We start from the raw sequence: 56,750 nt of genomic DNA on the forward strand, positions 1-56,750 counted from the left end.
GATTTTATTTCTTGCAGACCAAGCTTGTGTGTGTTCATCAATTTCTGTCAATGTCCAGGTTTTTATAGCTTGTACAAGTATATTTGCCACCCAGTAATAAAACTGAAAGGTAGTGCCAAACCACCTTCTGCTTTAGATCATTGTAGGGTCGCCCCTTTAGATGTATGGATGTTTTAAATTTGAAATAAATGAGGTTATGACTGAATCTAATTTCTTAAAAAAAGATTTGTTAATGTATATGGGGATGCTTTGAAATAGAAAGATAAACTTGTGAAGGATATTCAACTTGACAGTGCTGATTCTCCCTGCCAAAATGAGATGGAGGGTAGACCATCTATGTACGTCTAGTTTAAGTTTATCCATACAAACAGCAACATCTTTCTTTTACAATAAAAAAATCTTGGGACGAGACGTAATTTTCTCGGACACACTTTAACATCCCGTGAGACAAGGGAGTGAGACAAAAGAACAGCTGCTGTACAGGCTTTTAAATGTTTGATGCGCTGCGCAACATGCAGATCACGCAGCATGGCAGAAGCAGCAGCAGTAGCAAGCCAGCTGATCAAGTACAGAGGAGGTAGAAAAAATGTATTTGTTTCTCATTGTATCACCATTTAAGAGGGGGTTTCGGAGAAGCAACCGCATCTCCATAGCGTGTGTTCAGCCCCCCTCTTCACAATGCGAGAGACAGAGATGCAAAGGGGCTGGCACGTAGTGTGCCCCCTGGAATAACTCATTCACTTCAGCTTTATTACTGTCAAATATCAAGAAATAAAAAATGAATGAAATTAAAATAACAGTCTCTTTAAATTGTATATCCAGTTAACCAAACCCAGGGGTGGGCGAGTGAAAGTGAGCTGGGGGCGGAGCCTCCTAGTTTTTTTGAAAAAGAATTTTATATTTACTTGTGATGCTTACCCTTAGGTATTTAACTTGATCTGCAATGATAAATGGAAAGGTGTCCGATCTAATGTGGTGTGCTAGAGAGTTCACCAAAAAAAGCACACTTTCATTTAAATTGATTGTGAGTCCAGATATATTTTGAAATTCTGCTAGTGCTGTTAGGACTGCTAGCACAGAATTTTTTGGATCTGATATATACAGTACCATATCATCTACATATACTGATATTTTCTGTTCAGGTCCTTCTCTGATTTTTCTCTCAGATGCATTTTGAAAGTGAACAGTCGCTCAATAGTGGCTGCAAAGAGTGAGGGGATTGATTATAGGGGGCATCCTTGTCTAGTACTATGTTCTAGTTTGAAGTAATCTGAAATAATGTTAATACAAACTGAAGCTTCTGAACTGGTATACAAAAAATATTATTAGTTATACTAGAAATAGATGTGTAAAGCCTACAAACCTACTAAGAAACGTATTTTGAGTTTAATCAATTTAAAGTAGCTGTGCAATGACAGAGGTCCTGCCTCTGTGGTTTTCCCAGTTGATTCTGGGGTTCATCAGGGGTGTGTTCTTGCTCCCACACTGTTCAATGCTTATATGGGCTGGGTGTTCGGCAAGGTCATGGGGTCCAGCGACTGTGGGACATCTGTTGGTGAAGAAAGGTTCACTGGGTGATCGGGGTGCTCGAGAGACGTCTGAGTGTCTAGGCTTGCGAGTGTCCTGGATAAAAATCAAGATCCAGGCCTTTAATGACCTCTTGGGCACAGCCATCAGCAGTGTGTCTGTTTGCGGAGAGAGTGTTGACCTTGTTGAGAGGTTTACTTACCTTGGCAGTGACATTCATGTCTCTGGTGACTCTTCCTATGAAGTCAGTAGACAGATTGAGAGAGCATGGGGGGTCAAGAGGTCGCTGGAAAGGGGTGTGCGGCACTCCCGATATCTATGCAAAAGGACAAAGGTCCAAGTCTTTAGAGTCCTGGTGCTTCCTGTCCTGCTATATGGTTGCGAGACATGGACGCTATCCAGTGACCTAAGACGAAGACCGGACTGCTTTGGTGCTGTGTCTCTCTGGAAAATCCTTGGGTACCGTTAGTTTGACTTTGTGTCGAATGAGCGGTTGCTTATGGAGTCCCGAATGAGGCACATTACCTGCATTGTGAGGGAGCGTCAGTTACGGCACTACGGCCATGTGGCACATTCCCCGAGGGTGATCCGGCTCGAAAGATCCTCATTGTAGGGGATCCGAGTGGCTGGACCAGGCCAAAGGGTCACCCACGTAACACCTGGCTGCGGCAGATAGAAGGTCATTTCCGGGGGGTGGGACTGGACTGCGTGTCTGCCTGGGGAGTTGCAAACCGGTATCCCGAGTTGTTTCATTGTGTAGTGGGTGCGACAATGCACTGTACCAGTGCATGCTCCACAACTTGACTTGTGCAATGACACATTTTCGTAAAAATCACTTTCAAATCTTGAAAATATATTCATTCTGAGTAAAGTAAACCTGAGAAAATTCGGTAATGACAATATACCCTAAAAATGATTTCTATAAATGGTGCTCTTAAATAAAGCAATGAAAGCCGTTCATGTTGTTTGTACACAAATTATATTTCTTAATATGACACTCAAGAAATCTGAGTCAGTTGTACTAGAAATGGATACATAAAGCCTAGTTAAAATAGTTAATAGCAATAGTGACATATCTCAAAAATACTTTTTTGAGTGATATGGGCAGTTTTTAAGTCTCTTTACAGTTACAATGACAATGGTCACAGTCCAATTTAAAAACATATGCTGAGATCAGATGGCCAGGGAGGAGGGGGACTTCTCTTCAAAAATCAGAAACCATTGTAAACAAGTGATCATAAATTAAACTGGTTGATATCTCAGACAGACCCTAATTTGATTTCTACTTAGAGTAAACTTCAGTGTGGAGCTTTCATGTTCTTACATTGAAATCCTGGGATTTCTCCAGATAATCCAGTTTTCTCAAAGACCAAAGACATGCCTGTAGAGTCTGAATTGTGTGAAAATGTGTGGCCTGGAATAACTTTTTCTACTCTGCTAGTCTTTCAAAAAATATTTGTAACAATGTTTATCCAAACTGACCATCTTTTGTATCTATAGCACTTTATGTTAAACTAGTTCTCAAAGTATACGTTTAGAATCTAAAATGTGATCCCCACCACAAGGAATCTTGGCCACTCTGCTCTCAAGTGTGAAATCCGCTTTGGTAAAATTATTATGCAGAAATTCATTTAGAATTTTCCAGTAATCCAGATTTCCCAGTAACGTGGGGTTTCAAAGTCATATCCTGGAGGACAATACTGTCTGCAGGTATTCATTCCAGCCACTTTCTTAATGAGAACCCAACTACTGCTGCTAATGGAAGACTTCTTTGCCTTCATTTTAATTGACTTTCCTTTTAAGATTCTGAACAACTAGTTGTTTCTTTTTAACTTAGTCAACAGCCAAACAATAATGAGACACAACGTGAGACAACATATGACCAGTAAATCTGACCTCATTTGCAGCTATATATCCATCATATAATATTTATTTCAGTAATATATTTGAGGAGAAAAATTGGAAGGTTGAGAAATATTATTCTACTGTGCTCTACAAAACACATTGATGATGCTCTCATTAAAAAAGAAAACCAACAGTTTTGGAAATGTCTAGTTTGGCAGAATGAGAGTATAAGGAAGATGGTAGCCATCTAGGGAATACAACCGTTTGAGTTAGCCTATTGGCTCATTTTTTTATTTTTTTTTTTGCGTCTGCTAGGAGAAACAGTTAATGATTCTGTAATTTAAAAACCACATTGATTCAAATGAAGGCAAAAGGCCCATTAATAGAACTAATTGTTTACAAATCAAGCCACTGCAGCCCTCCAGGATCCGAGTCTGACACGCAGACAAATAATACTGTGAACAGGGAAAGAAAGAAAGAAGCCCCCGACCAACAGACCGTCTCTGTTTGCTGCCGAAACATTCATCGTGCGGAGAGAACGCAGTACATGTCTGCGCATGTGCACCAGTTGGTGACGTAATAAGCGATTGACATGAACTGGTTTATAGAACGGAACCGTTTTACTATAGACGTATTTATGTAGATAGCAAATTGTTATCTTTTACAGTTATAACACCTGTTTGGGCAAATTACTAGTCTCTAGTCCTACTAGTGTCTGTAGGGTTGCTCAAGCGCGGAGGACTTTTAACGGCACTCCCACTAAGGGGAGCGGTCGTTGGTTTTAGCTGAAGCCCTTCCTATTTTCCTTTTCTTTACAGAACTGGGTATATTAGTCGGTGGTGTGGGACGTGATCCCATCCCATACTTCTGCATTTGTAACTGTAGAAAGGATAGGGGCAGATAACACGACGTTCCAGTATTATGAAGATCTGCGTGACTTAAAATGAGTAGTAAACTAAACCGGAAGCCAAGCTTTGAGCCGATAGTGCCTTTTTCAAAATAAATGCCGAAAGCATATCATGCTGCAAGTAAGGAATTGTAAGGCAATATAAATCCGTCCCAACAGATGGCGCTCCAAAGTCAATTTAAAATATGCCGTTTATATTTTATATATAGGAACATTACTAATATATGTGCATATATATCTGAATTCACACACTTCTTATACGTTCGTAAATATCTTAAAATCCACGTATACTCTTATACTCACCCGTGTTAACCTAAAAAAAAGCATTTGAAGCTTAAATTATTAAAAAAATTCTATTTTTATTACAAAATGAAAGACCGCCAGTGAAAATCAGAATGAGTTACTTGAGGGTGTTGTCGCCTCAAGAACCAGGCGATTCTAATCATAGAATCATATGCACCCATTCATCATTTTCTGTTTTTCCATTTCTGGAAGAACAGGTAAGGATATACCTCACTGACGATACCACACTACTGTCGCATCAGCTCGCCTGATCATTGAAAGTTAACATGTACAATATGGTATCTCCTTTTAACCCCCACAGAAAAAAGAGAAAAGCACAAGAATGTTAAACATATAAGGTACTACGAAAAAAATCTATTCAAAGTGAACGAAATAAAAATCTAAATGCGAAAAGCTTATATAAATTGCTATTTGTGTCACCCAGAAATCATTGCGTTGAAAAATCTGCATAAAGTCAACTATGGGCGTTCCACTATATCCACGTGTCTGTTTAGAGTCTGGAGGACGGACAGAGCACTGCAGCGCACGTGGAAATCAACCATCCGCGACTTCGCTCCCTAACTCTCATCTCGCGAGTTCCTAATTTATCTTCTCGCGTGGAAACTCTAGCGGTTTGTAATTTAAACGTAAGTGCGAGTGTACTATTTTGCTGTTCAATTTTATTTATTGCCTGAAATGCAAAATTGTTAGTTATTAATCTTGTTTGTGATCCCTTTATACTTAGTAGTTATGTTGTAATGCAAAGTGTTTATGGCTGTTCTTGTGGGCTACGGACGGCCAGCCCTTTGCCATAGTACCTGATTATTAATATCTTTAATAATAAAATACTCGATTTTACATAATAAGATGCCAACTTTTCAGTTATCTCCCTTTTAATAGTCATCTCCATAATAATAGAGAAGCATCCACTTGCAGAGCCACAGCACCAAACGTCACTGCAGTTACAGACCTGGAAGTGACGTCTCTGTCGTTTCAGGACTGACTTCGTAAACTTACTTTTGGAAGGTTTCGGAAGGTCTCGGCAAAGCCCGGAAAGTAACGTCGGGTCAAGGACAGAAATTAAGCGATAAAAATGAGAAGAAAAAAAGTACATCAGACCAAATAATACGCATCATTGTGAAGTTCAGAGGGTTTCAGCCATCACGTCGTGTCATACATCAAACTAAAGAATACGGATCGTTTCTGTGAAATATTAATATTTACATTGTGTTCGGGTCTGTGGGAACCATTTAACATGTCGGCAAAACTAAAATCATCAAGATTTGTGTTAATTGAAAATAGTTTTTCGTTTACATTCATGAAACGAAATATAGAATATAATTACAATGTTTGCACCACGTTAGAGTTTAGTAAAACGTTTATAATAAAAGTGATTACGTTTTTTTAAAATGTACTAGGTATGTGTGCAATATTGTACTAAACCAATTTAGAATAAACATTTAAGCCAATCTAATATTTTTAAACATGTATGTGAAGAAAACGGCAATACATATTCTACACTGAATTATGCTATATATTAATTGCATTATATAGAACTGCTCTAGTTTTTGTCACTTATTATTATAAACGATGGGTCATCAAAAGAAAAAAAAATGAAATACTGATAAGAACACAATTTATTTATATAGCATCCTTCCTATGCCCAAAATTCAGAAAGAACAACAAGACCGTTATAGCATTGGCTACAAATAATATCTCACTAAATAAATATAAATACAGGGTATACAAAACATTCAAACAGAATAAAAGACAATAATTCAGACTAAAATACAACATAAAAATCTTGAACAAATAGCATAAATTGTGATAAAAATGCAAACCCCGAGTACCTGGACAGATAAACGGGGTAAACTGAAAGAAGGGGCAGAATGTCAGGTCTGTTTAATGTCCTTCTAAACAAATGAGTTAAAAACAAATGAATGGAGTCAGCTGATGTCATTAATTTAGGGAGGTCAGTCCACAGTCAGGGCGCTATATACAGCTGAAGGCCCTGCTGTCACCCATAGAGTGCAGGTTAGTGAGGGGCACAGAATGAGAGGACCTTAGTGGGCAGGTCAAGAACAGAATTTGATATTCAGTCCTGTAAGACACAGGGAGCAGTGAAGGTGCAGCAGGATGGTGTGATGTGCTTGCTGTTGCCAGTCTATGTCAGGACTCTTACAGTTGAGTTTTGAATCAGCTGGAGCTGTGATATAAGATTCTATTATTATAGAATTAAGATAACTTAATTATTATATTATAAATTAAGGCATGAGGGTTGCCCTGGACATGACATAAACTACACAGGGTCTGACAGTGGGTCCAAGGATTTCATTCCGATACGTAATGGCAGTCAAGGTGCCATTGTCTAGCCTGTAGAGGTCTGTGCGTTCCACCATGGATATGCCTCCCCAGTCTGACCATCACTGACCCACCACCAAACCAGTCATGCTGAGCAATGTTACAGGCAACATAATTTTCTCCACAGCTTCTCCAGACCCTTTCACGCCTGTCACATGTGCTTATGATGAACCTGCTCTCATCTGTGAAAAGCACAGGGCACCAGTGGTGGACCTTCCAATCCTGGTATTCTATGGCAAATGGCAGTTGAGTTCCACAGTGCCCACTAGAGGATGTCGGGCGCTCAGGCCACCCTCATGAAGTCTGTTTCTGATTGTTTGCTCAGAGACATTCATACCAGTGGTCTGCCTGCAGGAGATCATTTTGTATGCTCTGGCAGTGCCCATCCTGTTCCTTCAGTCCTGCTGATGGGTTAAGGACCTTCTATGAGGGGCCCTGTCCAGTTCTCCTAGAGTAACTGCCTGTCTCCTGGAATCTCCTCAGTGTCCTTGAGACTGTGCTAGGAGACACAGCAAACCTTCTGGCATGGCACATATTGATGTGTCTGCCATCCTGGAGAAGTTAGACTACCTGTGCCAGCTCTGTAGGGTCCAGGTATGGCCTCATGCTACCAGTAGTGACACTGACCATAGCCAAATGCAAAACGAGTGACAAAACAGATGAGGAGGGAAAAATGTCAGTGGCCTCCCTCCACCTGTTAAACCATTCATTCTTGTTTTGGGGGTCATCTCACTGTTGCCCCTCTAGTGCACCAAAACAGCTGAAACGGATTAACAAGCCCCTCTGCTACTTCACTGAGCAGATCAACAGCCCACAAGTGTCACTGACTTGATGCTGTACTCGGATTAAAAAGGGTTCCTTTCATTTTTTTGAGCAGTATATTTTAATGTAATATTGTGGTTTTATAAATCACTACATACATTACTGAAATACACTCAGTGATAGTTTTAGATAGCCTCACACTTGAGTCCTTCACAAATGCAGTAGTTTACAAACATTGTATTTTAATTTCTCTTTGAGATGCATGAAAAATAGTTATGTTGAATCTCAACTTATGATTACATTTTTGCTATGTATGTATTATTGAGGGACTTTTTTTAAAAAAAATCAGATGGTCACTTTATTTTAACAAGCAATGTAAATAACCTGTTTACTCTCCACCCTCAGATCACATTCTACTTGTTTATCAGGCAGAACTTAATATTTTCATTTTCTACACAATACTGTAATAACTGTACAGTTCAGCAGGCTAAAATGACACAGTGAGACACACAAACACACTCATTATGCATACACACTACGGGTACCGTCATTGGTTCCCCTGTGGATTGGACTGTTGAATCGACACAATGGCTGCACATGCTGGGGTCTTTGGCACTTGTCGTCCCAGTAGCATGTGAGGTGTCACCAATGGTTTACCTGCTCCTCTACTTCTCCCTGTTCCAGTCTCAGTTCAAGGTTGTCAAGATGACAAAAGTATTTTTTTCTGAGATTTTCAGTATGTTGAAAAAATTGCTTGTGGCCAGCATCCAGCATAATGTTTTGTCTAAATTCTCCACTCCTCTTTTTGTAGCATTATAGTCCATTATCATTTCTGGCCATGGAATCTCCTATCCCTGTGCAGGTCATATTATGCACCAAGGATGTGTTATTTGTTTAGACAAACTTTAAGGTCTTCACTGCCCTATTCTGTGTGGCCAGCAGTTGAGATGGGAGCTCTGGCTTATTTTTCCTTATTGTGCTAAGCATTGTTACATTTCTCTTGAGAAGCTACTGTCCCAGTTTGTGTAAAAGTAAGTTATTGCATATGACATTGTAGCCATGCAGCTTATGTCATGTCCAGGGTAACCCTCACACCTTAATTTCTCACAGGATGTCCTCCATCTGACTTCACTTTGTTGAAATGATATCCTCTGTGCTTCTGTATCTCTGTGCTTCCCCTTGAGCAAGTTATTCGTAGCTTTGGACTGGTTTATCATTTTTATGCAGATGATGCTTAGATCTATTTCAGTGTTAAAAGTGACACTTCATTACAGCTTTCTCTGCTCACAACTTGCCTCAGTGAAATTAAATTAAAATTAAAACTTGAACAGAGAAAAACTCTTTAAAATTTAATTGCAACATAACTGAACTCCTGCAAAGTGGCATTAAAGTGTAACTTAAGAAAACAAGCTCCTCTTCAACCATTCTGGGTGATGATCTCATCAGACCTTCTTTTACTGCAAAGAATCTCATTGTCACTTTGATTGCTCCTTTTCTTATTTCATCCATGTAAGCCACATTAAGAAACATTCTTACTTCCACCTGTGTCACATTTCTTATGTATGCTCTTTCCTCTCCTTTTCTAATGCAGAGTAACATGTCCCTGTTTTTATCACATCCTGCATTGATTATTGTAAGTCACTACTGGCAGGTGCCCCTTCTAATCTTACTGTATATCACAGCTCCAGCTGATTCAAAACTCAATTGCAATAGTCCTGACACAAACCACCAATAGCGAGCGCATCACAGCCATCCTGCTGCACCTTCACTGCTCCCTGTATCTTATTATATCAAATTCAGTTCTTGACCTGCCCACTAAGGTCCTCTCATTCTGTGCCCCTCACTAACCTGCACTCTGTGGGTGACAGCAGGGCCTTCAGCTGTATATAGCGCCCTGACTGTGGAATGACCTCCTGAAATTAATGACATCAGCTGACCCCATTCATTTGTTTTTAACTAATTTGTTTAGGAAGACATTAAACAGACCTGACATTCTGCCCCTTCTTTCAATTTACCCCCCTTTATCTGTCCAGGTACTCGGAGTTTGCATTTTTATCACAATTTATGCTATTTGTTCAAGATTTGTTTGTAGTATTATAAATTTTATTTTAGTCTGGATTATTTTTTATAGTCTTTTATTCTATGTGAATGTATATCCTGTATTTATCTTCATTTAGTGAAGATATTATTTGTAGCCAATGTTATATTGGTCCTGTTGTTCTTTCTGAATTCTGGGCAGGGTGCTATATAAATAAAGTGTGTTTTTGATGGCCCATCGTTTATAATAATAAGTGACAAAAACTAGAGCAGTTCTATATAATGCAATTAATATCTATATATATAATTCACTAAGGCAAGACAACCATGAAAAGCACGCCGTAAGGGGTGTGGATTCACTAAGCCGCCGACAAGTGAGACACCTATGGCGCACGCAGGAAGGAGCCATGCCCACCAACTCCAAGACCATTGGATACGACAACAACTTGCAGGGCCACGCCCACCAACTCGGACGCGAGGACACAGAAAAAATGGCGTCGTTTATATTCAACTGTCATAGAGGCCACATGCAGTGCAGGTCAGGTTAATGTCATGTGCATGTCATGCACCTCCGAGCTACGTTAACTGTTCATAGAGGCATGTTTCTCGCGGAGGTGAGTCACCTAATGCAGCATGTAAAACAGTTAGCGAGGGGTATCCCATGGGATCCTTAAAACAATCCTTTACAACTGAGGTTAAAACACAATGCAGTACGCAGTCTTTAAAAACTGAGTTTTCGGTTACGACGCACGACCATGTGCACCATAGCAAACTGTTTTACACGCTACATACAGCAATTCGCATCCGGAACAAACATGCATCTTCTTCATTCACGGACAATTATAGTATATGTTGCTCTCTCTAGAGTTCCATCTTTTCATTCACTTTCTGTTGTATCCTCAAACCCTCCCTTTTTAGACAACTGTGTCTTTCCAGAAGTGTTCAACCATCAATAAATAATTATGCAGCGTTTGTTATGCCGCGGGTTCACTATTGTGTTGTATTTTGCTCTCTCCAGACTTCCATCTTTTCATTCACTTACTGTTGTATTCTCACACCAACTTGTTTTAGACAAACGTGTCTTTCCAGAAGTGTTTAGCATTCAATAAATAATTATGCATAAGATTGAGCGTGTGTCTACCCGGCGCAGAGAGGCATGGATAAGCCATTGAACCCCATTCGGGCTGCAAACCGTGGAATTCCCACTAAGTGCGACTCATACGCTCCCACTGGTTGCGCCCCTACCCTTTGTGCACACCCCCCTCCCACCTCGCTACTACTGTGGTCGGGTGGATTACATATAGAAAAGCAGCCAACGACTCAAGTGACGAGTTGGAGGTGGGCACATCAGCGGGCAGTACATACTTAATGAGATTTCAGCAGACTAGCATGACGGAGGGAGCTGAATGGATGTCCTCCTCCTCTCCTCCCGTTCCACACTCGGCGCCTTGAACCCCCATCCCTCCGTCTGGCAAGAGAGGGCGCGATTATGGTCCGCCAGTTTTCATTCACGGACGATTGTGTGTTGGTTCGTTCCATGCATTGTTGCAATGTTGCTTTTCTTGCTGATTTATTACATTACCGATTTTTCAAATGTTAATTTTCTCCCCGTGTTTAAAAATCATTAAAAAACCAGCCTGATTATGCGGCATATGGTACGCCGCGGGTTGGCTAGTATAGTATAATTCAGTGTAGAATATACGGAAGCGTATTAGGGCCACGGTAAAAAAAAATATACGGACACAGTGAAGAAATCCATAAGAATATGTATTGCCGTTTTCTTCACATGCATATTTAAAAATACTAGATTGGCTTAAATGTTTATTCTAAATTGGTTTAAAACAATATTGCACACATGAATAGATATATTGTATACTTCATTTCATGAATGTAAACTAAAAAACTATTTTCAATTAACACAGATCTTGATGATTTTAGTTTTGCTGACGTGTTAAATGGTTCCCACAGACCCAAACACAACGTAAATGTTAATATTAATATTTCACAGATACGATCCGTATTGTTTAGTTTGATGTATGACACGACGTGATGGCAGAAACCCTCTGAACTTCACAATGATGCCTATTATTTGGTTTGATGTACTGTTTATCCCTTCTCATTTTTATTTGCTTACGGTATTTTAATTTCTGAACGGGTCCTTGACCCAACGTTACTTTCCGGGCTTTGCCGAGACCTGCCGAAACCTTCCAAAAGTAACTTTACGAAGTCAGTCCTGAAACGACGGAGACGTCACTTCCGGGTCAGTAACTGCAGGTCTAGAACTGCGGTGACGTATGGTGCTGTGGCTCTGCAAGTGGATGATATTGGAATAATAGGCTACTAGTCACAATACAGAAGAAATTTAAGAAATTTATTTAACAAAGATGCATTTGAAACATACCAAGCAAGATGCGTTTCCTGCCCTGTAATCACAGATATGCTAATAATTTTTTGTTCAGACAAAGGCTTTATAGATATAAATATACACAATTATCTTGTGTATAGACAAGTACATTTACTTAAAACGATATAGAAGCATGATGTAAACATAAGGAATGAAATACTGTATATTATTTTTACTGAGACTCAAGGTCAGAGGTTGCCTTCTAGAGAACACAGATAGACAAAAGTCAGTTTAAATCACCTTTGTTATGTGATATTCATAATCTTATGGATTAATTACAATGACATGTTACATCTCTTAAACAATATTTGCTTATTTAACACAGAAAAAACTTGTGAGCCTAAGTGAACATTATGCAAAATGGTTACTAAGACGTTTTCTCCAACAACCACCACCAATATGTAGCATCCACCTGGATGATGTAGTGGTATCCATTCTTACACCAGTAAGTTCACCACACATTACCTATTAGGTGCTGAAGAGGTGAAGAGAGACAGTTATGATTATGGAGATCAGAATGGATGAAATTTAGCTAGGACATTAGGGGACGCTGTACTCTTTTGGATGCCCAGAGATCTTTTATGACCACAGAAAATGAGGACCACAGTTTTGCATCTCATCCAAAGGACTGCACCAATTTTTACAGCAAAGTTTTCTGTCACTGCATTGTTGCATTGGGGGGCTACACAAAAACTACAATGTGAGTGCCCCCTACTGGCTTCACCTACAAAGAGGTTTGTGACCAGAGAAGTGCCACGGATAAAAAAGACTTTAGAAAATGAGCTAGAAAATAAAATAAAGAGGAATACTGTATTGAGAAGTCGCGTTTTGTAGCTGCTAAAAAAAGATGGAAAGGCTTGTGGATGTTGGAGAATGGGGAATAAAGTTTGAATGGCAATTGATTTTAAACGAAAACATATGTGAGTAGTATGGATGTTTGGTCCCATATTTTAGAGGGATGAGGGTTTCAGTTAAGAGGTGGAAATGGAAAATGACTGTTATATGGTAAAATGCTATTGTTGTGGATTGTATTTTATAATATGTAAGTAAAAACCCAACCTGCAGGGAAAAACCTGGGGGTTGGTGGCAGAACTGATACTCTAGCTACCATGAAAAACCTTGCACTGTTCCATTCCACCTAAACTAGTGTGGTGCTGATGTGTCACCCATTGCATGGCTGCACTCGGGTCTTAACTTGGGATCCTGAGTTGATTTGTCGTGTGGTGGGTGCGGCAATGCGCTGTATCAAGGCGTGCTCCTAACCTGTCTCTCTTTCTCTCTTTCTAAGTAAAAACGTATTTTTACTTAACAAAAAAATCTTTTTCAGCAGCAACTCAAGCTTTTCCTGTATTAATCAGATGAGTGTTGCTTGTGGTAACCCAATTCACAGTTAGTTCTTTCTGAGCACCATGTACTATTGAGATGGTCATAAGATCCTTGTGTCTATGTCTGAACTGGATAGAAAATTGATGTAAGGATACATAATACTGATCTTGTAAAAAAGAAATGTGCTTTCATCAACATCATACTACTCACAAATAGGATTTCCCTGTTATTTTACTCTACTCCAGTTCTCTGAATATACCTTTGACTCCTCAGATTTTTAGAAAGGAGAGAAATTATAGCAAAACAATATGAGAGGAGAACAACACTAAATACAATGCCATGACATGCTATCAGTAAGGATAGGCATCTAAATAAGAAATTGGTTGGAATGACAACTTGTAGATATTGTGGCTTTATGGGACAAGGTTTGATTACAACTACTTTACACATCTATATTACTCTACCTGGTATGCCCTGATCACCTTACCAATTTTAAAAGAGAATGATACCATTACAGTATTAATGTTCAAAAATGCAAAAGATGTCCTTCTTCTTTCCTGGATTACCTCACTTTACAGCCTACCAAGTTAGCTAGGACATACATATATTTATACAGGGCACACTGTTAAACACACAGAGCCTTTCACCATAAACCTTGTCTCATATAACTCATTAAAGTAGCATCATATTATAGACTTGTTACAGTCTACTCAGTAATTCATATCCATTTATTTCTATTTCAGTTCAATTCAGTTTAATTTTGAAGAGCACTCTTCACTGACTGCAGGAGCAGAGTGCAATGAGAAGTTCTCGGGTAAAATGCAAACACACAGTTTACTCATTACTAACTACATAATAAGTTTTATCTTGTCTATAATTATATCCTAGATATAAGAAAGATGAAAGTAGACAATGTATCCCGTCATGCTAATTCTGTTAGCTAATAGTTGTCCTGATAATTCACCCAAATATGTTTTAAATTTCAAATTTTTTCAAACAATTCTGTTCATTCTTCAAGTCACTCACTCAGTAGTTTGTTCTGCATCACTACAAACTTTTTCTGTGATAGAATGTTTCCTGGTTACCATCATAATTTCCATCACTTTCCTTGAGTATGTTATTGACTACTTAGCTGAAAAAAATATGACAGATCAACTCTATTAATGCTTTTTAGAATTTTTACCACCTGGATTAGGTTCTTTTCTATCCTGAAAACTAAAGAGATTTAATTCTGTTAGCCTATCACAGTAGGATAGATCTTGTAGTCTAATCAAAGCATCAGTCCAATAATATTTTGAATTGCATTTTTTTCATTGTTGCCATCATTTTGTTTCTCGTTTTTATATTGTAATGACTTGCCACTGACTAACATGTGTATATTTGCACAGTTTAACATTTCTAGTTAAACACATTTTTGATTATATTGAAGGATAACCCTAGCAAATACTGGGTAGATGTGGAAACACTTGGACTTGCACTCAGGGTGCTGTATGCCTAAGGTAGGAGAGCTAATCATTATGCCACCAAGCCAACAACCCCATTTACTGTATAATACTGTATGTTTTGGTTTAATTGCTTGCATACATATTCACTTCTTTCAAGTCATTATTTAAAAGATGTATCTTTGATAGCCATAACAGGTTGAGTCTGTGTGCTCAGGGCTATACCTGTTTTGCACATCTATATGCTGTCATTTTTCCTGCATTCTTCTTTGTAAAACTGCTCACACTTTTGTCAGGTTGCATGTGGATTGTGAGTGTAAAACATTTGCCAAGTTGAGCCACAAATTCTCATTGGGTTTGACATCTGTACTTTAATTCAGCTTGTCCAGGGCATAAACATTGCTTTTTCAAAGCCAGTCCTGTGTAGCCTTGGCTTTATGCTCTGGGTCATTGTCTTGCTAGAAAACAAATCTTCTCCCAAAGCACAGGTTTATTGCAGACTGTATCAGGTTTACGTCTACAGTTTCCCTGTATTTTACTGCATTTATTTTTCTCTCACTAGTCTTCATGAATATCCTGCAGAGAAGCATCCCAACTGCTTGATGTTGCCTCCACCATGCTTCACAGTGGGGATGGTGTGTTTTTGGTAATATGTAGCATTCAAAAGTGCCATTTAGTCTCATGACAAAAAAGCAAAATGTTTGCCTTATCAGACAATGCAACCATTTTCCATGTGACTTCAAAGTCTTCCATGTGTCTTTAGTCAAACTCTAGATGAGATGTCATGTGCGTTTTGTTTTTTTTCTCTTTCATGATCTGCAACTGATGAAGCACCTGAACAAAAGCTGTTTCTCCAGTCTCATACACTGTAATTTGTAACTCCTTCAGACTTCTCAAATGCTTCTTGGTGACCTTCCTCACTCATCTTCTTCACCAAGGTTCTGTGGACTATTTCCATTTCTTAATGAGTGATTCAAATAGTTTCCAATGGATATTTAGTGACTTGTATATTTTAATAATTTCCATCCCATGACTTATGCTTTTCAATACCTTTATATAGGGTTGTTCAGATCTAATTATACAATTTTCATTACACTTTTAACTTGTTAAGTTTAGTACATAGAAAATCACCTGAAAATCCCGGACCATCGAGAAGTGTGTGAACTGACAACATGAAGAATCGTCTTCGTGCCAAACTGGAATCGTCCCCCCATAAATCAAAGTCATCCAGATGATCTGGATCTGCATAATTAGAGCTGGACCACCCTGTTCATAGTTCTTGGAGTGTTTTTTTGTTTTCATTGTGCAGATATTAGGCCACCATATTGACTCATCCCAAGCTGAACATTTCAGATAAGGTGCATTTATACTACAAACATCTGAAACCCCAGACAGGTGACCACCATTGAACTAATTAAGTGATTTCTATAACTGTTTGGCTGCACCAGTAATGATTTATGTGTGTCATATTAAAAGGGGTGGATACTTACGCAATCAATTACTTTTTGTGTTATATGTGTAATTAATTTAGACCACTTTAAAGATTTCTGATTTCATTTTGACTGTTGACCAGTGCCAAAAAAGACTAATTAGATTTATTGTGACTTGACATTTTATAACTAAAAAAAGTGAACATTTCTAAGGCATTAATACTTTTTATAGGCACTGTAACTTGTATAAAATGTTTTGAACATTTCTTGGGGAAGAAAGAGAGGGAATGTTTTAATCTTACCTTATGCTTTCATTTTTTCTTAGTCTTCTTTGTTAAATTTATCCTTCACAATGTGTAATTTATCTTCTGTTGGCATTTTTTTGGGTAATACTCAATTTGTTCCTATACCGTTTTAAGAATCTACTTGTATCTTTTTAGGAAATTTATTTTTTGTTTGTTTAATTAAATATATTACTTAAGAGTTTTTGGAATGTCTTTTGCAATCCCTAGAAAGAAATCGTGTTTCCTTATCACTGTCTTTTTCAATATTTCAGCATTATGTGCTGTTCCCTTTGCTCCAGTTTGGTCTTCCATTAGGGTCATTTGCTTTCTGTCAACAATTTTTGGGTCTACATTCTGGTTGTGACTTTTATGTTGACAATTATTTGGTTTCACACTTGTTTTTGATTATGGAAGAAGATGATCCGCTTTGGCAACCCCTAATGATTATGATTATGTTTCTGTTGTCCTTCTTGTATTTTCAATGTCCCTTTTTTATAATTCTCTAAATAATACTTGAGTATAGTAGACCCCACTCATGGTGGTTGGTGATTTGTCCCACAATGTTTGGCAGTCATTGGTGACCATGGGGTGCAACATGGTGCTCATATTCATGATCTTCAATCTTAGTTAACAAGTAGAATGTTCTTTGTTGTTGTAGTGATTATATCTGAGCGATCTGTGACATTACAGTATATATACAGGAGTACTTCAAGGATCTTTTCTGGGCCCACTATTATTTTCAGTCTGTTTACTCCCATTATGCTAGATTATTTCAAAACACAAGGTGAACTACCACAGCTACGCAGATTTTATGCAGCTTTATCTATTAATAGTACCTGATGACCCTGATGCTCTGGGCTCTCTGACCCTAGGTCTGTCTTGTACTTCTGAATTGATGAAAAGTAATTTCCTCAAGCTAAATAAGAAAAAAAAAAAATGGAATCTTAGTCATTAGTAAAAAATCTAAATAATGAAGGTATTATAAATAAACTTGATCCCTTACATTTAAAAGTCAATGAGGAGGTAAAGACTTTAGCTGAAATCATGGACTCAGACCTAAACTTTAAATCTCACATTAACCAGATTACTAAGACTGCATTTTCCATTTCAGGAACATTACAAAAGTTAGACCTCTAATAATATTTCAAGATGCTGAGAAATTAATTCACACTTTTGTCTTTAGTCAGTTAGGTTACTGTAATGCACTCCTGATTTACTCAAGAAAGACATCAATCAGTTGCAGTTAGTTCAGAATGAAGCAGCAAGAATCTTAGCCAGAATCACATCTCACCAGTTTTTTAATATTGTTACAATGATTACTCATGTATTTTACAACTGACTTTAAAATACTCCGAATAGCATATAAGGCAGTAAATAGTCTTGCTCCTTCCTATATTTTGGAGTGCCTATCACCCTACATTCCAAGCTCTAACCTTAGATTGTCTAATAGTGGTCATCTTGTTATTCCAAGAGCCAAACATAAAAGAAATGGCCAAACAGCCTTTTGCTGTTATGTACCAAAAATCTGTAATACTTTACCAATGAAGATGTGCCAGGGTAACACTGTAGATCATTTAAAAAAAATCCTAAAAATCCACTTTTTTATTTTGGCCTATTCGTAACTACAGTTTAGTTCTTTATAAATTAGATATGCCTACAATGATCATACTGTTCAATGGACCTGCAGCCTTTATTAATCTTTCATTTTCTCTGTTTTCTTTTCCGGTTCTTCTGTGGTGACATTCTGCACCACTGCCATCTGATCGATGACCTGTGCAGCCAACTGTGATGTTTGGATGTTTGAATGAAAGTAGATATCCCAACCTGCCATGATACCCACTGTGTTGAATCCTTAATGACAAAGCCTTAAAAAACAAAAAAAAAATTGTGCAGATTGTTTTTTTCTCCAGCTTAACTGGAGTTTTATTTTATATTTTTTCTGTCCATCCTGGCTAAATGACTTTATCATCAGAGTTGCATTTAGAGACTTGGGAACATTTAAGGACTCTATTTCTGTTAATTATATACAGTACGTATCTTATGCAAGTGTACTTTATTTTTGTATACAATTTATACATTATTTTTCTTACTAATTTTAATTTGTTTTTCTTTGCATGTTTCAACTACTTTGACATCTTGTAATATATTTTGATATACATCATTTGTATAAAAATGTGCTATAGAAATAAACATTGTTGTTGTTACCTGCCATTTAGGATGTTCAAAATCACAAGTCTAGGAACTTGGTAATCAACTTTGATGGTCCTACCAATTTACCAATTTTGTAAACTGGTAGTACTGTCAGTACCACCAAGGTTCTTCAAACACTGTGTCATTAACCCCAAGATTCTTCAAATTATTTCAGTTATTACCTTTCACTTTTACAGGTAACATATACAGGTCCTATATGTAAATCATCAAAATTTCTCAAAATGCCATTTCATAATTTTCTTTGATTCTGAAGAATGTATGAATTTAGTTCATTTCGATACTGAAGGACTGTTCGGGTACTACATGTGACTTTTGTTCTGTTTTTAAAATAACAGGACATTTTATTTGTTCATGAGTGTAATATTTCTCTTGTTTTTGGCGACATCATGTGGCCAGTATACATCATCAACTTAATACACAGATCTTCAGACTCATCTGTGATTTCTCTTTTTATTTTTATGCTTATTTTATTTGTATTATTTGTTGATCTTCGCTTTTTTGTAAAAAGTAATTAGCCCCTAACAACTGCAACTGTAACTTTTACTTTGAAATTACAGAATGAGCCCCAACAAAGCAGGCTGTAGTACTTCAAATTTAATTTTTCATTACTTTTAACTATTTTGACATTGTTGTTTGGCCATATGAGACCAGCAATTCCATTGTGTGTCAGTAGATGTTGCAAATTGAAAATAATAATACATTTTGTTTATTTATTTATTTATTTATTTTTTAATTAATTTTATTTACACAGCAGAAATTACAATCCACAAAGCAACTTTGTTTTGTTAAAAGTTCAGTCTTGGGCCCCAGGTGGTAATCCCATTTATTTGCCACATAACAAGATGTTCTACTACTATTGCTGTCAAGGATTTTTTTCAAGGGTCTGGGGAGCGCCTTATCTGTGGTTCAGGTCCAAATCTGATGCCAACGTTTGGGTGCATCTCACTTTAATACCAGTCCCACCAGAGGGGGTGTGGTCAGTTGCAATCAAAGAAGGGCCTTCTTAACAAGAAAAAAGAGATGAGTCTGTTAAGCGTCAGTGCCCTCTCACCCCAGCCCGGATATTACATACCTAGGAGTCTTTGCGGTGTCCTTTAGATGTGTATTCATGTCAATATCCACAGCCGTTGTGAGACACTTTGAGCTACATTTTTTGTATGAAAATGTGCTATATAAATAAATGTTGAGCACTGGTTATTACCTGGATGGAAGGCCAGAGAGGAACATTATATGGATAGACTGGCTGGGCAGAAAGATAACTTTGTGCCCTGCTGGTACAAAATAAGGGGTGGAACAGCAGAAGCCAGAACAAGAGAGTGGTTCCATCCCACATGCGCTAGGTGGCAGTGGTCCTCATATGAGAACTAATTTGGGACACCTGCAGGTGTGCTAGGGAAAAGGAGTTTGGAAGTGCAGCCCTGTAGTAGTCCCTTGGGATAGATAGAGGGCACTGTCAGGGGAGGACCATTCTACTTTGTCTATGGCCAGGAAGTGCTTCCTAGAGGAGACAGAATGACACCGGAAGCATTCCCGGGTCCAACTCTGACTCGTCTATATGTGGCAGTGGGCAAACTCAGTGGTGGTGGAGAAGGAGGAAGAATTGTGTGCTTTGTTTATTTTCATTGTGCATGAGCCACTGGTTAATGAGGAGATTTGGAAAGGTGCTGGAAATAATGCTGTACTTATATTCTTAAGTTTCGTTCGGGATTTATGATCAATCTATCTATCTATCATATACTGCCTTACATTTATGTCTATCTATCTATCTGTCTATCAATCATGGGCCCGTACTGCATTGTGTACCGCATACCAGGAATTGTGTTGCAATGAGGCTGAACACAATGTAGACAATCTAAGGTGATGTAAATGGAAACATCTAAAAAAGAATAATGAATTAAAAAAAACTAGATTAAGGTAATCTCTGTACAGCAGTCTACAGAGTCCGCAATGGTTTCAACATTTCGTTCCACCCTCATTTTAAAATTTTTAAGCAATTACTGCTGATAATAGAACTGACTTTTTGCCTCAATAGCAAATGACTTAGTATTTATGTAATTCAGATTCACAACTCCCAATTGCTCATCTTTTCTTCTGAACCATAAACCAAACATTAATGAGATGCAAAGTGAACCAACAGAGTTCTTAAACTCATTTTCTGGAGGGTCATCATTTTTACTGCAATAGCTTGTTAGTGCTTTCATTCTAACACACCAGAGTTTTCCAAAACTGTTGATTTTCTTTTTTCTGAGGGCACCATCAGTAAGGAGATTGTCGGTTCACTACCTGTGTCCTGGCTGCATGGACAGCACATTGAGTAGTGAGAAAAGTGCTACATAAATGTAAACAATTATTATTATTACTATTATTCCAAGGCAGGGCTATCAGACTCAAATCTGCTAAACAAAAATGACATGTAAAGCAAACCAACCTGGATTTGCTTTACAAGATGCAGAAAATGAAATGTGGTGTTGAAAATATGTGGCAAATTTATGGAGGCAACCTTTGGAGTAACTGCCTCCTAAAATACAACTGAACAAAAAAATAGTATTACATGAAACTTTTCAAATATCCCCATCAAATGTGAGTGGTATCTTGTAGATAACCTCCCCCATAACATCAACTATTTCAAATCCTTTGCTTTATTATCCAATCCTGTGCATTGAATTGTAGCTCCTAGCACTTGTCTCACCATTACTCTATTTGATTCCACCTCTGTGATAGTTTTGTGCAACTAACAACACACCCTCCCAACGGATTTAAGTCTAACACATATTTACATTTCTTTTCAAAGTATTTTTAATATAAAAGTACATTTTATTTGCAGAATATGAATTGAAATGCACAAAGCAATTTTTTCTTGTTCAAAGCTCACACCAATTACATTTTCATTCACAAACTAATTACAACTGCAGTTACAGTATATTCTGTTCCATTACAACATTATAACAAAAAAACAGTATAAAATTGGAAAAAAAAAAAATACTGCGTTTAGACTAAGTAAAATTGTTGGTAATGCCAACATCTTAAGAGATTTGCGTCAGCTGGGTGTTTACGACCAGTCACTCTGACTTCATGCCATTCCTAAGGGCCAGGATGAAACCTTGAGATAAGATTGCTGTTCTAGTATATCCTGTTCCGTTACAACATTATAACAAAAAACATTTTTCTTCAAAAACATACATATTCCCATATTTTCTTTTCATTAAAAAAATCTAAATCTTTATTGTCATTGTAGCAGTGAGACATTGTACAACGACATTTTTAGGTGCAATTTTCCAGTGCAGAAAAAATTAAATAAAAACAAAACACAATTACTCAAGTGAAAACTAAAATAAGGGAATAAAATAAGTATCCAAAATTGTCCATAACTTAAATCATTCCACAATATTGGACCCACATCCATTTTACACACATACAATATCACTGATTAAAGAACAATTCCCATAAAAGCCCTATTTCCCATTCCCCAATATCCACAAACCCTTCCATCTCTCCTTAGCAGCTGTGAACCCCCACTTTTCATTATGTCTCTTCACTTTCCCTTCTAACTTTTTTTCCAACCTCTTTTGTACCCACTGCACACTTTACACCTCTGATCACATTTTCCTTCATCAGAATACACCTGGCATCCATACCCATGTAATGACTAATAAGTTATTATCAACAGGGCTCTAGATGGCGACTAAAATGGTCGTCAATGCGACTTGATTTTCAATTTTGCGACTAGTTTTTTCATTCCAGTCGCCGGTGGCGACTATCTCTCTCTGTCTAAGAAAAGTTGTAAATTTAAAGCAGCAGAAACGACTTTTAATTATGTGCGAACACTCATAGCCCGCGTCTGCCTTTCCTATTACACTATCACGTGATTAAAGCCAACCCGAAGCGAGGCATCATCTGACACGCCCACTCTGCTTTAAACGTCATCTCGCTAACTACTGCAGATAGGGATCGCAACGACTACTCCTCGAATTCCGTCCTAACTTTCCACGTAACACACGAAATGTTCTAAGTTTCCATGTAACACGCAAAATTGCCAAACGAAAAATTTCCGACTTTTTCTCAATGCCCACTCGTCCAAATCCTGCCTTGTCTACTTCTGAATGAACCGAAGATAATTCAGTCAGTGGGTTATCTGAGGTATAGCCACCGGCGTCCGGAAATGTACAGTTATTAAAGGATGACAACTCTGTCCCGTTAGCAAAGTCTTCTGCACCCGCGGCTCTGACGCCTGGAAGACAGTTTAAAGCGGCTTGGTTACAGGAGTTCGCTTGGTTACGGTATGACAAAGGAAAGATGTATTGCAGCTTTTGTGCAAAAGCCGGACAAGAAATTGCTGGTAAAACAGAATTTATTTGTGGTACGAGCCATTTTAAAAAGGAAACCGTGAAAAAGCATGGTGAGAGTAAGAAACACAAGAATGCCAGAGATTGTGTGATCGCTAGGTCTGCTCTTCGTGACACACCCATAGCAAAGGCAGTGCAACGTGCTTGCGCTAAAGTGACAGAAAATGAGATGAAAGAATTAAAAATACAATTCAATGCAGCATATATGATTGCACTGGAAGAAATACCGTTCACAAAGTTTAAATCTCAAATTCTGCTGATGAAGAAGAATGGCATGGATGTGTCAAAAACATATGATAATGATACAGCATGTGCAGAGTTTGTAGGTTGTATTGCAGATGAATTAAAAAGTAATGTGCTGGAAGAAGCTTTAAAGGTAAACTACATCTCTGTTATAACTGATTGTGGAACAGATGTCTCAGGGAAAGACAATGTCACCACATACTGTAGGTATGTATCTGATGGAACACCTAAGACTCATCTAGTAGGTTTGGCTGAGATTGATTATGGTCATGCAGAAGGGATTCAAAACACCATTAAATCACTGCTTCAGAATGCCGACCCAACCAACCCAAATTGGTGTGTACATAAAATGAGTGCTTTTGGAGCAGATGGTGCAAGCGTGAACATGGGTGCAACAGGGGAAATAGGGGCACTTTTCAGAAAAGAGATAGGTGAACATGCTCTGTCTTTCCACTGTCTACCCCATCGGCTGGAACTGGCAATGCTAAACACACAAAGGTCAGTGCCAATGATTGGAAAAGTTTATGACCTTCTACAACTAGTGTGGAAAACGTATCATTTCAGTCCCAAAAGCAAGCGGGAGCTGAAGGCTATAGGAGCAGAGTTAGGATGCACAGTACAAAACCCATCAGCAGTAAAAACTCAGTGGTTGCCACACATTTATCAGGCATCTCAGTTTTTCTCCATTCAAACTATGAAACAGGTCAGAGGCAGTACACTGCTGAGTATCATCATACGGAGCACCTTGCAGTCATGTCCAAAAACATAGACATAAAGGGAAGAGCCAAACACATTGTTCAACAAATGGAAAGCCTGTCTTTCACTGCCTTTTGTCACTTTTTACATTACCTTTTTTCAGAGGTCCCAAAGCTGAGCCTTACACTTAAAAAAAAAATTCATATACTTCCTCAGGCAGTTGCTGCAATTGTGGGCTGTGTGGTAACAATTAAAGGATTGAAGGAAAATGCTGCAGGAATTCTTACAGCACATAGGTTCTCAGCCTGAAGGTTCAGTGCAACAGGAAGGGCCAGCAACAAGCAGGAATGAGAGGGCTGCAAGTAGCCACACAGTCATAACCTTCAAATATGTTAAATTGAAAGGCCCCCAAAATCAGGCCACATTCAGAAGTGATCTAAAGGCCTCAATTGAAAAAACAGTTGACATTACTGTTAAAGAATTGGAGATCATGTTTGCAAACATGATGTCAAGTGTTACACAGCACGGACATTCAAAGGGATCAGAAATCATCAAGTCATTTTCAGCGTTTTGTCATGATGCATGGCCAGAGGACATTGATAGCTATGGCAAGTGTGAGATAGACATACTTGTTAAATGGTACAGGGAGCTCTTATCAAACAATGACTGTGATGTCACAGCTGTGCAGAAGGAATGGCTAATGTTGAAAATATTAGTGAAGGGTCAGTTTATGGATAAGACTTACGGTGACCTATGGACAGTGATGCTGAGCAAGGAGCCGTTCTGTAAAGATTTTAAAAATCTGCTTCACTTAGTCGAAATAATGCGGGTGCTTCCAATATCTGCAGCTCAGTGCGAGCGAGGATTTTCAGCACAATGCAGAATAAAATCAAAAGTGTGCAACTCCGTAAGTGTAGAAACACTGGAAGACTTGGTAAGGATCAGTACAGAGGGCCCTACACTTGAACTTTTTGACCCAGAGCCCAGTGTAAAGTGCTGGTTGTCAGCCAGCAAAAAAAAGCGCAGACCCAAGTATACTGGCTGGCCTAATGATGCTGACATTGTAATGGTTAGTGACAATGAACTTGAAGAGTAATTAATTTCTTTATATTTGTACACTCATTGCGAAATGATTATTTCAGAAATCATTGTTTATAATGTTTGTTATTGTGTTAATTCTTGTGTTATTATATGCAAGACATTTTCAGTGTTTGTATTTGTAGTGTTCCTTACACATGTTGTGTATAAGACTCTGGACTTGGAAGTATTGCTTATTAGTAAACATTTGCACTGTTCATATTTATGTGTTATTTATTCTTCTGTTATTATTATCTATAAGACCTTGCAGAGGACACTAGTAGGCAGGTCAAATAGCTCAGACAGGAGAAAGGAAAGGCAGTGTGAGGTAGACTGAAGAAACAAATAAACAATACAAGTAAATATTATTTGTTTATTTCACATTTGGCATGCGGTAGAGATTATGGCTCCCAAAAAAAAGCATTTGGCTCCTAAATATTTTGGGTTTAGGAGCCAATAGCTCCCAAATTTTTTTTTTCTGTCTGGAGCCCTGATCAAAAAAGCTTCCTTTGTGCTTCTACCGTTTTCTATTAGACCCTCACCTTTCAATATTAATTCAGAAGATAAAACTACTGTGTCTTCTGCCTTTTGCAATAATCCTTCCACATCAGCCCACAATCCTTGTGCTCAGCTGCAGTCACAAAATGTGTTGAATTGTCTCCACCACAGTCTGGCCTTGGCCATGTCTTTGTTCTGTGACAAACCTTGTCTAAACATCCTCTCCCTCACACATAATCTCCCCCATGCCATCATCCAGTTTAAGTCCTTTAAACTATTTTCCAGCCCTTTTGGCAGTAGCACTGTCTATATTCACACTTTAAAATGTATTGTCAAAGTGGGCCCTTCCTCAAACGTAAGCATAACACCATCCTTCTGTTAACAGCACAAAACAACATCTGCAAATTCTTTTACTTGATTATTAATTTTGCTGCCTATTCATTACCTGCTGGTCTCTCCACTGCCTTTGATGTCAAATTCAAGCATTCTATCATTAAAGCTTCACTAGTTTAACTGAATACTGCATATTCCTTATCATTTAAACGTTAACATTCCATTCGCTTTTGATGTAACCATTCAATTGAGTCTTTTAAGAGGACTCCTACAAGTTATGGGATTTCATATTAGCCTGTTAAGCGCGGGTATTTAATAAATGCACCAGGTACCCCATCAACGTAACAATTGCATTTTTTTCCTTGATGGAGAAATTAATAAAATCCGTGCTCTCATGGCTGCCTGAAACAGCAAATTATATCGCGGAAACATAACACCCTCGACTGGACTGGAATCTTTCTTCTCTCATGGAGGACCGAGGCAATGCCTCTCACACTCATTCATCTCTGTGTTTTTAATCTGTGAGATTCTTGTTGATTTGTTTCATGACAACCAATTTTGGCTGTTAACCCCCCTCGATTTCATTTCAAGACATATCGGAGCCCCTATTTCAAGCTGTGAATATGCAAATACAGACGGTTTTTTAAAATAAGATTCATGACGCCATTTTGAAGACATAAATATCGCGAGAATATAGATCAGTTGAGTTGCTGTAGCAACCAGCGTTTTTTCTTCTGGACGCACGAGAGTGGGAAGTATACGAAAGAGTATGTGCTTTCTATCTTAACCATTGAGATTTTTATGGGTTGGCTACAAGTTAAAAGTTATTCTCATTAATATTATTTCAGTTCACATACACTTTTTAAGAGAAAGTTGAAAACGATACTTTGCGGTGCTCGTTTCGTGGGTTTTATGCCAGAGGTTTGCTACTAACATCATCGAGGGCCGATGTGGCTGCGGGTCTTCGGTTTGGTTCTGTTCATATCTTTCTGTTAAGAAAACCTATTTGATTAGGTGCTATTTTCTTAGAAATTCTCAACAGTTTAGGAATGCACATCTCACTAATGTGTTTTAATGGGCAGTAATCGATTCAATCTCTGTATTAATACAGTTGTTTATTTTTAACCCGCTTGCTTTAAAAAGTGACAGTTCTTTGTTTTTCCTATATTATTATCGCAACTTATTAGCAGTTAAGATGTAAGTACGGAGGACGTTAGTGGCTAATTTTGCGTTATACGTACCATTTGCACCATGAGGAAGTTGTTCTATTGAAATGATTATTATAAATAAGCAAGGGGAGAAGGACCTGCGACTAAGTAAATTGTTGGTGATGCCAGTTTTTTAGGAGATTTGAGTCAGCTGGTTGTTTATTACCATTCACTCTGACTTCATGCCATTCCTAAGGGCCAGAGTGAAAGTTGCATGTCAAAAACCTAACTGCAGATATGACCGAGAATCCGTGCAGTGCAAGGCAGGTTTTGATGGTGATTTAATGGTGACACATTACAGTGACAACTCTAAATTACAATAAGTAATTTAGGAGAAAGGACCCTACTTTGCGTGCTTTGAGGTTATAATGCTGAAAGACAAATGGGCTAACCACCATCATTTCGATCTTTATGATGCTGTTTCTTTATCAATAGATCACACTGCAGTGTTTCTTGCCAGTCACCCTGATCCCCAGCTGATAACCACACGGGGGGTGGGGGGTTTGGGGCACGAGGCTGAAGGCTGGATGTCAGAAACCTAACTTATGGTGAGATGCACCTAAGTACCAAAATTCAAGTCTGTGGCTTTAAAAACATGAGTACATAAAGCACAAACAGACAATATGCATTACAGAAAGATTTGATATGGTTAAACCATACACCTTTTACATATTTTAATACACAAGTGAGATTAAGCACATAATAAAACGGAACAACTTCAGTTTGATTAATATTAACACTTGTTTGTCTATTGGTCTGTCTATCTAGCATCTTATTTACTATCTAATACACTGATTTTGCATTTTCTAATATCATGACATATTTTTAATGTTGATTCCTGTTGAATTTTAAATATTTGTTTATTGGAGTTTTTAAAATACTATTATTTTTACTTCCATATGTAATGCCATGATAATTAAATTATAGTGGTCAAATTCCGTTATCGCAAATACCGAAGTAACGAAATTTTCAGAATAACAAATATTTTTGTAGAAGCACACGTTTGGCATACATTCATACAACATAACGTTTAACATATTTAATTTTATCAATATGTACATTTCAATATAATGTTTTTTCTACCAAAAATGTCCACCAAAGATAATAATGTGATGCAAAAGATACTTAATGCAGCGCCCATACTGTCGCCGAGTCTTGGGAACCCTGCAACAGGCTATCTCTGTACTTCTTTTAGACCAGAAAAGAAAATGACAGTCTGTTGCAAAATTTACAGTCTCAACCAGTCTTGGAGAGTGTATAGGCATGACATTATTCACATATAGCTGAATTCTGTGTCCGTGCTCCACTGTGAATACTGTGAGTTTCCCCTTGGGGATTAATAAAATATCTATCTATCTATCTATCTATCTATCTATTAATATACAAAAGCTATTTTTAATAGCCATTACACTAAGGGTGCTGTAAAATTTTGTTAACAAATAATGTTGACTTGAAAGTATGTTGTTTTAAATGATACATTTAGAATATGCTGAACCTTAATCAAATTTTGCCTTTGGACACATTGTACTAACACTGCCAATCAATAGACTTATCATACAGTAAAACTCTCACTTTTTTGAATTCCATATATATATAACATGCTTTTGGGTAAAAATAAAAAAAAATAACAGTGACTACCAATTTCTTAAACCCCATCAAACTTTGTAACTTCTTGTTGGCACCCTTTAATAATTACAAAGCAAGTGAAAAATCAACAAGAACTGTCATTTTTCTGAACAAGTACATTCCTTAGCGGTATAATGTCTGACATAAATGTGCCAAACAGAACATTATAAAATTTCAGGTTTTTAATGATTTATAGTTTGCATGTTTTACAAACCATCTGGAGATTATTGTATATAGCTATTTATCTATCCACTTTCAGAACTTGTTTAATCTTGGGATCAGAAGCATATAGGTAGCATCAGGAACCAACCTCAGACAAAGTGCCAGCCCTTCATACAGCACACTTGCACATTCATGGTAAATTTATTGTTCCAAATGAACAAAACATTTACATCTTCTATAGTATATGTCCATTAAATAATAAAAGATAAACTATGCTTTTTTTATTCATCTTCAGCATACCTTGTCATTTTGTAAATCATATGCATCTAAAATTATTTCTTTGCTCCATTCCAACCTACTTGCGAGTAATATATAGACTTCTTATTATTATCTTGTGCACCTTTAGTAGTTTCAATAAAGTTTCAAAATGCAAAGAAGCTTTATAAAGCAAGTAGCTTTCTGAATCAAATTGCAGTTCTGTTTTGGTGATGGTTATTATATGAAGTATTGCCAATGATGATACTATAAATATTAAAATTAGGTGCTTACAGAGTGTTTCTTTTCAGCCTTCAATTGCTTCCGTGTTCTTGAACTACTGAACTCATGCGGCAATGTCGGCAATCTCCAGCCTTGTTCCAGCACGGTTTCTTACACTCATTGCTCATCTTGTCATTGTGATCACCATCTTCTGGTCTCGGGTAAGAACTGATTTGCAACACACTTAGGAAATCAATTTAACATGCATGCAGCTATTTAAAAAATTCCAATTTTACATTTATTTATTTATTTAGTTAACCCTTTTGTGAAAAGCAGCTTGCACACTCAGAATCATTTCCATGTTCTCACATTTCTACATCTAGAGCACTGAGATGTTAAATGAGTTTCCACTTGCTGAGCATCACACCAGGGTTGGTTGGTGTTGGCTGCTCCATCAGCATCATGGTTTACAATCTGACACCTCACCCTGTGCCATTTTGACTACAACTGTTAGAATTTGCTTTCCCAACACCCTCTTAGGTAAAGTTACCTCCAGTTATTTTACATAATTTGAGCAGATACCAGGTTGGCCATTTGCTCAATAGGACACTGTTGATATTTAATTTCTATAGAGAATATTTACCATCTTTAATTGTGTTTGTCATTCTTCATTTCCTTCACTGTCCTGCACCTCTGTTACTCCTGTCTTTTCTTTGTGTTCTTTTCAATAAATCTGATAAATCTTCACGAAAAATGAACATGTACATTTTTATACATGTAAAATTTTCCTATCCATGGTAATGCGCCAAAGTAGAGAAACTAAAATTGCTTCCCAGTTAAGTGTGACCTGGAAAGGCAAGTTTAATTTCTGCTCAGTAAAATGGCAGTAGTGACCGAAGTTGGAATATACTTCCTGAAAAGACTTTCTGAAACCCATGTAATCCAATTCAAGGTTGCAGCCTTGCACAACAGCATTGGGTGCAAGTAGGGGCTTAGATCCCTGCATCGAGTGAGTATCTCACTTTTAGAGGGTTTATGTTCCTGGAAGTAGCAGTATGTGTGGTTAGGCTAGCTAGTTTTCTGTGGTCAGTTCTCCAAGAGAGTCTATCCATTGTATGCAGATCCTGCACCCCTGCAGATCAACTAAACTAAAGGCAGACTAAATATAGCCTGTGTAACAGGGTACCATATCTGTAAGGGCCTTTAAAGACTGGTAAACATTTCAGTTATATGCCAAGCTTCATACTCAAATGTCTGACCTTTGTTTCCAAATACAAAAGCCCTGATACAGTAAATCCTGGATAAACCCAATTTTACCTTTCTCAATATGTTCTGCCCTGTACCAAAGTAAAGAGTAAATTGGGATTTATTTTGAAGGCATGGTATAGTGTGCTCAATTTATTTTGAAAATCTTCTGCTGTTCAGTGCATCATGGTGGTGTTGTTGTTGTGGTTAACTATAATTATATACTGTAGATAGTTGAATAGTTACATCACCACATCCACCATTCCCCATATATCATGAAGAATGATTCCTGTTGTCAGCTCAAATATGAAAAGAGCTCTAGATAATTGAGTACAAGGCGGGGGACATCCCTTAATATAGGATATAGGATAGGATGCCAGCTTACCCAGGTGTCCTATTCACACACACACACACACACACACACACACACTTGCATAGAGGCCAGGTTGGAACTACAAGTTAACCACTACATCTTAGGAGATGTGGGAGTTAAACCAAGAGAGATGGAGTAAAACACATGTGGACAATGTCTCCGTCTGGAGTTAGCACAGTGACTGGCCATGGAATTTGAACCCAGGATGCTGGATGCATGAGACAGTAGCACTACCCACCTGACTATAGCAGCAATGGAACAAAAGGAATATTTTGGCTTTTACAGATACAGGGAAATGGAGCCATAGAAAACTATACTAAATATTATTTTCGTGTGATTATTTTGTTACTTTGGAAACACAGGTTAAATAAAGACAAAGAAGCATTGCTCATGTCTAAACTATTTCAAAGCTTCTATAAATAGTTGGGCCTCTCCAGTCACAACATAACTGCTTAAGGTAGCAGGAGAAAGAAGTTGGTTAACCTTAAGATCATTCTGTCATTTATATACTGTATAATAACGTTTAGTACTGTGGGTTATCATTCTCCGTTAAAGGAAATTCATTTATTTAGGGTCATAGAGAATTATATGTCCAACTAATACTGACATTCATCTTAGAGGGATTTACCTAAAATAGTTATTTCTGAGATTAATATTTTTCAGCTAAATGCACATGTCAAAGGCTGATGCAACTACCAGCCAAAACAAGATATGTTAAAAATCATATCTAGTAGTGAATCTCTAATCCATTATTGCAATCCGGGAAAAGCATTGTTAACACTTTGCCTTTTACCTACTCGTGTAGTATATTTTGGAGTGCCATGTGCATTTGCTCTTGTCTTAATTTGCTGCGTGGCTCTAACCTCTAATTAAGAGCACCTCTAATTCATATCTGCCTGTGCTCCTCTCGTCTTTTCACTAAGAAGGTTGTTGGTTCACATCTATACATATCTGAACTTTAGCTTAACATGGACTGTTCGTTTTTTGCTTTTCTTGTTTGGTCACACTGCTGTCTAAAGTAAATATAAAATATCTTTGGTTCCTGTCCCTCTATTGCAGGAGAACAATGTATTGGCTTGCTTGCCTTTGCAATATTCACAACAAGACTACAACAACAAGGATACTGAGTAAGTGCATACCTGAATTAATTAACATGCTCTTTAGGTTCTCTCACTTGATATGCTTATGCATAAAAATAATATAGTTATATTCAAAAGTTTGGACTCCACTGATCAACTTACATATTATACTGACATTTGAAGTAAAAAAAACTAAGGCAATAAATTTTTCCTGTATATTGACATTTTTCAGAAAAATGCCATTGTTTTTGTTTGTTTGCTGTAGAAGTTGTTGTATTTACTATTTTTATTTCAAATGTCAACAGAATATGTAATTTAGACTGCGGTGTCCAGACATGTGCATGGAATTGTGTTTACATTTTTTGATAATCAGTCTGACACAAAATTAGTAAATAAGAAACATTATATTGTATTCAAAAATATTTTCAAACATAGATAAGATGAAAAAAAACCCAATATGAGAAATTTTGAGAAAAAAAATTGCATGGTAGGTTATGGCCCTCAGATAAAGTGAATGTCTGGGAAACTGAGCCCCATCTTGTGCATTATACTAACAACAATTGTCTGTCCAGGCAAATGTCCAGTAAATATCTGAGTTGCTGATATAAGAAGAACCTGGGTCATGTAGAACAGGTGAACTTATATATGCCTTTAATACTCCTAAAGCATTTTACAAGTGATGTCAAGGGTATACATAGATGTACTGAGGTTAGGATAATAATAATATGTATGTGTGTGTTGTCACAAAAATGACCATCAAACATTGAGAAGGTTTGGGGCAGCCACCCGTATAATTGTTCCAGGCTGCAAAATTGATTCATTAACATCATTAACATGTTCATTCAACTGAGTCCAAAACAGAACTGATTATATGGAGACAAGATGGTGGCTTGAAAGGCCAGTAAAGGAAGTGATGTCATCCATACCGGAACCGGAAGTGACGTCACTGGCTGCCCCAGAGTCGGGCGGGATTTCTCTAGAATGGTCTGCAAAAGATCGAGAGGGGTAAATTAGTGTACTTCGCCACCCCCTGTATGGCATGGAATCACATGTATTCAAGCCCTTTAGTTGTCTCCTAAACACACGTGTGTGACAGTGTGTGCCACCCAAAAAGTTTGTTCACTTAGAATTTTATTATGTTAGACAAAGAAATAGATTGTAGTTGGCCCACTTCTTCCATTTGCTTTTACACCGTATCTCCTATGGTTTGACAAAGGTGAAAGTGACACCTTAGAGACAGAGAAAGGAGGGGACAAAATTAAGCCACTAGATGTAATAGCAGTACCTCTCGTGGTATTCAAAATATGCACAATGCACCACCACACCAACCGTATTCTCCGTAGGATTAAATCCATGTTTAAAAAACCATGACCAATTTGGCACCTTTCACTTTTGCTGTCAGATCATTCTTAGAAATACTGAAGATGCTCTTATATGTTGAAGCAAAAAAGATTTAGTGAGCCAAGATCAACACTGACTTTTAAAAGTGATTGCAAGGCTTGACAACCAGACATCATTTTGGTTGCCAAACCTGAAAGAATGGTTGCTGGTTTTAACAGCCTATACAGGTATTTGGATTAAGTAAGGAGCTGTGCAATTAAAGTCAGCTTAATGATCAAAATTTGAAATTAGGAATGTTTAAAACCTTTATTACCTAAACTAAATACATTTTATTTTGTGTTAGCTGCTACTGTTTCGTATTTCAGTTGTGTTACCACTTATTGTATCGGGGTTAGCATGTCAGCCCTCAATTCCTGGTATTCCAGGTATCGCCAGTAGAGCAGTTATTTTCATGCTATTCACAGATCCTTCAAAAAGTAGTCAGCAAATTGATACTTGCTTTCTCATGTATTCTGTCTCTTTCAAACTTGAATCTTTTTGTGCCAAGTGAAAGATTATTTTCAAAATGCCAAGTTGGTACACTGTACATCCTTCATTTTACCTAAAGTACACTGCAATCTGTTTTATGATCTCGCATAATGTAATGCTGTGCATCAGCAACTAAAAAAACTGCTTAAACAATCCGAAATTTTCAGTGGTGGCTTTAGTAAGCCATTCTCGAAACCAACAAAATAAAAAAAATTTTCCTAATTCTGACAGTGTTCTCCCCTCTTAGTAGCATAAGGCCTCCGATCATAGCAACATTAATAGGGATTCCTTACAGCTTACAACAAATTATCAATAAAAAATTTTAACAGCATACAATGTTACATATTTTAATAGTTTCATTATACATATATACACGCTCTGTATAGAAATGTCATGCAAGTGAAATACTATAATGATCCTGCAAATGTTCTAATTTAAAATAAATCTCACAACAGAATGAAATTGAACAATGTCCGGTAATGCACAGTAAATGTCAGGTTTTGCATTATAAGCAAAAGCCAGTAGTACTAGATAACTGTGTTATCCATTATGAATGTAGTGAGAAGTGAAGCAAAACTACACTTTTTATTGGCTAACTAAAAAGATTACAATATACAAGCTTTCAAGGCAACTCAGGCCCCTTTCTTCAGGTAAGATGTAATGAGAATTCTCATAAATTGACAAGAAAACGGTGCATCACTAAAGTGGTTGACATTGTTGCCAACCAAAGGCCAAGAATTGGTTGCCAGTTGCCTCAACCATTAATGTTGTTCATTGGTGAGTCACAGTAGTCGAATATTTAACTTGCTGTTCATTTTAATTGTAGAGTGTGCACTCGTAAGACCTTCTGCTGAGTTTTGTCTTTCTAGGTGCTTACCAATCAAGGCTGATGAAGGTACTCTGCCTGCATTAGATTCACCATGCCTTTTTTTATTCTGAAAACCAAATCAAGACATAAAAGAAAATGTTTTATCATAGTCTTCAGTGCAGGAACAGTCATAGTTTTCTTTACTGATGATAAAAGAATAAATATGAATAAAACTCGTATAGTACCACCCTGTTTTCAGTTGTTTTGCTGTAATTTGTTTTTGACTGTCTAGAAAATTTAACATGATACTGCAGTAATAATTATTCATAAACTATACTACAGGCATGTGGATGGCAGAGACTCCATTTTGAAAGTTATGCTGACATATTTATATGTGTTTCAGGTTGATTGTGGCCCTCTCTGTGACCCTTGGAATGTTTGCAATCGAGCTGGCTGGATTCTTTTCTGGCATCTCAATGTTTAACAGCAGCCAAAGTCTGCTATGTATCCTTTGAAACATATTTACTTATACCAACTAATGATTTCAGCAGTGCTTGTCTGAGGGGACTTTATGTGGTGATACTCTCTTAAAAGAACTCTTATTTTTTTAAATATTAATTCTGTTTTTCCATAATTGGAAAAATATTTGTTAATCTGGCAATTTACTGAGTAATTGAGTACATGGTCATTGCTGGTAACACCAGTCTAATGTCTGAAAATGCATGTCTGATTTATACAGGACATACTTTCTTAGCACAGCAAGCAGCATTTTTGGGCACAGTTCAGAATAGCCAGATAGGAAACCAGAGAAATTTCAAGGTGCCAGGCCCATATGGAGAAATTTTGGGCTCTTAACAATATATATTAATGTATTCACTTAATTTTTTTAAATTATTGTATTATGGGCTTGAGCCTGTTTCATGTTGGAGAAAATGTTTCTGACACCAATACATGTCCCCTGCCAATACTGTTTATTCTCATAATGACATCATTTCACCTTAGAAAATACTTTCTAACAAAAGATATGTCATGTATCTCTTGGCAATGTAAAATGCAAATTAAGTCCCTAAATAGTTCCATACATTGTATCTGATATCAGACCATCCATCCATTTTGTTGCTTCGCATTCCTAATCCTTGTCAGTAGATGTTCAGTTTCGAAGAAGTCCTAGGTTGTGCAATCTTTGTTGGTTGGCCGTCAAGTCCAATCTTTGAGGTGTATACTCTAGGACAGTGGAGGCTCTGAAGAGATGCAGTGTTGAGTGTAGGTGCTGATGCCTTTCTGTGATCCGTGGCACTAGTCAATTGCTCCAATCTACTTTCACAAATGAAATACAGGCTTTCTGCATCATAGCATGCCCTGTGAATCTTTTCTCCAAATAGAGCTCAAGCTCTTTTGTAGAGATTGTGCATATGTTTCCAGCTGTCTTTGATACAATCTTTGTACAATTTCTTTGGATGTCCTGTCTTTATGGTCTTCTTTAGCAAATATGTCAATTTTTAAGAAGAAACCTATGGACAGTTAATATCTCAAGCCTCACTGTCATTTTTGTTGGCTGCATTGGACCACAATGGATGATTTAAGGGGTCTGTGAAATACTGAATCATTATAATCTGCAGATTATGCAGCTATGAGGTTTCATGATTTTCAGATTTCATTGGTTCCTGTTCTCTTCCATTCTTTTCTACAGAGGTTTAGCGACTTTTTGCTTCCCTTGCTTGTATTATTTACATTTAGGTTTACTACGATCATTTGAAGATCCTGATATGACTTCATGCAGAATAAGTGAGTCGGTGTTGCAGAGGTTCACACAAGCATTTGATGTGACAGCAAGTCCTCACCCACATGCACAGCGCTGCTGTTATTTCAAGAACTTATACTGGGGATCTGTTTTATTGCCAGGAGCAGCTATTATATGTGTAAAAGAGGAGAATGAGGAACATCAAATAGCTTTTCTCAATGTAAAGCAGAAAAATAAATTAATCTGTAATTTTGGGTCATTCAAAATGTTTCCCTGTTTTAAGACAGATGACTTTCAAATTCCCCTATGCTTATTACATGAGGCTTTTTAAATTTTCAGACATTTATACAGCATGTTGTATTCAAGATAAAGTTTCACAACAAAAGCTGAACTTTCTATGCATATTTTTTTTTGAAAAGTTAAGTGTATTAGTTTTTCACGGTATCAGTCCAGTGGGAGCCAAGGTGATTCATGTGGACAGACAGATGCACATGACAATGACAGTAGGTGCTTTTTGCATGTTATGGGAACATGCCTAAAAAAAGTAAATAGATGAGAAACATCACAGGATGTTTTCAGTCCTGGTGAATTAACAGAGAGCTTCCTCAGTATTTGAGAAATAATGTTCAAAGCATCTTGCTTGTTCATGAACGTTTATTGATTTTATGTAAGCATATATTTATGTTGTCTGCAGAATTTTAAATACACAATTGTTATACTGTATATTGACATACAATAACATTTTAAATATCAAACCTTCTAAATTCAATTATTCATTTGTACTACATGTATAAGTGCTCCTCTCACAAGGTCTGATTCAGAGATTTATTTGGACAATGTACCATTGTGTGTGTTACATATCATAATTTTATGTTCCCAGTTTTGCTGTGAAGACTGATGAGATTATTTGGTCTCTATTTCCAAAAATGAAAAAAAAACACTTAGTTGAGATGAACCGAGTCAAAGGGTTTTTCTTATTACTTTTAACAAACTGACATATCAATATGATTCCAACTTTAACTTCAATAAGATGAAAAGGGAAAAAATTGCGATGTATTGTAGAATTGAAGGATTGCATTCAATATTTAAGGCATAAGCTGAAATATTATATCAAAACCCAGGTATCAAGATGATATTCTGTTGTGGCAAGTATCAATTACAGCTTAACCTGAGTACTATTGAAGTATAACCCACTTAGTAAGACTAGTACTAGTTTAAAATTTATTCAAGGTCTAATTTTGAGATAAGTGACCAGGCTATAGCCTATTAATGTACGAAAATATGACAAATTGTAAATCGTAACTTCCTTAAGTTAAATAGTAATAATATATTTTGATGCTGTAGCTTATTCTTATAGTATATACTGCTGGCAGTATATGCAGGTTTTATGTACTGTACTGTCAAACCATTGTCTTCTCATTTGACTGTTACCACACCATGACAATGCATTTTAACCAGCTATTGGAGCCCATTCCAGTGCCTCGGTGGCTCTTCTCTTCTTTCTGTTTGAGCAGTGGAATTGCAGTATCTACTGGTGGATATTCGCCTTCTGCAGGTTAGTGCTGCTGTGCACAGAGACAGGAAAAAACACTTTGGGGGCAGTAAAGGGTCAAGGAAGGTTGATTGGGAGAAAAAAACAAGCCATCAGCATGATGGCTTGTTTTTATCCAGCTACTGGTTTTTTTTTTCGTATTTATATCTATTATTTTTCCTGACTGGAATTCCTTGCCAGCTTTAGTTGCTCACTGCAGTGCTGCTGTCACCCTGTCCTTCTTCGTGTTTCGGAAGTGGGAGTGCTGGACCTACTGGTACATTTTTGGATTCTGCAGGTAGCTGGAAATAATGTCTTTTTTTATATACCTGTAAACAATATTTGCCCCTTGGAAGTTTTCACCTTTTATTATTACACAACATTGAATTACAGTGGATGTAATATGGCTCTTTTTAACGGATTAACAGAAAAACATTTTAATGTCAAAGTGAAAACGGATCATTACAAAGTGTCTAAATTCATTTCAGATATGAAAGTACAAAATAATTGATTGCATATTATTGCAAACTCATCACTGCTGCAGCCAGGTTATTTTTGAAGTCCCATAGTTAAGTGTAGATCACCTGTTTGTAATCAGCAGGTTTAAATCAACTGCATTATAAATGCTCCAGTATCTGAAGTCCAACTTGTGGGGAGTCCGTATCCTAGACTAACCTACAAAATGAAGACAAAAGAACACTCAAAGCAACTCTTTGGAAAGGTGATTGAAAAGCACAATTCAGAGGATGGAGACAAGAAAATATCCAATTGTCCACAAAAGCCTAGTGACCATGCAAGAAAAGGGAGGGAGGCCACTGAGAGAACAATGAGAACTCTGAATAGGTTACAAGCTTTATTGGCAGAGATTGTGTAGACAAAAACTGTTGCCCAGGTGCTTTACCAGTCAGAGCTTTATGGGAAAGTGGAAAAGAGAAAGCTGTTTTTTTTTTTTTTTTTTTAAATAATTGACGACAGCTAGGAGAACATCCTATGGAATTGAACTTTTTTTGCCATCTGACTAAACACCACATTTGAATATTGCCCATTATCAAAAAACACACCATTCCCAGAATGAAGCAAAGTGGTGGCATAGTGGCGGTGCTTCTCTGCAGCAGGTCTCAGAAGGCTTGTTTATGTAGAGGGTAAAATAAATGTAGCACAGTACAGGGAAATTCTGGAGGAAAACTTGATGCAGTTTGCAAGAAAGCAAAGCCTTGTTTTGCAGTAAATGACCCCAAACATACAGCCAAGGCTACACAGGAATGGCTTGAAAATAACAAATTAATGTCTACGAGTGGCCATATCAAAAGTCCAGATCTGAATCCATCTCTAAGAATTTGCAGCTGGACTCGAAAAAGGCTGTTCACTCATAATCCACATGATACCTGACAGAACTTGAGTAGCTTTGCAAAGAAGAATGGACAAAAATATCTTTATTCAAATGTGGAAATCTGATGGAGACATGTGCACATAGACACAAGGCTGTCATTGCTGCCAAAGGTCCTCTACTACATGCTGACTCGAACGTGTGAATACTTAAGAAATCTATTTTTTTGTATTCTATGTTTGTAACTAATTTAGACTACTTTGAAGTCAAAAGGAAAACGGATCTCTGCAAAGAGCTTTTTTTGTTGATTTAGTGTCAAAAAATCCAAATGAAATTCACTGTGATTCAGTGTTGCTTAATAACAAAATTTGAAAACTTCCAAGGGGGTGAATACTTTAAATACACACTATAGATAAATGTTTTTTGAAGCAAAAGTTCTGCTCTGTCTTTTATACCTTGGTGTAAAATAGTGTTTTTTTCTGAGAGATTACGAAATAAGTCTGTTTAGACTTCTCAGCTTTCTACTTTACAAATACTATGTGCTGACAAAATCATTATTGTGTAAGAATTTATATTGCTGCTAACATAATAAGCTTTGAGCACTAAATAAGTCACAAAACAATCTCCTGATTGCAAAGTTAATCCTATGCAAACGTGAACAGCATGTACTAGATGCATATCTGCACCCAACAACGGTATTTCATATATTAATAGTTTTTAGTGATAGCAGAAACAAAATTTTAATCTCGTGTTTTCTTGGAGAACGAGCATAAACTCTTCTGATATAACAGGACCCAAAGGTGACCAATGCTGGACAACAACAAACAGGAAGTTTTTGTCATGTATGTTTTTGATACTATTACTCATATCATGTAATCCACATGTCAAAATATCCAGTCATATGGTCACAACACATTTTTTTGCTATAATATCCTCTTTAATAAAACCCCTGTGTGCATCCAGGTGTCCGTGTGTGTGTGTGTCTTCTGGTGAAGTGCGCATGCGCGTGGCCACACAGCACGTGTTCAGTCTCTTCCTGTGCATTCCCTGTGTGTGCAGAGAGAGAGACGCACACAGGTGCGTGCGCGAGAGAGAGACACACACACGCACACAAGAGACTGACACACACACAGGCGCGCGCGCACACACACATGCAGACACGCGCCAGACAGACAGACAGACACACACAGGCGCGAGAGAGAGAGAGAGAGACAGACAGACAGACACACACACACACACACAGGCACAGAGGTACGCGCTTAAGAGAGAGACACACACACAGGCGCGCGCGTGCATTGTTGCAATGTTATTTTTCTTGGTTGTTTATTAAATTACGTTTTTTTCAAATGTTCATTTTTTTCCCTGCGCTTAAAACTCATTAAAAAAAAGTGTTTTTAGCGAGCGGGTCGTAAGGCTATAGTGCGAACTCTTGCAGTGTTAGTTTTCTCTGTTGTTCAAGGTTTTCTTAGTGTTATTCAATGTTTTTACATTTAGTTTACTATTATGCTGTGCATTCAATGGTATAATTAACTATATTTGTGCTTAAAAACTAAAAAATATATTTACATACAGTTCATACGGTCTGGAACGGATTAATTGTATTTACATACTACTTCGGTTACCGAGGTTCCACTGTATTACTGTCAGACAAAATTACAGGCATTTTACGGAAATACAAACCAGTATTACTGCGAGAGAAAATTAAAGGCACACAATACAGTAACGCATATTACTGCCACATACAAGGTCCCTTGCCATTCCTACTAATGATTATGCACTAGTGTTCTAGCGCCTAACGGGCTTAATGTCTAGTTGTTAAATGAGTACTTCTAGAAAAATAAAAGTAGTCCACAAACAGGAAGCACCTTCACAGGCGACTCTTGTCCAAGAGGGAGTAGTGAGTATTCAATTCAAAAGTGCAATCACCTTTGAAGGGGCTTCAAGTTTGTGGACTGCTTTCATTTTCTGGAGTTATTTATTTTAATAGTATTTTAGCAAAATATAGAGGCATTTTATACATTGTGAGCATATGACTAGATTGGTTGATGTGTGAAGGGCAGTGTTTCTGAGCTACTTAGTGTGTTTACCGGTGGTTCATAAGTTGCTATCTTGTATAATGGTAGTTGGTTGCAAGTGAGTTACGGCTGGTCGAGTTCACTTACTAACATCAACCACGTGAGAATACACTTGCATTGGAAAAAGTCTGTTGCAACACTAAAAAGTTTGAGAAACACTAGATTATGCAACACAAGATACCTTGTTCATGGACGCTTTTGATGTAATTTGCTGTTGTCCAGTATTGCACAAAATTGGGTCATGTTCTTTCAGAAACCTTTTGTCCATTTTCAACCAAAATGTGTGAGAACATTTTTCTCATCCATCACTATAAATTATATGGAGGAAGTAACATATAAAAAAGTGTAATTTCTGTATGAAAATTCCTTTAAAATAATAAAGCAAAAGCCAAAATTAAAAGTCCCAGTATATCTTTTGCCTTTATCTTTACTATCATCTTTTACCACTTCTGTTGGGAAGATGTGTTTGACCAACCTTCTCCATACAGCTCAGTCCTGCACCATTCTCTCTGGTCAGACTCTTTACCTTCAAGTCTTCCTTCCTTTACTTTATACATCCACCTTGCCCCTGAGTAAATATTCTATGGGTTCACTGTTCTTACATAAATTATATATCCAGCAGGCAAAAGACTTGTCTATTTTATTCAAGTCCCTAAAACCATAAGTATGATTCTACTTCTACCTACCAGGTTTATGAGCCTAGTTTTTTTGTGATCACTTATTTATTGGGTATTTACAATATGGTCAATGAACCCACCTCATCAGCAATGGCTATGGATGGAATGAATGTTGCTCACAGGCAAAATGCATATGTAGAAATCCTAATTCACACCATGTTAATTCTGAGCAGTCCGAGTACCTAATGCATCTCTATATTCAATATATACAATATAGGTGGTCGGGCTGGCTAGTTGCTGTAGTGACAGATTATACAAATCCATTTTGCCATTATTAAATAGGCTCCAGCAGCTGAGATGGAATCCTGCATTAATTAAGCAATTTGTATTTGGCAGACTAACAGTGGAGGTAGGTGTCAAACGTGCGTTCAGAAAATTGATGACTATCTTTAGTATCCTTTAGTGGAGCATAAAATCCATGAACGTATGTATAAAAAGTCAGTTGCCCCTTGGAAGTTTTAACATTTTTATTATTGCACAATATTGAATCACAGTGGATTTTATATGGCTTTTTTCACAGATTAGCAGAAAAAACATTTTAATGTCAAATTGAAAACTGATCATTGCAAAGTAATCTAAACATATTACAAATATAAAGTACAAAATAATTGATTGCATAAATATTCACTCCCGTTAACGTCACTCCCATACATCATTTGTGTTTCTTCTACTTAAGAGTGAATGTTTGTAACTTGTTACAGAAAACCTGATGAACCAGTAGGTGTTTCCACAGTAAAATGAAAAGATAAGCATGTAAAGTCATGACTTTAAAACTGACGGTTTATTCTATTTCTCCTTCCAATGAGGACAAATTGGAACATTCTTCATTCTCCACCATCAAGGCCTATTTATTGACTGTTACTTTTAGAATAGCATTTCCTAATAATGATTCTCCTGTTTACTCTCTTCTGTTTAGGATTATTAACATTATTTATTTGTAGTATAGCCATTTGCAGAGGGAAAAGTAGTTGAGCATCTTATCTTTCTGAATATTTCAACAAAATGTCCGTTCATTCACATTAAAAAGGATATAACATGGTTTAAAGAAGGAGCCATTTGCCTTTCATCAGATTTTCTTTTTTATAATTTGTTACATGCAAAAACATGTTTGTTTCTCCTACTGCAGTATGCTACTGCAGAGCGTATCTTCCTCAGCAGGGAATTCTGAGACATCTGCGTAACATTCTTCATCTGCTTTTCACTCCCAGTGACAGAGTGATTAAAAATGCCAGCTTTGGGATGCAGACCTGTAGGTGTTGTTTCACAGGCTTCTGTAAAATGCCTTTCTGTTTTCTAGTGCCCTCCCAGCATTAATTGAGATTGTCCTATTTATTGCGGTACTGGGAATGAAGAAGAAGCCGCTGTGAGTGCACATATGAAAAAGAAACTGATCAAACAAAAGGAAGCCTGCTTCAGCCCAGTGCAAACAATGAGGACATCTGGCTGTGTCTCGTCTGTCTGAGAGATGTCATTGGCACTTCAGATCCTCCAGATGGAGCACTTCTCCTGATTGCACTCTGCAAAATTGTATTGTTACTTTATTATATAGTTAATTATATTAAAATGTCCTTGTAAAGGGCCATGTATATATTGTTTTATACTTTCTACTAAATATTTTCTCCAGTATTTTTTTATAATGCATTCAGATTACCAATAAAAGCTAGATGATTTTGTGGGCTGTCTATTTTTGTTTTTTGCCGTATCTTTACACAATTTATGTGGCTGCAGACAGGGAGACAAAGATGCACAGTGACTAATCCTGCGCTCGCCTCTGACTCATTGCTTGGGAGTTCTCAGAGAAGCAGAGCATAGTGTTACATCTCACGTGTACTGACAACCTGGATAACTTAACCTTAATTGCCATCTTAGACTTCCTGTTTATCTGTGCTTCAGATTATGTAAAGGAGGGTCTATGCATATTTAGAAAGAAACCTGTTACTTTTTACTAAACTACACAAAATGAGACTTGTATTTATTATTGATGCTCACGGCTAAAAGCAGGGAATGCAAATTACGTTCCACCAGGCCTGCAGAATGTTCTGGTTCATTAAAATTGAACATGTCACTTATTGTATTTGATATAATTATGTGAAGATTTTCATCATTTTTAAATTATTCTTAATGCAGAAAAGTAATTAAATAGAAAATGTTTTATGGCCTGATAGAATACTACATGATCCAGTAATACAGTGCCTTTTACTTAGGATAGAATCACTTTTTCTTTGCAAGGTGGAAGTTCACATCAGGAAGACAATCCATCTTTCACTGTTCTCTGGTGTCCCCATAGGGGGTGATCCAACCCAAAACACCTAATGAGCAGCACATCAGTTTCCAAAACAAAATTGAAACAAAACCGGATAATGCATCAAGTGGCTTTATTGTCCTACCACCCATACACAGTATTGCAGCATACAGTGGCACAAAAAAAGTTCATGGGGAATGTCATTCAACATATACATAAACACAGGACAAGAGAAGAACTATACTACAGTAGATAAATAAATAATAGGCAAATGAGCAGATAGTGATAATTTGAAAGATAGTAGTAATAATAACAACAACATATAGTAAAAACAACAGTAGTAGTAAATGCCCTGTACTACATATAAATAAACTACTAGGAGCAGATCTGAGGGTGGGAGGGCGGCCAAAATGTAGAAACTGTTGCAGGATTGGTTTCAGATGCTACAGAAGCTTCTGCCAGATGGAAGTGGGACAAAGCGACTGTGGATGTAATGCTTGATAAAAATGCCCTTAGTGGAGGGCAGAGAGGTCCAAATGATTTTTTTATGCTGTGTACACTGTCTTTTGTAGGACCTTTTGGTCAGAAAAACTACAGTTCTAGAACCAGACTGTGATGCAGCCCGTCAGAACACTCTCGATGATGCCCCTGTAGATTGTGCTTAGAAAGGGGGGAGGTAGGCCTACTTTTTTCAGCCAACAAAGGAAGTGGAGATGCTGCTGCAACGTTTTGGCTAAGGATGTGGTGTTAACTGACGACATATTGTCAGCTGCCAGGTGCACACCAAGAAATTTGGTGCTGTTGAACAATTCCACTGCAGTGCCCTTGGTGTACAGTGGGGAACGGACAGTATGGGACTTGTTAAAGTCAACAGTCTTCTCTTTCATCTTTAGTGGGGACAAATCATATAACTCTGGAGAGGTTGGAGTAGCAGAAAGTGAAAATTGTTTAATTCAATTTCTTTATGTTTTCCTGGTATTTCTTTTTCTTTAGTTCCATTGTCAGTTTCTCCATTGTATTCTACAGTATATTAAAAAATGCTTTAGTTGCCTCACATTTTTATGCAATCTTTTTGTTCAAACCACTGAATTAAATCTGAAAGTCTGCACTTCAACTGCATCTGAGGTGTTTCATTTAAAATTCATTGTGGTAATGTGCAGAACCAAAATTAGAAAAAAGTTGTCTCTGTCCAAATATTTATGGACCTAACTGTATATGGATATACCAGAACACAGTGCACCAATCACCATTAAATAGTACTTTTGACTTCTTTCTTCTCTCACTACTGCCTCTAACTCCTCCCATGCAAGCTCTGTCCTCTTCCACCCAACTCCGGCTCCAGAAATGGAGTGAGGCAGCCTCTTTTATATCTTCCCTGAATGTGCTTCAGGTGCTCGATGACTAATTTCCGGCAGCATTACCCTGTGCTGCCCTTGCACCCGAAAGCACTCTGGGCGTACACCATCCCTGGACCGGCAGCACTTCCTGGTGTAGCGGAAGCGCTACCTTCCAGGGTTCCACAAGTATCTGGGCGCCCCCTCTCCCGGACCCTCTACACATCCCGGTTGGGCAGGACCCCCGGCCATCTGCCGCAATGTGTATACTGTATATATATATATACTAGGTGACTTTGCCCCCTACTCGCTTCACTCACCCATTCCCCAAACCCTCTCTCCGGGGGTGCGCTTCATGCTTGCCACTTCACGTCTCTGCCGCTCACGTTGTGAAGGGGCGCTGAATGCACACTAAGAAAATGCAGATGAATCAGCTGCTGCTACCACACTGCGTGATGTGCATGTCACACTGCGCGACAATCATTTAAAAGCCTGTACAGCAGCTGTCCTTGTCTCCCAGGATGTTAAAGTTTCTCCGAGAAATTGACGTGCAAGTAGTCTCGCGGGACTTGAAAGTGTCTCCCCGAGATGTTCAAGTCTATGCCCCAAATTTTTTTATATAATAGATATATACAGTATATAGTCACATGTATATGTATTAAAAGTAGCACTGACCACTGAGAGACACAAATCTTAACAACACCCAGTTCTGATAGGGCTTATTGCACCATAACTTTCTGCTTCCTGTGTCTGAGCCATTTCTGAATCCATCTACACACCACACCCTGAACTCCAACTTCTTTTAGTTTGATGCCCAACTTCTCATGTGGCACCTTATCAAAAGTTTTCTGAAAGTAACGATACATAATATAATATGCACCAGTTTGATTTTATCCTTTTGTTGCTTCCTTATAGAATTTCAGCATGTTTGTAAAGCATAACATCCCTCATCTGAACCCATGTTGACTGTTCAGTAAAACTCCTGTTTTTGCCATGTGTTGCGCAATCTTTTCCTTAATAATTCCTTCCATTAATTTTCCTGTGATGCACATTACATTTACTGGCCTATAGTTGCTTGGATCCTCCAAATCATCCTTTTTATATAATGGGGTAATACTTCCTATTTTCCAGTCCTTCAGAAATTCCCCAGTGCACAATGACTTCCTCAAATGTCAATCAAGAGTTTATACCGTATATGTAAAAGCTAACCTCCTTAAGTACTCAAGGGAAAATACTATCTGGTCTTGGTGATTTGTTTGATTCCAGCCTATTTAAGCAGCACTTCTACCTCTAATAATAAAATTAATAACAATGAATTTTATTTATATACATTAGCTCCTTTCACATGCTCAAGGCGCTTATTTAAACAGCAGGATATATGTAACACTGGGTACAAAGATTTGTGTATAAAACACTAAACAGAGGAGATGCAAAGCATTGAACAGAATAAAAGACAATAAACCAGAACAAAATACTAAATTCAATACTTAAAAGAAAAGCCTGAGCAAATTACATCATTTGTGATATAGCACACACCCAAATTATCCTGAGCATCTAGATCAAGAGTTCCCAAACATTTTTCGGCCACAGACCCCTTTACCAAAAACTTTTAAAACCGTCGATCCCCTATTCATTTACTTTACTTACTCAAATTAATAAATTTGTACAGTACTCAATATTCAATATTTCACTAGATATCAGACTTTTCATTTTAATCACTTGTAATTAATGACTGAAAAAGATAAAAGGACTACGCAATATGGCATTGTCTTGTGCAACATTTAATATCGAATCCTGCACTAACGAAAGTTAAAGCAAAAAAATATGAGCAGAGTTTATTTTACATTTTTGACATTTATGAAATACATATGTAAATTCAAAATAAGTACAAATAGTCCAAGCTGTACTGTCTGCATTTCTTTTTTGGTTCAGTCATATTATTATCTGAAGAAATAAAAACTTTTATTAACAAACAATTTCGACAGCCCCTGTGGTAAAAAAAAAAAAGAAACAATAAAGTGTGTACTTACTTGAAACAGAAGATTTTTGTTCAAAGTCGAATAAATAAACTGTGTCCTCTGATTTTCTTTTTCGTAGTACTGCTCATCAATAAATAATTATATTCAAAGTTCAAATCACAAATAAGTACATGTCACATCAAACAAACCAGTTTCTAGTGTTTTATGAAAGCATGACCGTACAAGACTGATAGATTCTGCTAATATCGAATATCCGTCATCTCATCCCACCACCACCAAGTACGGACATGCAAAGGTTTTTCATGTCCGCACTTGCTTTGATATGTTCGATAAGACAATACACAGACATGTTTGTGCTACATGTACTTTCATGCATTCTTACGTGTGACTCTTTTAATGACACATTTTACCTTTTCGTTCGCACATTTGGTACGTAATGTGTTTTCATCAAAAAAGTGTTTTTAAATTATTTTACTTCTTAATTAGGTACCTATTGGAATCATAGATATTTTGAAGTAACAAACAAATAGCAGTAGTAAGGGGGTCTATTTTTGCTGTCGTCGACCCCGAATTTTTTTTATTGAAACAATGACCCCTAGAAAGGTCAAATTGACCACTTTGGGAACTCTTAATCTAGATAAAGAGGTAAACCGAAAGAAGGGGCAGAGTGTTAGGTTAAGTTAAACCCCTTCCTGAACAGATGAGTTTTAAGTTGTTTTTTAAAAGAATATGCCAGCTGATCCAGTTAATTTCAGGAGGTCATTCCAAAGTCTGGGTGCTATATAGCTAAAGGCCCTGTCACCCATAGAGTGCAGATTAGTGTGGGGCACAACAAGATTGCCAGAATCAGACCTTAGTGGGTGAACAGGGGGACAGCAATGGAGTAGATCACTACTTTTGTACGGTACAAGGTCATTTAAAGCTTTGTAGGTTAATAATAGAATTTTATAGTCAATATCTGTAAGACACAGGAAGCCAGTGAAAGTGAAGCAGGATGGGTGTTATGTGCATGGTGTTGCTGGTTAGTGTAAGAACTCTTGCAGCAGAGTTTTGAATTGGAAGATTTGAAGGGACATCTGCCAGTAGGGAGTTGTAATAATCGATGCAGGATGTGATAGAAGCATGGACAAGTATCTCAGCATTAGAAAAGGAGAGGAATGAGGCAACACAGGATATGTTACGGAGGTGAAAGTAAGAAAGTTTCTTAATGTGTTTATGTGGGTGGAATAAGAAAGGGAGGAATCAAAGATGAAATCTGCAATTTCCAAATCACTCAGTACCTCCTTAGTAGTCCCTGTTACTGCTAGGAGATTATCCACTTCCTCGCATGTGAAGACTTCAGAAAAATTCAAGCTTAGAGCCTTTGTTATTTCACTGTATGTAATACTTTTATTCACCTTTCCTTTCCCAGATCTAACTCACCTCCTCAACTATTTTTTTTACCAGTAAAATTCTGAAAGAGTCTCTTTGGGTCATTTTACATACTGTATAACCGATAACTCCAACTCACTTGTTTATGTGTGTTATACACTCTTCATAAGCAAAATGACTAGTGGTATAAGCTGTAGCATGTTGTGCACTTAACTTCTTATTCATGACTGCTTTACTGTATAGACATTAACCTCATTACTTGAATTGATGAAGAAAACGCACATTACATCGACACACTTTATGCAGCAAGATCACACAAATAAATTTATTATGTTAAACAACAGTAGCTTAATGTTTTCTATAGTGCAATTACAGCAGCGTTGTAAGTCGACATAATTACCGTAGTGGTTTGAAAATGACCTGATATCTCCATTTTCTGTTGATCTTTAGCTGACATTTCCAATAGTGGCTAGTCAGTGAGATGGTAGTTTTGTAGGTTAAATGTAATACTGTAAATGTTCAGAAATAACCAAGTGTAGATTCTGTGTAATATGGTAAATGAGCATCCATCCGACACCAACATCCAGCACTGCACCAAATATCCAGCTACTCCCAAAAGATCCGACTTCTGCCCCTTCAGCAGACTGGTACAGTGTGGAGGACTTGGTTATTCTCTCCACATAGATGTTGAGAGTGACTACCTCTGTCTATTACCTCTTCCCAGTTGACATGCCTCTTTTAGTCTATATATGGTTCTTGTTGTTCTTACTTTTTCTTGCATTTTTCTCTGGTGTATAGGAGACACTTTGACCTTTTAAGCTGACTGTATATAGTCAAGTGTATATTAAGTGCAGTGTATCCTAGGAAAGCTGAAAGGCAAAGCAGAATTTTGATTCACATGATAAAATAACCTTGAGCTTAGTGATAATAATGCTATAACATTTGCTATGTGTTTTGAGAAGCTGTGAACTGTTGACCTGCTCCACTAATATTAATAATTATATATATTACTCCACTAATTTACAGCAAGTAAACTAGATGTTTCATATGTGTGCTTATTTTGGACAACAAAGGGACGGGGGGATGAGGCAGCTGCCATTTATTAGACACTTTTGAAAAAGAGCTCTTCCTCAGTTGCTGCTGCAAACATTTTCATCAAGCCATCCCTCAGTTACTGCTTGTTTGACATTTTTGCAAAGTGCACAGTTGCTGCCTGGATAAAAAAACAGGACTTGCGAGAAGCTTCCTCGGTTTCTGCTTTTAAAAACTGAAATACACTTTGTCATGGGGCTCTCTCTGCTCTTTCTGCTGGACACTTTGAGAAAAAGTCTCTCCTCATAAAGAGGTCTTTTTTTTCATTTTTTGATCGGGGGCGTATATAATTTTTAACTAAGAACCAGACCATCTGCGTCTTTGCTGCTGCAAATGGGATTTCATGGACCCACCCAAGTTGTATGATTCTCTGTATCATTTTATTATTGCTGCTCTTGGTTTTGATGCAGTTAAATATAATTTGTAAGTGAAAGCTTAAAACCAGTGACTGTGTGAACTGCTGCTTTTGTCATAGGCTTGCTGTTGGTCAAACCAGGTAAACATGAGCACTATTGCTCTCTGCTATTTAAAATCACTGCCCTTACTTTGGGATCCACCTTTATGTGGCGTTAGATTTGTTTAGAAATGTCACAGTCAGTAAGCCATCTAATTGTTCCCACCCACTTTTATGCAAAATTCACTCATGGTTGTCTCCAGATGCATATATTATATGATTGGCTCTGTAAGACCAGTAATGTAGTAATTTCATTCTTGGATAAAGCAGGTTGAGATAGTCAAATCTGAATTTTCAATACCCACAATACACTCCAGTACAGCAGGTGGCAGTAATGCACTTTCTTTTTAGATGTTATGTGACATAAACTCAAAAAAATAAACAAAGCAAGAAAGCATGTGATGAAATAAAATCACTTCAACTCCAGGGTTAATGCTTGCTTTGTGTCCAACACAACTTAAATAAAATCTCCACAGCACTATAGCAGATAAAAGGGTTTGGAATATTTTTAGATAATAATTATCTTGATTGAAATATTATATTTTTTTTAATTTATTCTATCCATTATCAAACCCATTTAATCCAATTTAGGTGTTTGGGCATCCAAAATCCATCCTAGTAGCACCTGGTACATGTCAGGGTTTTGTCCCTGGCTTTTCTTTAATGTAATATGCTTGTTGTCTTCTGAATATTTTGTTATTGGTTTTGTCTTTACATTGTATTACATTTGTGTTCTGTTTTTTCTCCTTTTCTCCATAAAGGAACTTTCTTCTGTTATTGTGGGCCTGAGGTTTGCCTGTATTAATATTATTTTTGAGTATTTTTACAAGTATAAAAGCTTGTACCTCTCATTGGGCCTGTGTAAGCTGATGCCTGTCTATTGAATTTTGTGTTCGGCTACCTATGGTAAAGCTTACTTTGGGGAGCCAGGCTTTGGCAAAGGGGCGGTTTGGCTTGTGGTTTTTCGAGACCTCCATCGGTTTTTCAGCTTCGTTGCCAAGAAATAATAATTGATAGCCTGCTAATCATTACTGGGCACATGTATGCACATAACAACACATGGACAATATACAGATTTATAGTCAATAGACTCAAATTTAGGTCCGTGCCACTGGCAACTCTCCTGCCTGAGGAGGCTCACCTCAAATTCAGCTAGGCTGCAGGCTCTCGGACTAGAAGGCCCCAACCTTAGGGAGCTGGCAAAATAACAAAAAAAGTCCCAAAAAATAGCAAATGTCCCACAAGGAGGAGGGTGGCTGTAAACTGCCAACTTGTGCACAGAAGGTCAAACAAAGAATATTTATAAATTAGGATTTATTTAAAAAAAAAAATAGAAAAATACAATGCAATAAGAGCAAAAACAGGTAAAAAGGAGTTGGCTAAAAGACAATCCTACAGCTAAAACAAGTCCCAATACACTATCTAGTAATCAGAATCCTAAAGACAGAAGCAGGAAGTCAACAAAACCAGGAAAATGGAAAGGAAAATAGCAATACATGCAAAGAACTTCAAACAAATGCAATGATCCACTGGATGAGTCTTCTTCTTCTTCAACTTCTTCTTCATGTTATTTGTTAAACCAATTCATGGTGCATTACCAGCAATAACTGGACAACAGTGTGATACAAAATATGGCATAAAAGGAAAAAGATACCTGTGACCATAATGCCTATCAGAAGTAATTTATATCTTCCATTTTAGGAATAGCCCTATAGTTTTTAAATAACAGAGTACAGCTCTATGAATAATTCTGGACTCTTCTCCATGCCTTAATAATTGTTGCAACCTCAAACTATTAATCTCTAAAGATGTTAAATATTGGGATCATTATATTTTATGTGCATAACTGTCTTATCCTGATTACAAGATCTACATAATCCACAGTTATGCTGTTCTTTCATGAATACCACTTGCTGGATCTCTTGCTGCAGCATCCTGATAAAGGCAAAAGGAGAACCAAGTAATGGTGATGTCATGGTGGCTCCACCACCTGGGGCTCCATCCACAAAATATATTGAGTGGTGACACATTTGAAAAGACAGTACATAATTAAAACTTAATAATTAAAACATTATAAGCACATAAAAATATTAAAAAGGATAATTAAAAAATTACAGCAGAACACAAAATGCCATACGCATACCAACTCAAAGAGACAATAAGGAATTTTAGTAAGAAGAGACCAGGGGCTACATGTATAAAACCTTGCTTAGATTTCATACTAAAATTTTGCTTATGCTAGAAATGCAAGAACAGCATACACACACAAAAAAAAATAGATTTATAAAACTGTATTCCAGGCCCTACGGAAAATATGTATGGCTTACAAACTTCATCGTTCAATTTTCATGACTTAACCACCATATATACAGTGGTGTGAAAAACTATTTGCCCCCTTCCTGATTTCTTATTCTTTTGCATGTTTGTCACACAAAATATTTCTGATCATCAAACACATTTAACCATTAGTCAAATATAACACAAGTAAACACAAAATACAGTTTTTAAATGATGGTTTTTATTATTTAGGGAGAAAAAAAATCCAAACCTACATGGCCCTGTGTGAAAAAGTAATTGCCCCCTTGTTCAAAAATAACCTAACTGTGGTGTATCACACCTGAGTTCAATTTCCGTAGCCACCCCCAGGCCTGATTACTGCCACACCTGTTTCAATCAAGAAATCACTTAAATAGGAGCTGCCTGACACAGAGAAGTAGACCAAAAGCACCTCAAAAGCTAGACATCATGCCAAGATCCAAAGAAATTCAGGAACAAATGAGAACAGAAGTAATTGAGATCTATCAGTCTGGTAAAGGTTATAAGGCCATTTCTAAAGCTTTGGGACTCCAGCGAACCACAGTGAGAGCCATTATCCACAAATGGCAAAAACACGGAACAGTGGTGAACCTTCCCAGGAGTGGCCGGCCGACCAAAATTACCCCAAGAGCGCAGAGACGACTCATCCGAGAGGTCACAAAAGACCCCAGGACAACGTCTAAAGAACTGCAGGCCTCACTTGCCTCAATTAAGGTCAGTGTTCACGACTCCACCATAGGAAAGAGACTGGGCAAAATGGCCTGCATGGCAGATTTCCAAGACGCAAACCACTGTTAAGCAAAAAGAACATTAAGGCTCGTCTCAATTTTGCTAAGAAACATCTCAATGATTGCCAAGACTTTTGGGAAAGTACCTTGTGGACTGATGAGACAAAAGTTGAACTTTTTGGAAGGCAAATGTCCCGTCCCGTAAATTCCTCCAGAGCGCTGTAAAAGACTCATTGCAAGTTATCGCAAACGCTTGATTGCAGTTATTGCCGCTAAGGGTGGACCAACCAGTTATTAGGTTCAGGGGGCAATTACTTTTTCACACAGGGCTATGTAGGTTTGGATTTTTTTTTCTCCCTAAATAATAAAAACCATCATTTAAAAACTGCATTTTGTGTTTACTTGTGTTATATTTGACTAATGGTTAAATGTGTTTGATGATCAGAAACATTTTGTGTGACAAACATGCAAAAGAATAAGAAATCAGGAAGGGCAAATAGTTTTTCACACCACTGTATATATATATATATATATATATATATATATATATATATATACACACACACACACAGTGGGTACGGAAAGTATTCAGACCCCCCTTCAATTTTTTACTACGTTATATTGCAGCCATTTGCTAAAATCATTTAAATAAATTTTTTTCCTCATTAATGTACACACAGCAACCCCATATTGACAGACAAGAAAAGAATTTTTGAAATTGTTGCAGATGTATTAAAAAAGAAAAACTGAAATATCACATGGTCCTAAGTATTCAGACCCTTTGCTCAGTATTTAGTAGAAGCACCCTTTTGAGTTAATACAGCCATGAGTCTTCTTGGGAAAGATGCAACAAGTTTTTCACAGTGTATTTCCCTCTTTTACACTCCTGAAAGACGCTCCTGTCAGCAAACATATCCAGTGTCTCCAGTGTTCCTGCCTGCCTGTACAAACAGTGGTGTGATGCTCTGAGCAGATCTCCATTACACATCCCACATGCCCCTATGACAAAATATTTAAAACAAATGTGACATCTGTCCAACTTTCCAGTCAGTTAGCTAAATTCCACCCGAATGTTACACTATGTGTACACTTTTGATCTTGTTAAAATAAAGTGTTTATTTTGCCACAATGAAATATGTAGGCAAATTTAAAAACACATTTCCTTTAAGTATCGTTAATGGTATTTGTGTTCATTTTAGTGATGATGAATGACTTAAAAACCATTTTAGACATCCTAGTCTGTCCTGTTGGTATTGTGTGATGAACTGGAGCCTGCATTACAGCAATCATTATGCAGAAATTACCCAATCCCTGTTTTGTTACAGATTTAGAACAACCAGGTTTAGAAAATGGATGGATGGACAGACATCAGAATATGACTGATGCATCATTGAAATTGCACAATCCAAATGAAATTTTCTTTTCACTTCATTGCCACCTGGAATCCCTAAAATTTGTCTAGATCAGTGTTTCCCAACCTCGGTCCTGAGGGCACACTGTGGCTGCAGGTTTTTGTTCCAACCAGCTTCTGTTTTTAATTGGACTCCTGGGCTAAATAAGTGAACTGATATTTCACAAGTTCTGTGTTTTGGGAACAATATAGAAATTAGAAATTGGTAAAACAATATATATATTAAAATGTATCAAGCAGTTATATGGGAATAATGTATTTTTTTCTATTTAACAATATTTTCATCTTGATTTTCATTCTACTTTTCTAGGTGTTCTAATTGTTTAATTAATCCATTATTTACTAATTAGTGGGTCTGATGCTGAAGTAGTTGCAGCCTTTGATTATTCAGTGTTGTTTGCTAGCGTGTCTGCTCTGCTTATTTTTAATTGTCATTAATAAGAAACAACGAAGGTGAAGAACTTCACAGAGAAAGGGCAAAATAGAATGAAAACAAAAGAGAGTTAAGCATTTAAATCTATAGCAAATACAGAAATATTTGTAAATGTCTTATAAATGTAAAAATCATGCTGCTGTGTCTTTCTGGATGCAGAATAAGAGAAAAATAATACCAGCTAATGAAATGAGATCAGTGCTATCAGGTGTTGTCACTGATTAGGAATTTGGTTGGAACAAAAACTTGCAGCCACAGTGAGCCCCCAGGACTGAGGTTAGGAAACACTGGTGTAGGACTTACAGATAAAACCAATTTCTATGTCTAGTTTTATAAAACTCAACTTTTGTGTAAGAAATGCATACAGATGTTCCCAAAATTAATCAAGTTTTATACATGAGGCCCCGGAGAGAAGACATAAAGAGAAGCCGCATCAAGTTCATTATCTGGTAATCAAACCTCTCTTTCGTCAAGCCAAAGTACTGATCAAAAATTGAAGGGAAAAAAAATTGGAAAATAAATTCTTTAGACCAAAAAACACACCAAAGAGACAATTGCCAGTAATGCAGGTTTTTACCCAATCTAGGATAATAAGTAAATTCTTATGGAGATATTTATATGGTTGTGCCAATGATGCCACACACTGCACAGCCCTATAGGATTACTGGGAAATATCATCACAAAACCAGTAACACAAATGGCAGGCAAATGGTGGTGCCCATGTGAATAACAAAATGGCATTGCGGCATAACATGAAATATATTAAACTATCTTCGGATGTCTTAAAACACAAATCAATGCCAGAATTAAATCTCTTGGGCATCAAAACCTTTGAATAGACATTGTGAACTTGACGCTGTATAGCGCCCGACCTGGCACAGACTTGACCCTGAGACACATGTAAAACACAACAAAAGACTTTTATTTTCTTCAGCTGGAGGGCACGTCTTCCCCGTGAAGCCCCCAGCCACAACACAATCCCAAGTACTAAGCATAAGCAAAACACTTCCGTTTGGCACCACCACTCCTCCCTTGCAACCTCGTCCTCTTCCTCCCGATTCTGCCTCCTGGGTGGTGGTTGCTGGCTCTTTTTATAGCCCACCCGGAAGTGCTCCAGGTGCTTGATCACCTGCTTCTGATTGCACTTCCGGGGCGGGGCTGTAGAGTTGTCCAGGTCAGCTCAG

At 37.4% G+C, this 56,750-nt stretch overlaps 1 protein-coding gene and 1 non-coding gene across 3 annotated transcripts; one reads left to right on the forward strand and one right to left on the reverse strand.

Moving 5' to 3' along the window:
- Window positions 1-4,668: 4,668 nt before the first annotated feature.
- Window positions 4,669-4,802, reverse strand: LOC120526970. The gene has a single exon (XR_005633252.1). It is a non-coding gene; the product is annotated as a U8 small nucleolar RNA (small nucleolar RNA).
- Window positions 4,803-26,698: 21,896 nt separating this feature from the next.
- On the forward strand, window positions 26,699-45,455 carry LOC120525102 (transmembrane protein 107-like). 2 transcript variants are annotated; one of them, XM_039747112.1, is made up of 6 exons: window positions 26,699-26,775; window positions 29,571-29,702; window positions 32,159-32,226; window positions 35,259-35,359; window positions 38,329-38,425; window positions 43,504-45,455. In XM_039747112.1, the coding sequence occupies exons 2-6, from the start codon at window positions 29,616-29,618 to the stop codon at window positions 43,571-43,573; spliced, it is 423 nt and encodes a 140-aa protein (XP_039603046.1). In that variant the 5' UTR covers window positions 26,699-26,775; window positions 29,571-29,615; the 3' UTR covers window positions 43,574-45,455. The 2 variants fall into 2 exon arrangements, with proteins under 2 accessions (XP_039603046.1, XP_039603045.1); XM_039747111.1 differs by lacking the exon at window positions 38,329-38,425 and adding an exon at window positions 38,055-38,151 and having other exon boundaries at window positions 43,504-45,451.
- Window positions 45,456-56,750: the final 11,295 nt, after the last annotated feature.

The sequence above is a fragment of the Polypterus senegalus genome, chromosome 3, assembly GCF_016835505.1.
Source record: "Polypterus senegalus isolate Bchr_013 chromosome 3, ASM1683550v1, whole genome shotgun sequence".
Classification (NCBI taxonomy): Eukaryota; Metazoa; Chordata; class Cladistia; order Polypteriformes; family Polypteridae; genus Polypterus; species Polypterus senegalus.

Excerpts from the sequence above, each read along its gene's own strand:
- LOC120525102 (XM_039747112.1), top strand. The coding sequence starts at position 29,616 with ATGTCGGCAATCTCCAGCCTTGTTCCAGCACGGTTTCTTACACTCATT. Across the intron at positions 29,703-32,158 it reads TCACCATCTTCTGGTCTCGG|GAGAACAATGTATTGGCTTG; the intron begins GTAAGAACTGAT and ends CCTCTATTGCAG. Across the intron at positions 38,426-43,503 it reads TACATTTTTGGATTCTGCAG|TGCCCTCCCAGCATTAATTG; the intron begins GTAGCTGGAAAT and ends TCTGTTTTCTAG.